This window comes from Aplidium turbinatum, chromosome 5 (assembly GCF_918807975.1).
Source record: "Aplidium turbinatum chromosome 5, kaAplTurb1.1, whole genome shotgun sequence".
Taxonomy (NCBI): Eukaryota; Metazoa; Chordata; class Ascidiacea; order Aplousobranchia; family Polyclinidae; genus Aplidium; species Aplidium turbinatum.
This window is the reverse complement of record NC_137476.1, coordinates 38,755,379-38,816,326: the sequence shown is the minus strand read 5'-3', so window position 1 is coordinate 38,816,326 and position 60,948 is coordinate 38,755,379. Positions and strand designations below refer to the sequence as shown.

At 41.2% G+C, this 60,948-nt stretch overlaps 6 protein-coding genes across 6 annotated transcripts in view; 5 read left to right on the top strand and 1 right to left on the bottom strand.

The window, feature by feature from the left end:
* The first annotated feature begins 20,550 nt into the window (after positions 1–20,550).
* Positions 20,551–23,865, top strand: LOC145771258 (uncharacterized). Its single transcript, XM_082582993.1, has one exon. It carries the CDS (start codon positions 20,551–20,553, stop codon positions 23,863–23,865), a length of 3,315 nt encoding a protein of 1,104 aa, XP_082439119.1.
* Positions 23,866–24,018: 153 nt separating this feature from the next.
* Positions 24,019–26,031, top strand: LOC145771257 (uncharacterized). The gene has a single exon (XM_082582992.1). The coding sequence runs from the start codon at positions 24,019–24,021 to the stop codon at positions 26,029–26,031; it is 2,013 nt and encodes a 670-aa protein (XP_082439118.1).
* A 995-nt stretch (positions 26,032–27,026) lies between these two features.
* On the bottom strand, positions 27,027–33,279 carry LOC145771256 (alpha-(1,6)-fucosyltransferase-like). Its single transcript, XM_082582991.1, has 6 exons — positions 33,147–33,279; positions 32,849–32,965; positions 31,878–32,019; positions 28,163–28,336; positions 27,910–28,057; positions 27,027–27,293 (listed from the first exon to the last, which is right to left on the bottom strand). The coding sequence occupies exons 1-6, from the start codon at positions 33,277–33,279 to the stop codon at positions 27,027–27,029; spliced, it is 981 nt and encodes a 326-aa protein (XP_082439117.1).
* A 4,430-nt stretch (positions 33,280–37,709) lies between these two features.
* Positions 37,710–38,105, top strand: LOC145771255 (uncharacterized). The gene has a single exon (XM_082582990.1). It carries the CDS (start codon positions 37,710–37,712, stop codon positions 38,103–38,105), a length of 396 nt encoding a protein of 131 aa, XP_082439116.1.
* Positions 38,106–53,232: 15,127 nt separating this feature from the next.
* Positions 53,233–54,588, top strand: LOC145771254 (uncharacterized). Its single transcript, XM_082582989.1, has one exon. It carries the CDS (start codon positions 53,233–53,235, stop codon positions 54,586–54,588), a length of 1,356 nt encoding a protein of 451 aa, XP_082439115.1.
* A 419-nt stretch (positions 54,589–55,007) lies between these two features.
* The window catches only part of LOC145771253 (uncharacterized), a 6,159-nt gene continuing 218 nt past the window's right edge, over positions 55,008–60,948 (top strand). Inside the window, exons 1-2 of the mRNA XM_082582987.1 lie at positions 55,008–55,866; positions 60,635–60,817. Of these exons, the coding sequence (XP_082439113.1) occupies positions 55,008–55,866; positions 60,635–60,817 (1,042 nt within the window). The remainder of the gene's footprint in view (positions 55,867–60,634; positions 60,818–60,948) is intronic.

Here is a 60,948-nt window from a genome sequence, read left to right as displayed (position 1 = left end):
CTCGCAAGTCGTAAATCTTTATCAATGCAATGATTCGGCACACCGCACACACACTTCGTGCCTTCGATAGAGCTCATTGTTTTTCAGAACTTTGCATGAAATCGGATTAGCACGTTAATTAAATAGCGGCAAGATAAATCAAAATTGTCGTTTTCGGGTACCTTTGCAAAAATTGAAATATCAAGTTTAACATAGAAAATTTTAAAATAATGACTTTTCAAACTTATAGACAAATGATTTGTTTTCACACCAATGCAACTTCTGTTGAAATAGCACCAGCGGATAACACGTAACAGCTGATTAAATTTGATTCATAAACGGCCCCCCCTTGAGCAGTTAACTTCCAAAAAAACGTTGAAAAACAAAGGGTTAAATCTTTGAAGGTTGGGGGGGGCTGTCGATTCAACTTTTTTGCATCAACAGTTGTATCTCTAAAACCAGTGAGGCTGCGACTACGAGATTTCTTGACTTTTCCTAACTTTCATTCACCTCTATTGAGCTGAAATTTTGAGCGAATAAAGGTTATAAATTGAGAGATATAAGGCATTTCTCAGCACATCCTCTGAAATATTTCATATTCTATTGTTCAAAATTTTCCCACCAGCTGGATGAAAGTAATTAATTTGGCCCATGTCTTGTTAATCCTAACTGCTTCACAGCGTGAAGGAAATTGGCAGTATGCGTGGACCTTTTGTTCTCACCACGGCTTATAAGCGACGTCGATACAAGAAAAGCTTCAACTTTGATACGATGAGTTACCGTCGCTTGCGGTTGAAATTGCGTAAAATTAAACATAAGACTTGGTGCGAATGCATCTAGAGCGAGAATTGTTTTTCGCAGACAATGATGTCCTTTTAATCAAACAAAGCATAGGCTACAACGTTATTGCAATGACTCAGCGTCATTTGGAGTAGATTTGATGTAAAATGTGAGATAAGTATTGAAAGTGATCGACTTGTTTTGTTTCACTCTCATTTCTCGTGACATATTCAACGTTGTGGACTGTTTTTAGATTGTTCTGTTTGGGCCACAACGCTTTTTTGAATAATTAGAAATTGAACTACTGTAGAAGCTGCGCTGTAACATATTATAATTTTGGTTTCAAATCTTTCCTTTTGTCCGACACACTATCAAAAGCAGAAAAGGCGTCGATGTTCCCAAAGCTTCTCACGTATACTGATAAACATTTATTTCCAAGTCGACATGTAAAGATTTGAAATGCAATACGCTTCTCATTTGTGTAGAATAAACCAGAACATCACGCTTTTGTGAAAAGGACGATTGTTCCACCACGTTTTTACGTAATGCAGCTTAGTTGAATCAATATATTCGAGGCTTCTTGTACCAGGTTCACTGTCACTGATAAACTAAACCGCAATGCAGTACCTCGCAAAGCAATTGTAGCGTAACATTTCCATGTGCTATAACTCGTCATAAATTGTGAAAAATTGTGTATTTACTTGTCAAGTTGTCTCATGTGAAATATAAGTTTACATAGCAATGTCACAATGAAATCTTATCTCCGTTTACCAAACTAAAGATACGAACTTGTGCGACGTCTTGCAACGTTGAATCGACGGAAAAGCAGGTAACTGCCAACCTGAACTGAGAATGCATGAAAGAAATCGTTTATTGTCGAATGGACGTGACGTCAGAAGACGATGAATCGACATAGGCTAGCGGCGAGAGATATTTTAGTTAGATAATGACACGCGGCAGCGCGTTACATTGAATAAAAATACCTTTATTTTATCCATTTCTATTTCCATTCTTCCTAGTTTCTTCTCACTATAACAAACAGATGAAGGTACGCATATTTACTAAATTATTCAATAAACAATAATGCATCATCTAGCATTATGTCAGCGCTGATTGACTAGACATATTCCACGAGTTGTGTGAGAATTGTATTCGATTAATCGCATTATTTATTGTAGGAACACCTGCAAAAACTCAAGTAATTGCAGACTCTGCCTTTATAAGTGTAGTTTAGAAGTAGCCATCTCATATTGAGCCAATCGAATCAATGTAAATAGAACGCTTTTACTTGATAGCGCGTGTGATATATAGGTTTTATCTAACAACTACTTTCAGTTACATTGAAAGTGAATGAGTAAGCATTATGCAGTCTGTGACAAGGACTGGAAATGTATAATCAGAAAATATAACATCATAAAGTATATTGCGTTATGTACATCTAGTAATTTTTATAAACATTGTATCATTTTGCAGGCAGGCGTTTTTATAGGGAAACAAACTTATTCCATAGTTTGATTTATGGTACTTATCCAACTGTTTCATAATGCGAATAGCTGTTTTAGTTGAATTTAGAAAAAAATATAACTTATAACCGCAGACAGATGCAACTTTTTTCATGCTTTAGGCAATCGGCAGTACGGTGAACTATAGTGGTACATAACACAACCCATATGCGGAGTAATCGCAAGGGTCAACCCAAGTAATGGAAAGGTTCTTTTTGAATTATGGTGATGGAATTCTTGTAATGCTATTGAACTTCATCTTGTTATGAAAAACTTATATTGTTTGCATTTGCAAGAAATATCAAACTTTTGGATTTTTTTTATCACTGAACTGTCCGTTAGTAGAATGTTTCTTTGTTACCTTAGTTAGCCTATTGGTAAGTCAGGAAAGTATTTGTTGATGTGACATATGAGGATATTCTAAGTCTTAGAATAATACGTGTAGTTTATCATAAACGTGAAGCATTGCTCAAGAAGCTAATCTGAATCACCATAGATAACCATAACATTCATATAGTTTCATCATCAGTAAATATGTAAAGTGCACTTCACAATTTTTGACAACGGTCTGACAATTTATTATATTGCAAAGTTTTGGTTTATTCTTGACTTTTATAATTCTGTGTAACAGTTTTTTTTTAACTAGTTTCTATGTGACTAACAATTTGTTTCATTATACATTTTCTTTAGTATTTCAACGCCATTACTAAAAAAAATACGTCCTTTTCACTTTTAAATAAAACATGGCAAGGCAAAGATTCAGTGCTGAAGAAATATTGCAACATGTTTTACTGGATTCTGACGACGAAAACCAGGCGGATGATTTGGAGGATTTATGGCACTCCGATTCAGATGAAGAAGCGGATTCTTCTCCGTCAACTTCTGCAACAGCGATTCCGGTCGCGATTGACGACCAGTTACCTTCCATGGGCGATGATCAACCGGAGTTTGCGCCACCACGAAGGATTATAACATCAAAAAGACTGGTGAACAGCATAGATTCCTCTCTCGACATGAACAACTACGATGCTGTTGAATTTCCCGACACACTGAAGTCTTATACAACTTTGTAGAAAAGCCAAAGAACAGACAAGAGGGCGGCGTCAGCATTACTTGGTCTAATGCGAGACCGATGCACAATGGGAGAAGGGGCCGGGCTAACATTATATCTGGCCCGACTGGTGTTAGAGGAGAAGCCAAAGAAACCAAGACTCCTCGGCAAGCATGGAAACTATTTTTTTCTTTAAACATTTTGAACATTATTGTTCAAGAAACAAATAGAAAAATTGCCACACTCATTTCTCAATTGCCAGAGAGAATTTTAGATGACAGCAGGTACTGCTATTTTTGCCCAACCAACAACGAGGAGATGCTGGCCTTTGTTGGATTGGAGTATTTTCGGGGGCTTTTAGGACAGGCTGGTCATTCCACGGATGTATTGTTTAATCAACTGCAAGGGCATCCCATGTTTAGTGCAACAATGAGCAAGAACCGCTTTAAATTTTTATTTTCGAACATTTCGTTCGACGACCAAAATACTAGGCCGCAACGTTGGAAGAATGACCGGTTTGCCGCATTTCGAGTCGTTTTCGAAATGTTTAACGAAATCTGCGGCAAACATGTAATTCCAGGTGACTACTTGTCGTTGGACGAAACGCTATACCCCATGAGGACACAAATTGCCTTCAAGCAATATAATCCAAACAAGCCTGCGAAATATGGCCTTCTGTTCAAGTCGGTAAACGCCAGCAGATTTCCATACACATTTACGGCATCGGTCTATTCAGGTAAACCGAAGGAAGAGCCATTTAATTTTTACGTTCGTGGAACAGAAGAAGTGGTAAAAAGAATGGTGATGAGCCTGGAACAACACGGTGACCTTCAAGGTCGGAATATTTAGTATGACCGCTTGTACACCTCCATACCACTCGCGCAGTGGTTGCTTGACAGGGGTATAATATCAGTGGGAACCCTCAACGCTATACGTAGAAGAATATCCCTGGAAGTAAAGCAAGTGAGTGGTAGGGAGGAATTTTCGTACGAAATTTATTGGCAGACGAGTGAGGCTGATCTCAGCCTACATTCTTATGTAGTAAAAACGAAGAGTTCTGGTATGCGGAATGTGTTGATGTTGACGACTATGCAACCTCTATTGGGGATTACCAAGGATGACGGCAAAAAGAAGCCAGGCTTGTATAAGCTTTACGACTTCACAAAGGGTGGCACCGATATCATCGACCAAAGGATAGGTTAATTCACGTGCAAAGCGAAGTCCCCACGGTGGACAACTACTGCGTTTGCTTATTTTTTGGATACTTGCCGCGTCAACGCATCTACAGTTTTAGCACTAAATGAAGGGACTGATCCACGCAAGCGAAAATCCTTCGACTTCGGTTGGGAACTGGCCATGGAACTCGTGAAGCCATTCATAAAGTCGCGATCTATCCAGGGCCTGAACTATCACACCATGCATAAGATTGAAGCAGTAATAGGGAAACAACCTTCAACAACAACTCCAAGCGGCAGAAGGGCAACACTGCCCCAACTATTGTCGACACGACGTAGATGCGACGTATGCAAACACGCCATTATGGGAGAAGGTGCCAAAGCCAGAAAAAATAAACTACCAAAAAACCGTGGCCAATGTCAGTGCTGTGAAAAGCCTTTATGTTCTGCACATTCCATACGAGTATGTCAAGCTTGCTTTTGCGCAGAATAAACTATTTGAATGATTGCGGTTTTATAAACATTGGCTTCAACCACAGCCTAAATAAAACGCGGAGCTCAATGAAAGATTTTCCTTTTTTCCTTTCATTAGACAGATAGCTATTTTTACGTTGATTCAACATATCTAGAAGTTGAATACTTATAAACATGCGCTGTTTTGCAATTAGATTGCTTATCAAAATCATCTATCCTTTTTGTATAAAAAGTGGGTCATAAAACTAATTGTAATACTCGATGTAAAATTCAGCATTTTTATATGCTGAAACAGTATTGTATTCATATTTTATAAATCCATTTTCTATTTAGAAAATATCAATGTAATGCGGTTTGAACATAGCTGAATTTTAGCACGGATACAACGACTGATTTTATGATTTTTATACAAACAAGGACAGAAGAGAAGTAATCTAATTGCAAACCCGCGCATGTTTACATTGTCTTGCAATGTTGAATCCACGTCGAAATGATTGTATTAGCGTTGTATTCAATTCCTCGTATTATCAAACTGTAAATGTGCAGCCACTTGTAATTTCAATATGCCTCATTGCATATTCCTAAATATTTATGAACTTGTGTGTACATAACCTGACAGAATACAGGTTGCTTTACCATTGAATCAAGTTGAAACACGTTGCTGCAAGAGCCTTGTGCCAATTGCTGCAGTCCGGTATTACTGTAACCAAATCAAAATACTTATCAATATTTTGCTGCCAAACTGACATTTTTATCGCACAAACGCCCATTAGGCAGCTAATTCTTTGTAAAGTATTTTTCCAGGATCACAATGATTTGACGCATAATAAATACTACTTTGAATAAATCTAAATATTGTTTGGATTTTAGTGTGTGACGTATGAATCTTAGAGAGCTTATTGAATCCACAAGAAAATGACCAGAGGCATTACAGATTTTCCTTTTGACAAAAAGCGTTGTGACGTTCTGTTAATTAATGAACCGTAACTGTTTTATTTTGAATTTCTTTCTGACTTCTGTTTACGTAAACTCTACGTCGTAGAGCATCATCGACTTTATCGGGTAATCTTACTCCTAGTACTAGCCTTGTATGTAGCCGAGTTCACATTGAACTTACATTGAGAGACGCTGTTGCAACTACAATACATTGCATTTATACCGCGTTTTTTGTCGCATGATCTTCCATTCGTTTCGTGGATTACATAATAGTATTTGATAAACGCCACCCTGCTTCTTCAGCTGGTCTACATTTGTTAATAAAGCGTAGGAGTTGCTGTTCTTGGAACCGAGGTCACAAGATCATAATCCAAATTGGTGTGACACGCGTTCAGAAATCTCATTACTGCATGTAATTGATGAAGCATTGTTCTTTTAGTCAAGCAGCGACCTTATGTTTGAGCGTGGGAAAAGTTATTATTTTGCATGAAAAATATAGATTCAAATTGAGAATATGTAAAAAAATTTTAATCACAACATTGCAATGCATGTTTTTCATTACTCTACCAAAAAATAATGGGTAAACTCACGCTACAATTGCTTTAATTGCAAAATAATCCAAAAGTCATAAGTCACCTCAACATTTCAACGTCTATGAGCAGTTCTAAAATTCACATAGTTTTAATTTTCGGATTTGCTCAGCGTGAATAATTTTACAAAGTGTATCCCAAAGTTTGAAACCGTACCTTAAAAAATAACAGAGATATCACTCCTAAAGCATAAGAAGAATCGACAGCCCCCCCCCCCCCTCCCAAACTGAGCAAGACTCCAGGAGCCCAAACTTGTAAGGGTTAAACATCTAATTGGACTGAAGAAATTTTTTAAATTGTTGAAGTTGAAAACACAATTTCGGCTACGTTCCTGATTGAAGACTTGAGATTAGGGTGGCTCATTTTCCTTGATGTTCTTTAAAAATTTTGTCAGTTTGGAATAATGTTCCATTTTGCTCACTGATATTTGTAAACCAAAAATTTTTGTTGGGTTTTGACCTTTGACCCTGGTTCACCCATAGAGAGATATGCTGAATTTTTCTGAAAAATTAGTAAATTTCGAAGTGGTTTAGCAGTATTTGAAGAAGGGATTTCTCAAAATTTGACCACGTGATCTTGACGTCTCTTCCTCTGTTAATTTCCACGTGGAACATCTTCACCCTACTCCAAGTCTGAGAGTCACTAATAGTGCATGCTTTTAGTGTCATTTTAGTTGATTTTTCAGCCTTTTCGCAGTCAGTGAATCTACAACATAGACCAACAAAAAAATTTTGGCACAAAAGATGAGAGTCATTTTAGAGTATTTCAGGGCACCTAATTCCGAAAATGCACTTAGTTTTTTCGAATTGGCTCTAGTTTTCGAGATATTCGACAATAAAAATATTTTTGAAATCGTTTCTCAAAAGCTGTCAATTAGCAAATTACTTATTTTCAGCCCTGTTTACCATTATGATGTTATAATTGCACTTGTCTAGTTCAACTGGTTCATATTGCACGAAAGTTCAAAACGCAAGCAAAGGTTGAAATGAACTGTGTTTAACGTAAGGGAGACATGAATACTCAATGAAAACAGTTGTGAATCAGTAGGCCTACATCACAAGAAAAATATCCCGAAAGTCATGTGTTTATGAATGCAGCTTTATATTGAAAAGGTAGGCCTACTGACATGGATACTTGTACAAATGAAGTTTTATTCCAAGCCTTTGCTAAGGCTAAGTCTTTGCTGCAAGAATTTTTTTTCTGGTCTATAGGCTAAATAAATGGCATATAGGCTAATAAAATATGCCGTTGACAAGTAGGATGCTGTACAAACAACCCAGATATATTTTTCTGCATGAGGCAACGCAGAGGATCAACACATTTTGCGATAGATACAGCGCTATATAAAAACAAGCATTATTATTATTACTTTGACATGAAGCTGGGTGATCAAGATAAGTCCTGGGTTCCTCCTAAAGTATGCAAACATTGCACTCAACCCCGTTTCTGGGCTTAAAGCTAAGAAGTTGAGAGTGCCATGGCATAAAGAGAGCCGTGGAATCACCATGAAAATTGATACTTTTGCACGGTGAGGATGTTCGAAGGAAGTTGGAACATCATGTTTACATGGAGTGTGCAAGGCAGTCATTGCATGAACGTTGCTATTTCTGTTTTTTGTTTGCCCTCTCTTGTTTCAAGTGGTGATTTGCTTGAAACAATAGGAAAACGGGCATGACTGAGAGTAACCTCAATACCTTCAGTAATGTTTTGGAGCAAGGTCACGTTTTTTTCTCAAAACCATTTCTACCACCTACTGTAGTAGTTAAAGATTTAGTTATCAAAAGTGGTAGCTGCAATCTTGGCTCCTCATCTCGATCAACATGGAATTCTTGACTCCAAGGCCAAGATTACGTTCTTGGTTCTTATGCAGCAAGGATAAAATTCTAAGCAGCTACTTTACTGAAGAACATAACTTTGTATTCTGTAATTATATAAATGGCCTTCGTACCTTGATGGGTGTTGCTCAGTAGGCCAATCATAATAAAGGGTTGCGTTTGTTCATCGATAGCTTTGTTTTATTTATTTGTCTAGTTTGTTAAGCAAAACAATGTATGCATTTTGTTTGTACTTAGTAGCTTACTTAGTAAGTCTGAGACTGTTGAAATCAACAAATATATTAATGCAAAACGCAAGTTATATATTCTACATCTTGTATCCTCAGGCTTACTTCACATCATATTTTGATTGCTACTAGGCCAGTAAACGTTAAATAGCTGTTTGTTTGGGTTGTAATCAACGTGATTGGTTCCAAATAGCGTTTATAGCCTACAACTCAGAAATGTGCCTGGGATTACTTCCAGTTTTGTCCATGTAGTAAACGACACGACGTTAAATCTATCATCATCATTAAGTTCCTTCCTCTCGTCGATGGTTGGAGGCAATGAGACGCCAAGTTTCTCTGTTGTGAGATTTTTCCACTGCAGTTTTGTAGTTAAGTCCTGACCAGTCTTCAATATCATTAGTCCAAATTCTTGGTGGTCTGCCCCTATTTCGTTTGCCGTTCATTTTTCCTTCTGGTAGTTGTCTTTGAATAGAATTATTGCGAATCATGTGGCCAAAATATTTCAATTTTCTTGATTTAATTGTTTCTAGAATTTCCATGTTGGTTTATATTCTGGATAGCACATCTTTGTTTGTGATTTTATCCTTCCATGAAATTTTAAGCATTCTTCTATAAATCCACATTTCAAATGCCTCTAGTCGTTTTACCATTTATGATGACAGTGTCCATTTTTCTGCATTGTAAAGTAACGTAGTCCAGATATAACATTTCATAATTCGTTTTCGAGTGTTGATGTTAATTTTGCGTGTTGTTAATGTCTATTTCATTTTTACGAAGTTGTTTCTTGCTAAATCTATAGGGGCTCAAAATTGCGAAAAAATATTTTTGCTGTAACTCAAAAACTAAAACCAATTCGAGAAAACTTAGTGCATTTTTAGAGTCAGGGGCCTCGAAATACCTTAAAATGACTCTCACATGTCTTTATATAAAAAGTTTTGTTGGCCTGTGAAAATCGATAAACATCGTCAAATGATTCAAGAAACTGAAAGCAGTAGATATTTACTATGTGAAGAGTGCACAAAGAAAATCATATCTGAAATGTGGTAGAATTCGACATTTTGAGAGTAATACATGTGTCAGTTTTCATGGAGTTGCTAATTAAACCACTTTGCTTGCTACAAGTTTGTGTTTACTGCCTCTTATTGTGTCCATTAAGATGCTAAAGTGCATTAGAAGATAGCCCGTGAGCAGTTCCAGGGATAAGCGAAAATTCAATGTGTTTTGAAAAAATTCAAACCAGGTGAACCAGGGTCAAACGTTAATATTTTTTTGTGAAATTTGGTGTAGGAGATACATTTACCAAAAGGAACAATATTCCAAACTGACGAAAAATTTAAAAGAAAAAAAATTTTTTTCGAGATTTTGCGCCAGCCTACTTGAGATGTGAACCAATTAAAGGATCGTTTTATGAACAAGATATATTAAATACTAACCAAACCTCCAAGAATAGTAGTTTTAGAATAGAAAGAATCGTTCGTACGGATAATAAAATGAAGCTTGCCTTGGTAAAGCGGAAGGGATATCCAGAAAAAATTTAACAGCTGGTTTCCCAGGTCCAGCTGAGACACACTTCTCTTATGAAACCAACGAGAAATGAAACACACTGTTTGGTTTGCGAGGGAAGTTAAACAAACTTCTTTTTTTTTACTTTTTTTTCCATTTTGCGAACAGGTTAAAAAACTTTATGCTAAATCAACGCTCTGAAAGAAAAACAATCGATGTAATGCATTTCCTCAACACATGGGGATTTCCAAAACTGTGGGATTTCCAAAACTATGGGAGAAGCACCAGTAACATGTCAAAGTCCGTCTAAAACTCAGGAAGCGCTCGCGCGAAAGGACACCATGGAAGTCATACTTGTGATTGATCGAGTTACATAGTGTTTTCCAGCCAAATTCTCCAATTCTTGGATTGTTAAAAAAATCTATTCTATCTCTCTCTCTCGACATCCACAAAAACGCGTGCGGGATGCTTGCAATTATAGATATTTCAACAAATTAAAAGTAACATTTTTAAATTGAGCTGGAATCCCAATTCTTTACTACTTACATACATCGCGTGCTTTTAGCACAATCCCGCGTCCCGCTTAGAAATCTAAGGAATTGAATTTAGAGGATTGTAAGCAATAAATTTTTGTAAAAATGCCTAATCGCATTCTAGCTAGTGCTTCATACACACGTAGATTTGCTGTTATGTTACATTGCGTGGTTGTGTACAGCGATTGCAATACTGACAGCGGCGTTTTTCCAACCAAGACTAGGGCCTTTTTAAGTAACTACAATCGTGATTTCTGACTCAGTCTTTTTCTCATTCACTCAAGAAAAACTCTTTATTTTTGAATTCAAGTCGGCCATGTAAGACGACAGAGCGTTGTGTTAATTTCTGGTTGTGGGATTATCAATCGTTCTGGTGTTTTTTATTTGGTGCTTTTGTTGCCTGGATTCTGTCGTTCAATGTCAAGTTTATTATGTTGAAATAAATCAATAAAAGAATCAATAGCGAGGATTATCGTGTCCTGATCACTTAGACATCACCATGCCCATAAGTGTTGTCGTCCCATCGACGACTGTAGGCTATAAGAGCGGGCATGCTAACAAGCAACGTGCCGCTACACCCCAAACACAATTCTTTTGTTTGTGTCATAGATTTGAAAGACTACTCAACTTACAATCCAGCTGCATTTCAACACATTTGCTTCATCTAACTAGTCTAATCTTTAAAGTCTCTTTCATCAATCCCTTTGCCAACTGCATTATTTCACCCATTCTTGCTCGATTATGCAATAACTGCTTTGCTCAAGAGACCTATTCAGATCCACAAGCTGTCTAAAGTCGTCACAATACCAAAGGTATCTCACCCTACCGCTTTAACCGATTTTAAGCCACTATCTCTTGTGCCAACCTTCTCTAACATTCTTGAAAAGCTATTGTACAACAAATACGTAAATTTTTGAATAAAAACACAATGTATTAAACTCCAAATCAACACGGTTTTAGGACAGACGCTTCGACAGCAATAAATGTGCGGTGACTCACATATATAATGATTTACTCCAAAACACAACAGTAACTTTACCTGTTCCATTTTTCTTGACCTGACTAAAGCATTTGACATTGTTAATCGTGATATTTTATTGAATAAATTATATTGTTATGGCTTACGTGGAAGAATGTGGAACTTATTGAAGTCATAGCCTACTTAACCAACAGACAAAAATGCACCAATCTTAACGTCAAGCCGTTAAGTTTTTGGAATGTCAAACGGGGCATTCCCCAAGTGTCAGTCCCTGGCGCTTTACTATTTCCGTTATATGTGAAAGATCTAACTACTGCGTCCTCTTTCAGGATTACTCCTTTTGCGGATGACACAAACCTAAACATGACACACCATAATCTGAATTGCCTGGAACAAAAAATGAATGAAGAAATAAAAAAGATTGCTGTATGGATGAGAACCAACAAACTATCCATCAATTAGCCTACACTTAACCCTCTGTCTACCGTGGGGTCCAATGGACCCCAAAACAAATTTCGCTCTGCGATTTCTCAGGACATATAGCAGATGCGATATTGATATACCTTGACTTTTCTCAGCTTTGCTTGATCTTTAGGACAACATAATAATTATTGATCTCAAGCAAAAGTTGGTAGCATAAAAAAAATAATAGCATCTTGTACCGTGGGGTCCAACGGACCCCAAGCCTGCTGTATTCGAAGTAATCTTGTATTACAACAGCACTAAAAGAGGAGTCGACACTATTGACAGAATTTTTAGGAAATACACTTCCAAAAGAATGACGAGAAGATCGCCGATAGCTCTATTTTTCAATATGATCGATGTCACTGCTGTCAATGCTTTTGTGATATTGCATCAACTGCAAAATCGAAAATTGCAGCACAACATGGAAGCATGCATGCATGAAAGAGAATAAATTTTGAGATCCAACTAGGAAAAGAGCTTGCTGGATTACCAGCTTCGACTTCAATATCAACAAGACATCTAAATCCGCAACAAAATATAAGAAACAGCTGTTGAAGATCAGGCACCAAAATCAAAGAAGGCTAGATGCTATCTTTGCGAAAGACAAAAAAACAAAAAATGCAGACAGTTTTGTACTGCTTGCAAACTCAACGTTTGCCAAGAACATTCGCAATTCATTTGCAATGAATGCGATAATATATAAACTCACAATATTTTGTGAACTAATATGTAGGCCTAATAATATGCGTTTTTTTTAGCCAAACCTCTCAATAATTTGACCATTGCTCAAGAATAGACCAATTCCGTATCGGTTCGGTTTGTGCATGGGCTACTGCATGACTTCTTTGTTAAATTTCGAGTATTTTTGGTTTTTTCTACAGTGTTCGTAAGTTTGATTTTTGTAGTCTGTTACGTCCTTTCCAATTGAGCTTTAATTTCATCATCGGAGCTGATTTTGTTTTGTCCAAAACAAGTACTTTGGAATTTGGGGTCCAATGGACCCCAACGGTAAAACTTGCATATTTTTTTTTCGGTAGACAGAGGGTTAAACCAATTTTATGATTATTTGAAGAATTCCTTCTATTACAAAATATTTCTTTCTCTTCTTAATACTTGATCAGTTTGTTAATGTTTTAAGAAGAGAAAGAAATATTTACTTGATCAGTTTGATATAATACTTGATTAGTTTGTTAATGTTTTAACATCACGGTTAATATACTGTGTTTTTTATTATTTCAATCACATCTTCAATATTCTGTAATTAATTGGGGTAGAGCCAACAAAACTTTACTGCACAAGGTGGAGATAATTCAAATAAGTTTGTTCGAGCAAGCTTGTTTAGTAAAAGGAAAACCTCGACATTCTGTTTGTATAACAAATTTCAAATATTAAAATTAGATGATCTTGCAAAGCTGGGATATGCACAGTTCATATTTAAATATGAAAACAATTTAAAGCTTGTTTCTCTGGCTACATTGTTAAGCTTGATGTCGTACATCAATATAGTACCAGACATAAGGCTAAAAACAGATTGTGTACAAGTGTGAAGTGACATTTCTCACGACAAAAAAAGTTTAGAGTTCCATCGTTTTAAAAAAAATATCAAAGTCCAACTCTTGCATAGATATATAGTTATATACCCACACCTTAATACCTTAAAGTGCTTCGCAAAGGACTTCTTTTCTCAATATTATCGTTCTTCTTAATTTTTGTCATCAACAGCACCACCAAATCATCCTATTTATGTCTGCTTTCCATAACCCAGTGAGTCCATTTTGACTAAAAAATTTGTCACTGGCAATAGATGCATGTTTTATGGTCAAATCGACAATGCTGAACGCGAATTTCACCATTAAAATGAGCTCCTGTGTACCATTTTTGAGAAAAAGAGTTTTTAAAAAAATTGATAAGTTGTATTATTCTGTATAATTATATATAACCAGAGTTAGGGTGCACTGTCCTAAATAAACGTGGTAAAGTCAGAGATAATAGCGCCTATGTCTAAATCCAGTTGAGCCAACACTCAGAAATGTTGTTCTGAAGCTTTGCGCTTGTATTCACCAGTAGAGTCTCTCTTCCTCAACCAGCAGAATCAGGCCAACATCGCCCGGCTATCCTTTCCCTCCTTTCCCTTGTAGGCCTATCTCCTCTCTATAATGTTGACCACATTGTGCTCTCCAGGGTTGTATGATGCCCTAGCCGGCCATTCCTGTTGAGTGTAGTGGTATTGTCCGGACCGACTGTCCCATAGACATGAGAAACAACAGTACTTTGTGTACCCCACTTGCATTTCCATCAGCATGTTCAACACTTTGAAGCCTCCACACAGGTACCGTTGGAATGCATCATATTTGATGACTTCCAAGATAGCTTTCTAACTTTCTGTTGACTCCTTCATTGTTGTAGAATATGCAACAGGGACCGGTGGCTTTCTATTTCCATTATGCAGTAGCCTAGTAGCCTACTGCTTTGAGACTTTCCTTAGAAGAGTCGCCAAAGAGTCGCCAGTCCTCTGAATCATGATGACCTTCCAGATCACCCACCAATTTCGTGAGGCAAAATTAACAGTCAGATGCATGATTGAAAGGTTCACGCCACACCATGGGGACGGCAAACAAACTTCTCTTCTGTCCTATTTTCCATGCAGCTAGCTTTGATGAACAATCTGCACAAACGATGTGAGGAGCCCAGCTTCTGTCTTGGTCTCCAAGTTTGACTTCAAAATATTTCGCATACAATTCGGAAATGTGTGGCGTCACTGGACGTCTGTTGCCCACTACAATGTATAAGCCGCATATGTAACAGAATTTATCTGGATGGTTAGCACAGGATCGCTTTCGAGAGTCACATGTAGAGGGTTTCATGGTAAATTTGTAATATGCTGCATAGCCGAGTGGTGAGAACACTGGAACGGCAATCGAAAGGGCGCCGGTTCGACACCGCTCAAGAGCATGCGGCTGTGTCTGTGGCAGGACACTTAAAGGCATGCCTGAAGGTGGACACGAAGATTGGCTTCCTTGCCTTCCCGTTCACTTAATCAAAATCTTCAACCACCGGGTGTAAGCCTGGATACGACAGACAGACAGAATATGATGTAGGCCTAGTAGACATACATATATGTATTTAAGTACCGGTTCATGTCCAATGCAATAAGGATCCCAATATAACTGTAGGCCTAATGCTGGTCAGACTTACTCATTGCTGCACTACCACTATGTGTGTGTATGTATATACTGTACAGTAGGTCTTCATCACCACATAGTTATAATTGCCCATATACACTGGCATTACCTTGCATTTCAGCTTTACATCGTGCAGAGCCGTGTATCAAACGAAAATTCAATTATTCGCAAAAACTATACACAGGAGCATCTTTTAATGACCATATTTGTGATCAGCGATCCCAAATTAGCTAGAAACAGCGCTTCTCTCCCCAGTGACATTTTGGTGTACACACTGTGATTAATTGTTACGTTGTGATGGTGGCCTTTACGCTTTTTATCCTGTTATATTTTATCCTAGCTGCACCCCTGATATTATATTTCATAGCCTACGTAAAATTTCAAGATTAATACTCGATCTTGCCTCACACCATCACATACACCAAAGGGATGAGAATTATGGTATCCCTACTTTACAATTATGGTACTGCTAATTTGCATTCATCAAATGCTGGCATTTGCACAACAATCTAACCTCTTAGTGTAATTTATTAAGTTAAGAATCGATTTCGCTATAGTAATAGCATCTTCAGCTAGCACATGTAAAAAAAGAAGAAAATTTGAAAAATACGTAAAACGAACAAATAAAGCAAACTCCGATGTTATCAACACGCATAAAAATTATATTTTAAATACAATTACAATTATACATTGTTTTGCATAAAAATACAACAATTGTACAAATATCAGCGGATCATTGAACAAGCTTTAAAAACTTTACTTGGTCAAATTCATTTGAACAGTCTAAACATATAGTACAGTAAATAAGTGTAGGCAATGGGTTTAGCAAAATGCAAGATAGTTAACCTATTGATTTAAAAAAATACACTTACAGAAGTTGAAGTCAAACTGATTGTCAGTCATACATAAAAAGACTCTATTTATGAAAAACAAAATCCTTAAAAATCGTTGAATGTCATGTTGGCAAATGTGTTTGGGCTATCCCAATAACTACTGTTGTCTGTGTTGCTTTTCACAGCAGGTACAATTTCAGAATACATGCAATAATTAGGTGCATGTCCAAGATACATTGAAGAAATGACTAGAAAAAGGTAACATACAAAAATCACAAAACGGATTAATACTCTCAGTAAATTTGTGGTACCCAGCTGATTAATTAATACTAATTTTTTAACACATTGTTTTGAACATATCTACAACGCAAAGGTACAAAAACCAACAAAGGTATATAATCATCACATCCTATCTTGTAGGAGGGTTTGGATACAATGCATCATTGTTCATCACGAAGAGCACTTCTTAGTCTTACAGCATTTTTATAACAAAAGTAGAACACTCCTAATGCAGTAAGCTACATACTCACCATGGCACTGCGTTTAACACCAAGGTCTACTGAAATCTATACATGCCAACAATACCAGCTCCACCAGTCACTCTAACTCCATCAACGGATAACGAGAGAGGTGAACAGGTGGTAGACAAAAACTTTCTAATTACTTTTATGTTCATACTTGTCACTTAAATACTTTTGTAGTAAGTATTAATTCTTTCAACTTTGTCTTGTTTTGAAGTTGTTCTTGAACTCCTTGTGTTTTTGCTTCTTGTTTTTATATGTGGCAAAGCTTCTTTATTAATGAAGTAACACCTGGTAAAATGCTGAATCATTTTCAAACCACTGATATTTTATTAAGAACTTGGAATGCCTTTCTACCACCAGAAAGTGGTCCATCACCATGAATATGCTTAAAAGCAACTTCATTCCTTTGTTCAACATCACACAACTGAACTTTCCCTTCTATTTTCCTGTTCTTTTTTTGATGAATGAACTTTCCACGAAAGGACACAATCATTTAAATACAAAATTATAACTTTCAAAAATGTTTGCAATGGCCCTGATTAACTGTAACAGCAAAAATTCTGCATCTAAATGGTGATTGCTATGAACTACGAATAAAACTAGATAAAAGTCTTCGCTAAGCACCTTGTTATAAGGATTTTTAAAAGTACCCCAATTTTGAGACGATGTTTCATTCAGCCTAACACTTACCAGCAAAAAATGAACTTGTTGCTTCAGGATGTTCACAAACGAGTTTAATTAAAAATACGATGGCATTTAAAAAAGTTTTTTCTAGTAGACTCACTTTTTAACATATCCATCATGTATTTTTGTTTAATTTTGTTTTTGGCTCCTAAATGTCAAAAAGCTGTTTATGGTAAATATAACAGACACAGTGGTACTTTGTTGGGTATTGTTGCCGCAAAAGTGTTTTAACTTGTAAAAACATTAATGATTTTGTTAGATTTGTTTCAATGTTAATATTATGTTAAGATTAACTTGATTGAGCAGTCTTTGACCCATTGTAGATTTAAAAGCATTTCTAACTCTTTCAATCCTATTTATTTCCAGTAGATCTAGTCCAAGTCTAAATTACCATGTTGTACCGGTATATCGCGATTTCGGGTATTGAACCATTTTCAGTACAACTCCATAACCAGCACATTAAAATTTACAGCAGTTCAGTTTACAAAAAGGCTAAATAAAAATGACTGTGGCTATCATTCCCATACAAGGGTTGCCAGACATGGAATTCTGCCCAATTTTGAGAAAATACTGTAGCCTACGTTAAATTGCCCACTCCATTTTTTTTTTATAAAGTGTAGCACACTGCAAAAACTTAATCCAAATACAGTCAAGTTACTACAATTTTTCATGCATATTACAAAGTATTTGACTTGCAATAACTTGAAAAGATCCAGTGTCTAAATATACCGTACTTGGAGCAAAACTAAAGTTCTTGATTTTTTATTATTACAGTGCAGTGTTAAACACTTGTCATGCAGCCACTTAAAAAATGTGGGCATAAAAAGATCTGGGGGCTTGATTTAATTCTTTCAATTCTGATCACTTTCACAAAAGCATGGCTAATAAAACCTACTGAGAGACACTGTCATTTTGAATAAACCATGCCATAATAGCAACCAAAAAAATGACTGCAATGATGAATGATGAGTTTTTTTATGATGAAATCAGCACCTGTCAGTTAGGCAATTAGGCATACTTTAAAGCTTGGAAAAACATAAAAGGTATAGTTTTTGCATAGTCAAAATAAAACATTTATACTTGTTTGACATATCATTGGGCTATGTTAGCTAAAGCAGTAGACACTACACAAGGCACTCTAACAGCTGCAAGGTATTACAGTATCTGTTAAACAAACCTCAAGATTAAATTGGTGAATGCCTAACCTATTCTGGTATACCTATGCCTGTTGAACTGCCCAGGTACTTTTCAGTTTTAACTATCAACTAAGCAGCTTCAAAAAGAAAACAGACCTATCACCAGTGGTTTGAACTGCTGGACTTGGCTGGGTTGCATTGATCAAAAGTCTCACCACATAGCCAGTTGAGTATGTGGGAGTGGCAAATAAATCATGTTTAGTTAACTCTAATTAAAATAACAATAACACATGAACTTTTTATCAATCAACTGCTTTTAACTTTTTTTTAGCAATCGCTATCTTTTCGAGTATCCTGCCAGCTGCCACATTTTGCCAGCAACTCAGACTGTTAATGTTTCAAAGAAAAATGTGACAAATCAGGCCAGACACTAGAGGGGGCCATGCAGTGGCTAAACTTTTTTATTCATTGGAGTAGTGTGCCTGCTTCTATACACATTACACATGTGTGCATGAATGTGGAGTTAGATTTATTGTTATGTTGTGTTGGCTGACCAGATGATCGCTTATGTTCTTTCGCTACCCTCCTGAATGCGCCATCATCTAATCAACAGCTGTACAGGGATATCTATAACTACTTAGTAGTTATAGATACCCCTGCAGCTGTAACTTACAATGCATTGTTTTTACTTTTCATATACTCTGCTTGTTTGTTTATATGTGGCGCTATTGAAACAAAATAATAAAATAAAACAAAATAAACAAATTACATAAATTCACTTGAATTTCTTGTTGGAACCCTGAAGGAGTAACGTGATTGTGAGGTCACAAACAACACGCAGTTATTTCTTCTTATCAGCACCCGAGCCATTGATGCGTGTTGTGTCGAGCGTCTTTACACACAGTGGAAATTCCTAATTTGGGGTTCTGCTCCACATGGGAGGGTTACGGTATTCCTGGGTGTAGAAACGATTTATGCAATTCCTTTCTTATTTTTTGAATGTTATTGTTTTGCGTTCACGCTTCAGTGACCTCCACTTGAATGAGTTTGCATTAGTGTTTCATTTATCGAAAAGTGTTCTTTTTTGTGTTTCGACTTGAGCGGTGGACGGTCACATTTTTTCAATAATTTCTTTCTGATGATGGTTGGCTTGTGTGCGTGGATTACAAGTAAGTGTTTTCGTGTACTTGTATAAACATAGGTCAGCTTGAGTCAGAAGTAATCAATTGAGGCCTAACCTGGTAGCCGTTCTTGTCGGACAAAATAAAGCACAACTGTCGGATGCAGGGTCCGTTAAAGACCCAGCAAAATTCGGTTGTTACATTATATTATTGAAAAAATTTCATCTGTACCATTTTGGTCAGGCTTTGTGGTTTAATCCTGTTATTTTTTGGTGGTTTTAGTAACAGTGTAGTGAGCTGGTCACCTTGTGTTTTTGTCTAGTGCTTTGACTAGAAGTTGCTTAGTTTTCTTTCATTCACTCGGACCTAGTGACACGGTGACGTAGTTGGTCATCGCGCGTGAATTTAGTGGCAATCGGCATTCTTGTGTGCGTCTCCAGTTGCTCTAGGTCAGTGGATCTGTTGTTTTTGGTTAATTGCTTCACGTGGAAGCGTACCATATTGCTGTTCGTGCTCGTGTTGTAGCCTGTAGGCACTATTGTTGTAAGAGTTAAAAAGGTATTTCATTGTAAGTTACATTGTTTCATTATAGTTTCGTATTTTGCTTCTAAGCTGTTGATTTACTTTGCTGTTGTGCAAATGAGTCACTATTTCCTTAGATCAAGTGTAACCAAGAACCCTTTAAATATGACTGAAGTTTCATTGAGTGAAAGTAACGTAACCTTGGCACCATCGCAGGTAGATACTTCCGCCGTCACTGTGATTGCTACTCAATCAGCGCCTCTGATGTCGTTTGGAGAGCAATCTTTAATTATCATAAACAGCAAATTTAACGTAAAAACAACTTTAACTGACACCGTAGTATCACAATCTCCCATGTTAGTGAGTAGTAGCCATTCGAACCCTTCAGTAGAGTTTACATCGTTTTTGGAGAATCTCTCGCATGCAGAAAGGAGTTTGTGCGATGCAAAAGCAATTATTTGGCCTTTAATACAAAAACAGAGTGTTGACAAAATGAATAATCCAATACAGTGTTGCGAAATGGAACTGCAAGATGTTAAAATTTCCTTTGACAAGATAATGTCGAATGTCTGGCTCTCAGATTCGAGTAAGCAGCTTGTAAGGCACAGGTGGTTTGATCTTGGACGTGCTATGGACTTTATCAGGGAGCAGTGCCAGACTTCGGCTGATACAAATGTCGCGTCTGGGGCGTCTCCTAGTTATGTGTCTGGAGCGATGTCTAGCCCTTCTATGACAACAAACACCACTACAGTTAACGATAGTGCTGCTATAGGAACGTCGCTTGCTCATGTGCCAATTGGTACAACGTCTTCATTAAGTACAAGTACAACTTCGCTGTTAACCAATAGTGTAGACAATCACTTTATTTCTGGTGCTCAGACTAGCGTCTACCCGGGTGTAAGCGCAAATGCGGCTGTGTATGAAAATTCACAAGTAGGACAGGCATATGTCGGTAATTTGTCATCGTCCCCTATTGTGCTGAGTAGAGTGTCGAATACAATGCAGCCACAAGGCTTCGGTTTAACTGGACCATCGGTGGCGCCAGTTAATGTTTTGACGCCCAGCTTCAGGCAGAGCGCACATAGTGTGGTTCCACCTGTGACACTTGAGAAATTTAATGGTGATATCCTGGAATATCCAGAGTTTAAGCGTAAGTTCTTTAAATTTGTGGCGTGTATATATCCAGATGACGATGTAAAGATGTTGCATCTGCAATCTTTATGCACAGGTGAGGCAGGAAGAGCTATTCGTGGTCTTGGAGGGCACTCAAACAGGTCTCTGGCTTATCAAACTGCTTGGGAAAGATTGGACCAGCGGTTTGGTAATCAGAACCTTTTGGCATCAAGACTACGAGAGGGAATGTTAAATGGTCCCCCCATAAAGGAGTTCGACTCATCTGCTTTAAACTGCCTCAGAGACAGAATGTTTGAATGTGAGCAGACGTATCTGTCTCTAGGACGTTTGGCAGAGTTAAACTCACCTGAAGTGATTCATAAAATATTTAATCGTCTTCCCGAGAAAATAAAAAGAGATTTTGTGCCTATGTCTCGTAGAGGCTGTGGAGGGTTTAAGGAGTTGAGGACTCTTGTAGACGATGCTGCGGCTGATGCGGAATGTGCATTAGGCCAGGATATGTTTGCGAGTCAGTTAAAAACGTTTACAGGGTCTAAATACTCGCGATCGCGTAGTCAGGTCAAGGTAAATGCCGTAAAGGAGAGCTCTGCTACGCCTTCAAGTGTTCAAAAGAGTTGTGAGTTGTGTAAAGGTGTGCACTGGTTGTGGCTATGTCCAACGTTTAAAGAAAGACCTGTTGATAAACGACATCAATTTGTTAAATTACATGGGCTGTGTTTCAACTGTCTCCAGTCTGGGCACAGCGTACGTGAGTGTTCTTCTGGGCTGGTCTGTCGAGAATGTGGCAAGCGTCATAATTCCTTGCTCCATTTTCACAAGCCTGTATCTCGGACAAAAACTGCACAAAATGACAGCAATGTTCTTGTCGCCTGTAGTTCTTACAATGACAAAAAGATTGAGCGCAGCAGGAAATTGCATAAAGTCGTCCCAGTCAAGGTGTGGGTATCAAATCCTGATAATTACGTAAACACATATGCCTACATGGATGATGGGTCTGAGACCACTTTGTGTACAACGGCCCTTGCTAAGCGAATTGGTGCAGATTTGGCAAAGGCCAACGTAAAAATGCACACCAGCAATGCCGTGACAGAGGTCTTATCGAAAATTAAACATTTTTTCATTCAAGGAGTTGGTGAGAGCCGAGTTTTTACTGTTAACGATGCTTTGGTGCAGGATTCCATAGTCGATGTGCACACAAGCATTCCTACAAATGAACTAACGAGCCTATTTCCACATCTTCAAGATCTGTCCTTCCCAAAATTAGAAACAAATACAATAGACTTATTGCTGGGGCAAAATGTCCACAATGCGTTCCGGGTTAGTGAGAGTAGGTATGGGTTAGATAACCAACCTTTTGGCTTGCACACTGCCTTGGGATGGACGTTGTGGGGGGTGGATTATGTCTTCCAGAATGAGCTTGATAACCACGAGGTACGTGTTAACTTTGTCAGTGAGCTTGGTGTAGATAAACAAGGTTGCAAGGAGTTACTACGTATTCTTGACCAGGATTTCCATGATCTTGATGCGCCGCAACTGCCGTGTATGTCAAAAGAAGACAGGCGTGCCATTGACATCATGGAAAGGTCTGCCTTAAAAGTTGGTAAACATCACCAAATTGGTCTTCCATGGAAGAAAGACAACTTTGACTTGCCGAATAATCTCCACGTAGCCGAGAAACGTCTTCGAGATCTGACGAAGAAGCTAATTGCAAATCCCGACTTACGTAGAAAGTACACCGAGAAGATGACTGAGCTGGTTGCTAACGGTTTCTGCTGCCAAATACCGGATGGAGCTGTTGAACCAAAAGGTAAGACTTGGTATGTACCGCATCACTGCACGTCAGTTCTGACTAAATTTAGGGTGGTCTTCGACTGCAGTGCTAAGGCCAATGGCGTGTCGCTGAATGACAAGCTGCTCCAAGGACCTGACCTAACCAATAGTCTTGTGGGTGTCTTAATGCGCTTTAGACAAGAGCCTATTGCAGTGGTGGCAGACATAAAAAGTATGTTTTACCAGGTACTTGTGGAAGAGAAGGATCGTGATGTTTTTAGGTTTCTCTGGTACCCGGACAATGATCTAACTCGCACCCCCGCAGCCTTTTGGATGAATGGGCATCTATTTGGGGCCACCTCGTCACCTTCCGTGGCAGCTTTTGCTCTTCGCCGAACAGCAGAGGAAAACTTGAGCGAAGCTTCTCTTGAAACGGTAATCACTGTGCTAAAAAAAATTTATGTGGATGATCTGTGTAAATCATGTGCTACACCTAATCAAGCCTCATGTTTAATAAAGGAGCTGTGCAAACTTCTTGATAGTGGCGGATTTAAATTAACTAAGTTCCTTTCAAATAATAAGGATGTTCTAAGTCTTATTTCAGAAAAGGATCGTGCTTCGACTGTAGTTGACCTGCAGCAACGAGAACTGCCTACTCAGAAGGCACTGGGCATGTTTTGGAATGCGGATTCCGATTGCCTGGAGGTTAAAGTGAACCTCAATGTAAAACCTTGTACTAGGAGGGGGCTGTTATCAGTTATTGCTCAAACATATGACCCTCTAGGGCTGCTACAGCCATTTGTCCTGCCTGCTAGGAAAATCTTGCAAGAGACTTGCCGTTTGGGTCTTTCTTGGGATGAACCTCTTCCGTCCATGGGAGGTTTGGAGAGGGCCTGGTTAGAATGGGTGCAGGCATTACCAAATTTTTAAGAGGTATCTCTTGCAAGAAGTTTTAAGCTCCCTAACCAGGAAACTGACAAAATCGAATTGAATGTATTCTCAGATGCTTCAGTTGATGGTTACGGAGCGTGTGCTTACGTGCGTGTTGTTTGTAAGAATAATTTAATTACTTGTGCGCTTGTTATGGGAAAAGCTAGAGTCGCTCCACTTAAATCGATTAGTGTTCCTAGGCTGGAGTTGACTGCAGCTGTACTAGCTGTTAAACTTGGTAGTATGATTTCTCGTGAACTTGAATTTAAATTTTCTTCTGTGACCTATTGGACAGACGCCACTGTTGTACTACATTATTTACGTAATAGAACGTCTCGTTTCCATACATTTGTGGCCAATAGACTTGAACTACTTCATTCATTAACCTCGTTGGATCAGTGGAGATATGTGCCCACTAATCATAATCCTGCTGACTTTGCGTCGCGCGGCCTCTCGCCCAGTAAGGCAAATGAGGCTGTTATGTGGTTCTATGGACCAAAATTTTTAACGTGCACTGAAACCCAGTGGCGGATACAACCAGAAATTTGTGGAGACCTGAAGAAAGAAGATCCTAACGTGAAGAAGATTTGCGCCGTTCGGATATCTGAACCAAAGTGTGACGGCTTGCCCTTGCTATTGAGACGATATTCTGACTTTTCCAGGTTGCAACGCTCAGTTGCCTGGTTACTGAGGTACAAATCCTATCTGCAATGGAAGGCGAAGGTTAACATCGAAAAGCCTGCCCTGGGTTTGCTTACGACTGGTGAGATGTCAAAAGCTACCCTAGCGATCGTGAGGTTAACGCAATGGGAAGCTTTTCCCGAAGTAATGACGACTCTTCCAGCTCATCCCAGTTTCCAAAGTCCGGTTCAACTACCTTCAGACTCACAAATCAAACGGCCGTTCTTACGGCCACTTAGGTCTTTGAATCCTTATATTGTGGATGGTATAATACGTGTTGGGGGCCGTTTACGAAACGCCTCGCTTGACAAATCCATAAAGCATCCTATCCTTTTACCAAGTGATCATCCTGTGACGAGATTACTGATTATGTTTTACCACATTCGTGAAGGACATATGGGTATTTCATATGTTTTAGCAGCTATGCACCAATCCTACTGGATATTAAAGGGAAGAGCTGCTGTGAAGAAAACTTTGCGTTCTTGTTTAAATTGCAAATTCTGGAACGCCAAGACCGGACAACAACAGATGGGTGATTTACCAGCTCACAGAGTTACACGAAATGCTCCATTTAGCGCCTGTGGAACCGACTTAATGGGTCCAATGTACGTAAGAATTGGGAGAAGCAACGTGAAACGGTACGTTTGCATATTCAACTGTTTAGCTACTAGAGCCGTCCATTTCGAAGTCGTACAATCCATGGATGCAAGTTCGTTCATCCAAGCGTTTCGCCGTTTTTGCAACAGAAGAGTAACTCCGGTTCGCCATATGTACAGTGACAACGGTGGGAATTTTACCGCGGCAAATCGAGAATTGAAAGCCTGTACAACCTTGTGGAAAAGCAAAAACTTTCAAGACGCTATGTTGCAACAAGAAATCGACTGGCATTTCGGCCCTCCTTTGGCTTCGCACCAGAATGGCTTCACCGAAGCATTTTTTCGACTCGTGCGGAAAATGATCCGTTCTCTTGTTGGAGAAGCAACCCTCGATGAATTTGACCTGCTAACCTTGATGAGTGAAATAGAGCGGATTCTAAACAATCGACCGATTACGGCCCTCCCATCCAGCCCCGATGATCTTTTCGCGTTGACCCCAAATATGATACTAACAGGTTCTATTGCAGATGGAGTCCCCCCTGGTGTGTTTCTTAAAGCTGATAATTATCGCAAGTCCTGGAGAAAAACGCAGTATCTCACGGAAGTGTTCTGGAAGCGTTGGCTCAGCGAATATTTACCACTACTTCAACCACGGCAGAAATGGTTTGGTACTTCTCCCTGTTTTAAACGCGGAGACCTTGTATTAGTGATGGACGAATCTACCAAACGCGGACGCTGGCCTAAAGGAATTGTTGTAGATGTAATGCCTGACAGTAATGAACTTGTGCGTCGAATCAAGGTGCGCACTGCCCACTCCACTTTGGTTCGTGATATCCGAAAGGTGTGTCTTCTGGAAGGAAAGGTTGATGAAATGACTGATGATCGATAAACTGATTCTCGCGCAAATGGACAATCATTGATATTTGCCCTGGGTATTCAGTTTGCTTTGTAGTATTTGTTAGTATTGTGTATTAATTTGTTACGAGCAGCTTCCAATAAGGAAACATTTCGTGTTGTTCCATTTCTCCGGTAAGAGCTGCTATGGTTATGATGATCGAAGTGTTTAGATTATCATGTATGTTTTCGTTATCAAATTGTTAGGTTATCATGTACGTTTTCGTTATCGAAATGTTAGGTTAAGTGGTTAACATTACTAATTTTCAACTGCTTGGTTCTTTAATTTCTGTGCGACTATTGTAGTTTATGTAGGCCTAATTAGTTTGTATATTTACTACGTGTCCATTATGAATGGTATCTTCAATCACCTCGTTGTGAGTGCAGCATTTCGCTTTACAGCGTCTGATTAGGCGTTGCTCAACATTTCCCACACCTTTGATTCTGGATCAGAGGCAGTTATCATTAGGGTAGTTAGGCTACGTTTTTTACTCGTGCTCAGTCATTGACGCTATACGTTATGTGTTTGTATCTAATCGTTTCCTTTGAATTTAGAAACCCTCGTAGGCTTGCTCCGGTTTCGGGTGCGGGCATGTAGAAACGATTTATGCAATTCCTTTCTTATTTTTTGAATGTTCTTGTTTTGCGTTCACGCTTCAGTGACCTCCACTTGAATGAGTTTGCATTAGTGTTTCATTTATCGAAAAGTGTTCTTTTTTGTGTTTCGACTTGAGCGGTGGACGGTCACATTTTTTCAATAATTTCTTTCTGATGATGGTTGGCTTGTGTGCGTGGATTACAAGTAAGTGTTTTCGTGTACTTGTATAAACATAGGTCAGCTTGAGTCAGAAGTAATCAATTGAGGCCTAACCTGGTAGCCGTTCTTGTCGGACAAAATAAAGCACAACTGTCGGATGCAGGGTCCGTTAAAGACCCAGCAAAATTCGGTTGATACACTGGGTACTCAGCAGGGATGAGAATCTTTTTGACTTAATGTGTGGGGAAACTTCCTTTCTTCTTCGTTCTTTCATTTCGACCAATTCTGGAAGCCCAGGAGAAATTATGGTTGACGGATGCTGTAATTCTATCACCTACACTCATTGCTATTTCTCCATTTATTTCTAGCGGATCATGATCTTGTATCGCTTCGAACACTTGGCTGTGTCCTCCGATGAAGTTATACATACTGTCAACAGAAACAGCATCGTAGGTTCGGTCTGCGTCGGCTTGCATCAGCTGATACACAATCTTTCCCACCTGCAAGGAATGCCAAGTTAATCATCGACCGCTGGTGATAGTCTATAGACCTGCCAGGTTGGCGCATATATAGAAGCAGGCTACTTATTGTCGCTGTCCTATGTTTACTTGTTTGTTGAGCTAGAGCAGGGGTGAACATCTATTCACCACCATGGGCTGCATCAATTTGGTTTTTGAATGCAATGCAGCAAACATGATCAAAGCAGCTGAATTAGGCCATAAAACCATAATTTTTATTAAAAGATAAATCTAACATATTTTGCATCTAGGGAGATAAACTTACAAAAAGTAGCCTAAATTATGTTTGTGGGACTTTAAATATTTTGAACAGATTTAGCAGATAACATAGGTGATTGATCTAATTCTGAAGAAGCATAGTATTTCTTCTGGAAAATTGAAGCACATCTGGCACCACTTTACTCTGAGCACACATTTTCGAATTCTACATTTTCAAATTATGTGCTTTTCTGTAGTAGGAATCTAAGAATTTTTCATTGTTACCACATTTAGCTTATTTATCCTGTAGCCTACTTCTGCTATTAAAGAAGAGATTGCCAGATGTTTCCCTGAACATTATACACAAACAATGACGTGCAACATCACACAACGCTCTTACATTCGATGAATACGTTCCGACAAAGAAGTCGCATTGAGACAAGAGCATGATGTCTTTGATGATGTCGATCAAGCCGCTGTTGGTAAAGCGGAATCGAATTGTCCGATTAGCGGTGTGAGGATCGTGAATTATCGTGTAGTTCTTGTATCTGAAAGGAATCCAACTGTCACTCAAACCGAGGTAACGGCGGTTCCGCCTCGCGGTCTCGAGGGACTCGCAAAAGAGGAAATTGTGTTTCCTTCAGTATTCTTACTTTTTAAACTCCTCGATCACGTGAGGCTCATCGGTTGCTACGAAAACCCGTCTGGTTGCCATGGTATTCGTCATCATGTCGTGTCGGTCGAACAATTCACCGACGTGGCGCATGTATTCATCCACGCCGTGGTACTTCGCTTCTCTGATCTTGTCCGTCCGACGTACGTGCACTCTGCAACGTCACAAGTTGTATAGTCAACGGTCGTCAGACCACTGGGCATGCGACAACTCAGCAAGTACATTTCAGCCACCTACTGTCCAAGTCAGCAAGTGAGATTTTCATCGAGCATCCGACTTGCTTGGTAATCTCTTGCTAAACTGAATTTGCTGACTTGTGACATGCCAAGTTTCGGCTTGCTGCTCAGTTGTCACTTGCTCATCTCGGGATGAACTTGGGATGGACGACAAGTGGCTCCTCGTGCCCCATCCTGTGAGTAACAACTGCACCCAAGCAGATGCCAAACGAAATTTGTCAACCAAAAGCCTCCACCCGGACGGCACAGCTGCAAGGGGCAATGGACAAGTTCAGACGCCCCACCATTCTGCAGCTCAACATAGATGGTTATACAACAAGCAAGATCAAAGTTGTGGAGCAGCTTTCCCATACCAACCGGGCACTCGTCATCCTCCTCCAAGAGACCCACTGCACCTCTGCAGATAGGCTAGCTATTCCCAACTACACGCTAGCCGGGTCTACCTCAAGCAGGAAGCACGGCATTGCCACGTTTGTGCATGAGAGCCTGAAGTGGACCTTTGTCGACCAATCTCCAATTGATGCTGAGATTGAATGGGTGTGCATTTGCATCTCAGACTGCAACATCATCAACATCTACAAGCTCCCACCCTCGCGAATGTTGCCACCATCCCTTCCAACATTCCCCTCCCCCATTCTCTACGCTGGCGATTTCAACTGCCAGCACATCGACTGGGGCTACAGCAACACAAGCAGCGACAGAGAATTGCTGGCTGACTGGGCCTCTACAAACCATCTTGCCCTCCTATTCAATCCAAAGGAACCAGCCAGTTTCCACTCCGGCCGCTGGGGAACAGGGACAAACCCTGACTTGGCCTTCGCTAGTGTCGACAGCTCTCTTCCAGACAGACGTGTGCTTGAGAAGTTCCCGCGGTCCCAACACCGGCCGTCCCTCATCATCGCCCCAAAATTTGTGGCTCCTGTCCCGAGTTCACCGGTGAAGCGATGGAACTTCAAAAAAGCCGATTGGAATCAATACAGCCTCCTGACCAATGAGTCTGCAGTAAAGACACCATCGACTGAAACACGGAACGCAGATAAGGCATACCAGGACTTCTGCAATGCCATAATAACTGCGGCAAAAGCCACAATACCACGTGGCCATCGAACCAACTATACACCATGCTGGGACTCTGAGTGTGAAGCTCTCTATCGCTCATACCTAGGCGCCACAAGTGGTGCTGCTTCTAACACCGCCGCCACCAGACTACTTGAGCGGCTGGACACAAAGAAGCTTGAGCGATGGAACGAAGCTGTCCAATCCATCGACTTCTCACACTCAAGCCGCAAAGCATGGAGCATCATCAACAACCTCACTGGGCGCTCAGCAAACTCCCCTCGTCAGTGCCTCGTTTCTGCTAATGCCATCGCTTCCCAGCTAGTGCAGAACGGGGTCTACAAGACAAAGGACCGCAAGGCATCCCGCCTTGTTGCCAAGGAAGTATCTGCCCTGTGGCGAGTGGAAACACCACAAGAGGAAGCAATCTCTGGAGACTTCACCCCAGAGGAATTCGCCAACGCCCTCCGCCTAGTGAAACCACACAAGTCTCCAGGACCGGATAAGATCTGCCCTGAGGTGCTCCATGCTGGCCATGCCCTAAAGTCCTGGATACGTAGATTCCTCTCTTCCTGCCTGCACCACCTCACAATCCCAAAAATCTGGAGAAGAGCTTTAGTAGTTGCGATCCCTAAGCCTCACAAGCCACCAGAGGTCCCAAGGAGTTATCGTCCGATATCTCTCCTCTGTGTTCCTTTCAAGATCCTCGAAAGACTGATCTACGCACGCGTCAACCCAATCATCGAACAGCTCCTTCCAAAAGAGCAAGCTGGGTTTCGGCGCGGAAAATCCACCGTAGATCAAGTCACACTCTTAACCCAAGACATCGAGGATTGCTTTGAATCAAAAAAGAAAGCCGGCGCTGTCTTTCTAGATCTTACAGCTGCTTATGACACCGTATGGCATCGCGGCCTTACTTGCAAGCTGCTTTGCCTGCTTCCTGACCGACATATGGTTCATATGAGTATGGAACTTGTCAGGAATCGAAGCTTCACCCTCACTACCGGTAGCTCACGGCGAAGCAGATTGAGACGCCTGAAAAACGGCGTCCCACAGGGATCGGTCCTGGCTCCACTTCTTTTCAACATCTACACCCACGACCTGCCAACTACGGTCTCCGCAAAATACGCTTATGCGGACGACCTGGCAATTCTCCACTCCACAAAGTCGTGGCAAAATTTAGAGGACACCTTAAACCAGGACAAGAAAACTCTCTCAGCCTATCTTCAGAACTGACGACTGAAACTCAGCGAAACCAAAACTGTGGCAGCAGCTTTCCACCTCCATAATCGGGAGCTGATCGTGAGCTACATGTCCAAAACAACGGAAAATCTCTGTCCTTCTGCCCCGAACCAAGATATCTTGGGGTGACACTGGACAGATCGCTCACATACCGCCACCATTTGGTGTCACTGCGCAAGAAACTCACATCCCGCGCCGCGCTACTCAAGCGCCTGGCAGGCTCTAGCTGGGGGGGGGCGAGGGCTGACACTTTGCGTATAGCATCCTTAGCTCTTGTCTACTCTTCAGCAGAGTACTGTGCACCTGTTTGGTGCCGCAGTGCTCAGTGCTCACTGCCATAACATCCACACTGCCATAAAAAGCGCCCTGCGCACAATGACCGGATGCGTGCGTCCCACTCCATTGGACAATCTCCCCATTCTCGCTGGCATCCAACCCGCTGAGCTTCGTCGCGAAGAAGCCACTCTGTCCCTCGGTCGACGGGCACTGGAGCCTAACCACCTTCTCCACCACAAGATCTCTGCTCTCCCAAACGAGCACCCCCGTCTACTGAAATCAAGACACCCATTTGTGCCAGCCGCTCAACTTCTTATCAACGAAGCTGATGTACAAGACATCTCTGCGGCTACTTGGGCGGACCATAAATGGAGTACTGAATGGAAGTCAACCGCCACCAGACTCTATTCGTTCATCCCCAACGCCGACACACGCCCCATCGGTCTAACACTACCAAGACAGGTATGCTGGGTGCGTCTCAACCGTCTCTGTACGGGCGTCGGGCTTTTCCGCTCAACCATGCACCAATGGGGAATGCCCTCTTCCTCCTCCTGTGAATGTGGTGCCGAAAAACAGACCGCATACCACATCATCAATGACTGCTTCATCTTCAAGCCACCTAACGGAGTGGAAGGTCTGCGTGTCATGGATGATGAAACCAAAGACTGGCTGCTCTCTAGTAGCCTTCCAGTGTAGTCCGGGAACATCATGAATCTGGGGTCATAATTAAGAATAGACCCTTGGCCCCATAGGCTCACACGACGACGACGACTTGTTCAACTGTCATTTTCTCAGTTCACAACTGCTGACTTGTAGGAGATTCATTTTCAATGACGTAGTTATCACATGATTATGACTTAACAGTAGGTCATACAATGTACGCACCCCGCAATAGGGAGCAGGAACCCAATCGCCTGTTTTGTTTCGCCGACCATTTTGGACACTCGGGGCTTGAATCGCATCAAATACTTCATGATCTGACCGATCGACCAAACATCTGGGTCGTCATGGCAACCGCTCAATCGTTCTGAAAATCCAACTTATTGTTATAAGGAAATGAAGAGAAATAAAGTTGTCCGCTATTTTTGACAAAATCTTTGTGAGGTGTTTTCGGATAAATAAAACACTGAACGTTAAAATGCACAAATGGCTGCGAAGTGACCTGGAAGGACTTTTAGTTAAGCAGCTACCCTCAACAATAGAAAAGGTAACAAATTAAACATAAAAGAAGCCATCAAATAAGCAAAGCAAAGGAATTGAAACACAAGTTTACAGTATAGTTGCTTGAATGAATCACAATACGCGTCAGCTAATAAGAGATCCGCATAGGCCTGAAGCCATCAACATTAGGAATACGATAGTAGAAGATTTTTCAAATGATTTTTAAACGAGTTAAGTGAATTTTTTCTCATTTCCAACTGGATTGAGTTCCAAATTTCCTCACCTTTATATTTGGTACTTATTCAAGTTAAAGAAATCTTTGTTCATTTTAAAAGATGCTACCAACTTAAATGTTTTTTTCCTTCGTTTTTGAAGGCTTATCCTCGGACTGCAAAAGCCTTGATCGGTTATTCCTGGTAGTTTCGTATACTTGTAGACTGTAGAGGCTCTTGATGCAGGGCCGGTTACCGAGATTGGCAGAGTGAAGTTTTCAGATTGTTGAGGTGTTGTTGCCAGGAAGTTATTCCATCCACTAGGTGACGCTGAATGGAGAGTAGTCTTGAAAGTGCGTTGCTCAAGCGCACAACCCGAGAGTCGAACCAGCGCCGCTTCATCTTGACACTTCTTCGTTCGCAAGGTCACGCGTTCAACTCAATGCCACAAGCTTAAAATCCCCACAAACTATTTGCTATTACCAAGGATTCCTGAAGGAACAGTGAATGGGGCGAACAAACTCGTGGGAGGGAAAGCGCCTCTGATGATCACCTTCACAACTCTGACGTCATCAGGAGTGGGGTTGTTTGTCTTTTCTCCTGGAGCGTAAATAGTTGGTAAAAAATCGTTTTGACGCAATAATTGCGTTACGAAATATGACATGTGAAAATAACGTGTTTTAGTAACTCAATGAACCCGTTGTAAACTTCTACTGCCAGATTTCATCATTTTACAATCAAATTATAAATTTCAGAATTGTGACTAATGACTTTGTTGCACCTTTCCATTCAGGTGTCTTTGAAGTGTCCACTTGAGAGCACGTCGGACTCATTGGTTTGAACACGTCATCCATGTTGACGTAACTTCCTCTAGAAAGGTCAAGGGTCAATGTCCGATTAGTTCCGAGCGTCATGAAGAAGCAAATTGCATAGTAATGAAGAAGACATGCCAATCCATAATTCACCTCCAACTGACAGATCAACCTTCGCGCGGACTCGCAGTCTGCTGGATTCTAAATCATGATTGACGCTTTGAATTAGAACCTTTTCTGCTCTTTCGCATTCACCAAAAAGACTAGAGTATAAAAGACGAGGTTCATCTTAACACTTTGATGCTCAAAGGGAGGCCAGATCTGCCCTCCCCCCCCTTCACTTTTCCTTTAATTACTTGAAGCACAGTAATGTTATGCACTTGGTTTTTCTTGACATTTCCCAAAATTGCAAGGCGGATCTGATGATGTAAAGTTTGATAGCAAAAGTTGTGTAGTTTGTTTGTAAATTCAAGATTTTGGTGAATTTTTGCTGTTTTTGGCCAACGTTTGGCAAAGCATGAAATCGATTTCTTTTCGCTTACAAGGGATAAGCTCATAATTGCTCCGTGAATCAACATGCGCGAGGGAGAGACTATCGCGGAGTTATGCATTGTTTTGTTTGACCTAAATTTGTCCCGAGCGAATGGCTAGAGCAATCCAGTCAGAATATCACTTTTTTATATTGATTCAACGTCTCAAGACGTGAAACCAATATAAAACAGAAAAGATTTTCCTATTGCAATGGGTGGACAATAGAACATGTTATTCCTTTTTCATAGCATTGCATTGAAAAATCGCACAATGCCCAAACATTTCTTGTGCTATAATATACCAGCCAGTGAGAACGCAGTTGTTCATAAAAAAGAATACGCTCTATCTTTTATTTTTAGCGACTCGAGAAATAGTTATCCACCACCAAATGATCACATACAAATTATTGAAAACAGTAGAAGTTCGATCCGACAAATATCCATTGCTGTACAATACGTTACTGTACGAAAAACATGTAAAACCAATGCAAATCAAAATTCTATGAATCTATGGAATGAGCAAAAATTGCTGTAAATATACTTGATTAGATTTGAAGGCTTTATGTTGCTATAAAAGCTTCCATAAACGTGTTCTTTATTCATGTATTGGTAGATCTATTACGCAGATTGTTGTCATTGATAATGTTTTTTTGTGCTTTTGTTACAGAGAGCCTTATATCATATCATTTTATTCGAAATTACATGCTCATATCAGCAGTGTTTGGAAAACTTGTGTTCATGCTTGCGTAAAAAAAACATTTAGAGCATGAGAAAATCAATTGTGGAACTGCAATAAGTGTAGCCTAATTAGCGGTATATAGTAAGGGTTTTCAGAAATTCAAGGTTGATAATTTGTACCGTGTTTTTTTAGGTGGTAGACAGATACTAAACTCGATGATCATTTACTTTTTGTCATTGTTACATCACATTTTCACCACTGGATGTAGCTATGAATGGATTTTGATATAAAATTATATAGGCTATTTTTGATGAACCTTTGTTTTATGTTTATGTTTTGTAGTTTTATGATCTCATGACATTGATTTTCCTACAGAATTCAATTATTGAAAAATACATATTGCCTAAATGATGTATACACAGTGTGATAGCTTTCTTTACTCCACATGTCAGATTGCCAGTCGGCTATTGCCATAAACATTCAACTACGTTTTATTTGTGCAGGATATGTTTGAATAAAAGAAAACTCGCTCTTTTCGTTTCCATAATCTTGAAATTTTTGTTGATTTGCTAAATCGCGTTAGAGGTTTCAAATTATTACGTGACGTACTGCACAAGTTTCGTTTTCTGCATAGACAATGGATAGACATCAAAGTAGGCTAATTGAGATGGATTAGTGTTTTTCAATCCAATTACTTTGTTGTCTATCAATTGTCTTTGGCAGGGCTTCCCAAACTTTTTTGCTCGCGACCCTTTTCAATCTCTTAAAATTTTTCGCGACCCCTTACTATTAAAATGACGAACAATGCGAAATATACATTTGTGATATTTATTGAAAAGCTTAGATCAAACGAAAACCAAAAACAAATTACCGGCACTCAGTCCAGTATGTTTTTATTTTTTGTTTATTTCTGACCATCACAACGAAGCCTATGCGTAGCCTACTGGAAACAAAACAAAAAAGCAAACACATTTATTCAGTGTGATGGGTGTGACTGCTTTCTGCCACAAAGCAAGTCCAGTCGTGGCTCAGTGTTTGTTAATGCAGGTCTCAAGGCGGTTTCGATATTGCTTAGGCTGGAACGGTACCCGAAGTGAGAACATTTCAGACAAATCATTTTGAAATTTTGGTTTCCAGATGTTCAATTTTTTGCTGAACGCATCAATTTTAGATTTCAATGCAAAATATTGATGTTTTCTCCTGGGAGGAACAAATTAAATTCGTTAAGTTTTCAAGCAAATCTGACATTTGGCATAATTCCAAAAGCTAAATGCGAAAATAGTGGACCAAGACTGAATTTTATTCTGTTGGAAAAATCATGATTTCAGTTCTCAACGTTAATTGGCTAGCCATTTTAAAGCTTTGACTTTTGAAATCCACCTCACTTCACGATGCAATAAAAGAGTTTTTAACTCCGATTCCATTTCACCTCATAATTTTTCAAAAATACGGGCAGCTTATTGAGTGCGCGACTCTTAATAAAGTTAATAACTGTCACAGCATCTCGCACAGAACTGTTAATATGCAGTACCTTGTGCAAATTAGTAGCCTATACTTTCTGCGACCCCTGAAGTTCGCTACGCGACCCCTAGAGGGGTCGCGACTCCCAGTTTGGGAAGCCCTGGTCTATGGTACAACAAAATAACTTCTCTTTCAAGTAACTAACAAAACGTAATTTTCAGCTTTGTAATAACAGGAGACTACCATAGACAGACATAGATTACACCACACAGAGGATAGACCGAAGGGTAATTGGGTTTCAATGGCGTCGTTCAAACCCAATTGATTTGTTTTGCTTCTGTCTAATGTACAGAAAAATTACTTCTTTACAAAATAACTAATAAACGGTGACAGTTTTATTTTATCAAAGCCGGATTTATTACATTCTAAAAAAACTCAGACAACTCGTAAGCTTATTAGGCCGATGCAGTAAATGGTGATAATTAATTAGTCATTCGACTATCCAATGAAAAAGATTCCATATGTACGAATCGAAGTAGAAGTAAAAAAGCAGCGGAGTCGGAAAGGGTGTGTAGAACAAAGGGTAGCTTGGTACCACAGCAACGTTTCTTTAGCTAACAAATGAATTTACGCCATATCTAGCAATCAATATTTTGCAATAATGAAAGGAGAATAAAGATCTGATCTACAAAGCGGCACTTCATCTAGATAGTGAATAGATTATGCTATTGGTGTATATTACTATGCTGCTACTTATTTACCCAACTGCTACTAATCGGGGTAGTCTAGGGTAGAAAATGAAAATTTGTTCTGTTTTACGCAGGAAGGGTACGATAAAACAAGAAAAGACTGACGCATAAATTCAATTTGTAATAGAGCTTCGGAAAACTGTTGCATACCTTTAGGATATTTTTCATTTGCTTTATTTAGTTTATTACTGAAAGTGTAGAACGTGTAACATTCATAGAATGGCAAGACAATGCTTCACGGCCGAGGAAGCGATAGAGCAGTTGATTTCTGGCGCAGAAGAAGAAGAATCAATCAACCAATTGTACGCAGACGATGATTTTTCATCAAGGGATTCACCGTCAGCATCCGATTTGACTTCTGAAAGTGAAAATGAAGAAGATGGAGTTTCTACAACTCATTGCCCCAGGAAAGCCACATCTCTTCCTTCAAGGCCAGTGCATGACCTTGACTCTGCTCTGAATATTAACAATTATTCTATCCTTCCACTTGCGTCAGAACCGAAATGTTACAGTGCCATTCTGGATAGACCCGCAAGTAAACGTGCTGCACCTACTTTCATAACGTGGAAAAGTGACAGGCCTCTCAGCAGTGGTCGCCAACCACGGCATAACGTAATCCTTGGCAATCCTGGTCCATCACAAGAATCGCAGCTGAAGACTGATTCCCGTGGTGTATGGGAACTGTTCTTTACTTCGGTAATGCTAGAAATGGTAGTAACCGCAACAAACAATCGTATACGGAATGCTCGTAAGTCTTTCGATGCTTCCACAAGTCGCAGTACATTCACCTTCACGAACGATACTGACAACACTGAAACATCCGCATTTTTGGGGCTAATGTACGTGAGGGGGCTTACAGGAATGAATGATAAAAACGTGCAGGTACTTTATGATCCCATAGTTGGTCCACCAGTGTTTGGTGCCACTATGAGTAAGAAACGGTTTAAATGTCTTAATTCTTGCATCTCTTTTGATAATCAGGAAACAAGAAACGAAAGATGGAAGTCAGATAAGTTTGCTGCAATACGGGAACTCTTTGAAAAGTTCAACGATAATTGCTCCAAGCATGTTGTGCCTGACGATTAGCTATCAATTGATGAGACTCTCTATCCGATGCGCACGAAAATAGGATTCAAACAGTTCAACCCGAGCAAGCCGGCGAAATACGGACTTTTATTCAAATCGGTAAATGCTGTTAGATACAGCTATACCTTCATTGCAACACCTTATTGCGGAAAACCAGTTGAAGATCCAATGCCTTACTATGTTTCAGGCACAGAAAATATTGTGAAATACCTCATCGAAAAGTTGCAAGGCCAAGTCGATCTCCAAGGAAGAAATATTTCTTTTGATAGACTCTACACCAGCATTTCTCTTGCAAACTGGTTGCTATCCCACAACATCACGTGCGTGGGAACTTTGCAAGCAAACAGGAGAGGGTTACCTGTTGAACTGAAAACCTGTGGAAATCGGGAAGTTTACTCCTACGAATGTTTTTGGGAAGAATAAGAAAAAAAAATTGTTTTGCATTCTTACTTTGTAAAAACAAAGAGCAAAGGTATGAGAAACGTCCTGCTTCTGTCAACGGTCCAGCCACTGCTAGGAGTCACAAAAGACGATAAGAAAAAACCCGCCATTTACAAGCTTTACGACTTTACGAAAGGTGGTATAGACGTGATGGACCAACGAATGGGAAACAACACAGTAAAAACCAAATCAAAGCGATGGACAATCCCAGCATTTTCATATATCTTAGATACTTGCCGCATAAATGCATCCACTGTGTTTGCAATGAACAATGGCAAAGATCTTCGAAAACAGAATTCTTTTGAGTTTGGCATGGATTTAGCTATGAGCCTAATTTTAAGCTCCAGATACAAAGGCGGTCACTCAATGGCTTACAAATGGCCGTACGACACAAGATCAACCTGGTTATGGGCATTACATGCGGCATTCAAGAAGATAGTAGTGCCTCCAATGATACACTACTTAAATGATTTCCATTCCATTGATAAAGGCTGAGTCGCGAAAGCGATGTGGAATGTGTTGCAAGGAAGCTGCAGGTCCAGGGCAGAAGAAGCGGAAAAACAGCATGTCAAAAATAAAAACTTCATGTGAAAACTGCGGAAAACCGTCTTGTAATAGACATGCCATAAACGCGTGTATTGCATGCTGCTCCAAGCTGGCCGAAAATCAACAGGATAGACAATAAAGGTAATTTGCAACTCGATAATTGCATGATAACCATTATAATTGTGTAGATCAGACAGTGTTCTGTTGCAGATGCTTCACGTCTTGTGATGAATTTGCTGCAACAAATCTTTGAGGAAGAATTATAAAACACGTGTTTTGTTGAATCATTCACCATCATCAGTTGTTACGTTTCAGATGCAACTAAACATAATCAGAACTTATCCCAAGAAGATTTCTTTCGTATTTCAAGGTTTCAAACTGCATTTATTTGTATAATAGCAGCCAAATTGTTTCAACAACGCTGTGTTGATTAGAAAATGTGAGGTCATAAAGAAGATTCTCAATCCTGTGGGGTATCTATAGGTTTGGAAAAGTTGAAAAGTGTTGGAGCAATCGGGTAGCCTACAAATTAATTGTTTTTTATTGTAGTTTTATGTCAACTTTTATCATAAGCTTTGAAACTACGTTGAAATTACATCTGTTGTTGAAACCATGTGGTAATTTCTTTGTTCTTGTTAGAAACTATTCCTAGAAAGAAAATTCTGTCATTTTTACATTGCTTTAACGTCTGAAGACGTTAAATCAATCTAGAGAAAGGACAGATTTTGCTGTCTGGGATAATCGCTGCTTTGCTTGCACTCATTGTTTGACCACCTTTTTCACGTAATAATTGCTGTCCAACCATATTTTCTTTTTGTTTTGTCTTTGTTACTGACGACGACGGCGCAAGTAAACTGTCTGATAAAAATCTACAATAAAAGAGGTACTCAAACCTAGCGTGATTTATGTTTGTATTTTAGTGAGTATCCTGCATGATTAGTAATAAACGTGCTACAGTGAAAATGGAATGGCTTTTGGTTGTTTGTTAGACGCTGTCGTGAAAATCAATAATTTAAAAATCACCAAGTTTACAAGTTAGAAATTTCAGATAATTTCAATAGTAGGCCTATTGCAAGCTGCTCTTCTCACATCGAAATGTCTACATGCGATTGTTAGCCAAAACCACACAAACAAAAAATTCAATATTTTAGGTACTATTGCTAAGGGATGCTTGGCTCCATAAAAACTAAAATATGAGTTTCGGAAAGCATTGGCTTATGAAAAACTAATGGAATTTTTTGTTTCAATTTGATATCGAAAACGATATAAAATTGATATTAGGCGGATATAATTAGTCATTCTTTCATTGCACAACAATGCTGTTCCGGCGGGTCGATTGCCCTCTTGATTAGAATTGAAATTGTGATGAATTTTGTAACTTGGCTGGTTGAATTAAGCAACGTTGAATTTGCGTTCTTTCACTGTTATACGTGACGTGGCCCGCCTTCTGACCAAGACGTTTAATTTCTGATTGTCGCATTTGCCGCGTGCCGGGAGCCGTGGTTTCTAGAGAGTATTTGCCATTGTGTTGAGTTTCATTTCATTATCGAAAAAAGCAAGCTAGAGAAATGAATGTGTACCACGGATTTAAGTTGTCGTGTTAAAGCCATTGTAAGTTTATGCAAAATCAAGTTTTTATCCCAACTCGCTCTCAATAAATCAAAAAACAACAAGAAACAATTGCAAGTATGGTTCAGGCAGACCGAGGAGGGATTGTAGGTAGGCAGTGAGCACCTACTCATGTAACCAAAAATAAAAACTTGATAATTGGACAACTGCAGTAAAGAACTATAAAGTATCTAAATAACGAAATAAAAGAATTAAAAGAACTAACAAAATTGACAGAATTGAAAGAACAAGAACTAAAGGACTAACTTAAAGACTAACAAATTTAAATTTCAACCAAGGAAGACTTCTGAAGGGGTGGTCAGCACATCCCTGCAACGAAAAGACTTTAATATAACCGTACTTTAATTGTGTTGTAAACTGGAACTCTACTGTACCGTAGCCTAATTGTGTATAATAACTTGTTTAAAATACTGTATTGTTTGTCAAGAGGCTTGCTCCACCGTAACTCAGAGAGCGGTAAGTTCCTAATTAATGTTATTTACGCTTTCCGTTACGTGTGCCGCTATTACTGTGTGTAGGCTGTAGTATACAGTAGTGTAATTTCTTAAATTGATAAATGGAAGGTGACGGTGGCCATCCGGTGTCTCGTACGTTTCTCGCTGGCAGTGGGACAGGGGGCGCTGCGTCTGGAGGTGGTACGGCGGACCACCCGGGCGTTGGGCAGGTGTATCCTCAAGAGGTTCATGGCAGCCTTACCCATGCTGAGTCCAGTGCAGAAGCTGTGCTCAGGGACGTCAGACATAAAAAAAAGAGGTGCTGCAAGGGGTTGGAGAATTAAGGAGAGGTCTCCCCATGGTACAAGATGAAGGGTCGTTAGAGCGGGCCTTGGCTGGTATGGAGGAGTTGGAAGACAGCTTTGGCGAGCTGTTAGAACTCGCAAATAAAATGGATGGCTCTGTGATGCAGGAGGCTACAGAACAGATCAGGTCAGAGATTGAGGAGTTAAGACAGACTATAAAACAGAAGCAAATCTCCAGGGTAGATACAAAGGTAGATACTATAAAAGGAAAATCAACCACCAGTGTCTCGAGTAGTCGCTCCCGCCGTTCAAAAAAAAAGGGATTGAAATCCGGCTCGAAATGGAGAAATTGCGGTTGGAAAAACAGATGCGGGTGAATGAAGCCAAAGCCAAAGCTGAGGAAGCCAGAGCCAAAGCCAAAGCTGAGGAAGCCGAATCCAGAGCCGAAATTGAAATGCAGATCAAGGCAGCCGAACTGAGAGCAAGGCAAAGTAAGCTTGAGTTGTTTTCACAATGTGGATCGGACCAAGGGTCGGAGCGCGGGCAACGACGGCCGACGGCCAGTAGTCTCGAAGTCACCGAATACATCCCTACAGCGATAGAAAAGGTCCAGAGGTGGGACGCTGACATTTTCAATCCGCCTGGGAGATCCCAAGACACTCATGGGGCCGCTATAGATGCCCAACCTAAACAGAGCAAGGTTAAACAGGAGAATTTAATGGAACCGCCACATAGAGAAACCCCCCTAAGAAAGCTCTCTTCAGGGAAAGCCCTCACAAATAAGTATAAAACGTTGACTAAAGATAATGTTTTGACAAAACCGCCCGGGGGGACTCATGGGGCTGCTGAAAGAGAACCTCATTATGATCAACGTGAATTTTATAGAGAGAGGGTTGCGAAGCCGTCACAAACATGTACCTTAACTGTAAGGAAAGATCTTGAAAGTAACAGATGTAATCCGCCACTAGTTAAAGATGATGGCCGAGAGACTAGACATGTTATGACACCCTCGCCAGGGCTTGATGCAAACAGAAGTGATGAGGATCAACAAAACTGGTTCTATAAATATCATAATTCTCGCACTTTCTATGACAGGGCCGCATTGATCAACTATGACGGCAACAACATGCCATTTATCTTTTTTAAAAACCGTATTGAATCACTAATGGAGAGTTGCCCATTTGAGGGAAATCGGCTGACTTTGCTACAGGCAGCCTGCGTAGGTAACGCCGCGCAAACCATCTCAAACTTAGCATCGGATACTTCTGGTTGGAGCGAAAGGGAAAGGATCGATATGTCGCTGGATCGCTTGTCCCAGCGCTTTGGTGTTAGAGGCGGATTTCTCGCGGAGCCGGATATTCGGCGGATACGGCATGGCAATAAATTATCTGGAATGTCATCATCCTCAATAAAGGAATTCAAAGACGAGCTGGCTCAGTGTACCCTCTTCGCTAGGGCGTATAACCAGCGTCATCAGTTAGAAGGACGTTTTGTACTAGACCTGGCAGGACGATTACCTGGATATGCGAAGAAAGACTTTTTGTACTATCTGAAAGAGCAGTGTGGTAGCACCGAGGAACCAAGCTTTCAAAGCTTAATGGACTTCGTAAATTCCGAAGAGACGTGTCGCTCTACGGACTTCGCCATACGCTTAATGGAGGAAGTCGTTGCTAGAAAGGATACAAAACGGTCTTCAAGTGATAACCACATTATGCGTATTCGTCAAACCTCAGCACAGCCAGTCAGAGATGTTTCCCAAGGTGGCAGTCGCGGGTCTGGCTCTAGTCCTTGGAGCCGAGAAGGAACGTTTGGTAGCCGCTCTTTTGAAGGTAAGAGGAAGGACATGCTTTGTATCTATTATGAGAGTAGGAATAAGCAAGAGCGTCACAGACTACCCAATTGTCCCGAGTTCTTAAACTTGACGCCGTCGCGACGCCGGGATGTCATCGCTGCGACTGGTCGGTGTCTAAACTGCCTACGTCTAGGACACGAAGCAAAAAACTGCACCCAATCATGTAATTGTAGGCGCTGTGGTGAACATTTTCGATTTAAGCACTATTATCTACTGCACGACGCCTATGTGGATCCTCAAGGAACATCGATCAATGGTCTTAGGACAACACCTGCCGTCACTACTCGTAGTGTAAGCATCGCTTGTAAAAGGGCAGTGTTTAATCGTGTCACGGCCGCGCGGGTCATAAACCCATCTAATGGAGAGACCGCTCTGGTTTACTGTCAACACGACCCAGGCTCGCAGCTCACCTTTGTTTCAAGCAGATTGGTTAAAGAAATGCATCTAAAACCCGTAGATAATGTTTCTTTCTGCATGGACACTCTAGCAGGCAAACAAGAAATGCACTCTGATCTGGTTCAATTTAATATACAATCCTTAGTTACTGACGAACTGTATGGCGACGTGGAAGCAGTGGTAAATGCACCTTGGAGTGACCATGTCGAAACATTGCCGCAGCATCAAGACTTAAATGGTTTTGCACATTTCGATAATGTTGATTTGATTTCGTTGCCTAACAAAACGTCGGTCGATCTTCTAATCGGGAATGACCATGCTTACTTGATGCGAGTACTAGAAGAACGTGTTGGCATGACTCGAGAGGAGCCCCATGCTATTCTAACCCCACTGGGCTGGCTAGCTAGTGGAGGTCGAGGTTCTATGACCTCTGGTGATTTTAAAGTACGTCGTGTTGCAGTCAATGGTAAAGTCGCTGAGGAGTTATCTAGTCTTGACAACTTAGATGCGCAGGAGATTGAAATCAGTCGCCTAAAACATGTCATAAAGGATTTAACCCTAATAGATGAAACGGTAGAACTGTCCCGTAATGATGTCATAGCACAAAGATTTGTTGAGACACAAATGAAAGTTAAAGATGGAAGATTTGAAATGCCCGTCCCGTTAAAAAGCGATTTTAAATTACCGAATAACCACTCTTTGGCCTTTGACCGTGTTCTGAGCTTACGACGCAAGGCTTTAAAGCAACCTGACGTTCGATTATTCTTAGTAGAAACGATGGCTGAAATGCAGTCCAGCGAGTACATTGAGCCGATAAAAGACGACGACTCATCGGCATGTGCGTGGTACTTACCATATTTTGTGACATCCCAAACAAAAAAGCGAGTGGTGTATGACGGCAAATCTGAGTTTAAGGGTAGGTGTGTTAATGATGTGATTTTGTCGGGCCCAGACATATTAAACCCTTTAACACAAGTTCTGGCTCGCTTTAGATTGGGAAAGTTTGGCCTAATGGCAGACCTAACCAAGTGCTTCTTCCAGATTCAATTACCAATGGAACAACGCGACTTGTTCCGTTTGCTGTGGTTTGAGAATAATGATATCGAAAAGGGCAAAGTAATTCCGTTTAGATTTTGTGTACACCCTTGGGGAATTAAAAGCAGTCCATACGTCGCCTGCTTAGCCATTCAAAAAATGATTGAACAAAACCCCACTGCAGCCAGTGACCTGACCCTGCGTGCCATTCGAAAAAATATGTATATGGACGATCTGATATTCTCTGGAAATGGCCTTGATGAGGTCAGTGAGATTGCTAAACAAGCCATTGACTTGTTCGATAGCCGAGGCTTTAGTTTGGTGAAATGGAGTGCCAACAAAGGGGCGTTGGATGTTTTGTCGGACTTTAAAAAAGAGATGCTGGCTTCCTCCTTTCGCGATGTCGACCTCGAAAAAGACGACACAGACTTACCAGTAGCAAAAACTCTAGGTTGTGTGTGGCAAACCGAGTCAGATTCATTCTTCATTAAGTGCTCTCTCCAACCTTTAGAGAAGTACACACGTCGCTCAATGTTAAGCCAACTTGGCCAAAATTTCGATCCACTAGGGTTCGGCGCTCCATTCTTCCTTAAAGCTAAGTTAATTATGCAGCGTTTGGCTATTGAAGGCCTCGATTGGGACACCGAAGTGCCACAAAGCTACATAAAAGAGTGGAAGTCGTGGATTCATTCATTAGATTTACTAAAAGAATTTTCCATACCTGCATGGTATTTTGTAAACACAGAGCCGTGTTGTGCAGACGATGATATCGTATATCAGTTACATGGATTCAGTGATGCCTCCAATCACTCCTTTGCCTCCGTTGTGTATATACGTAGGCTGTGTAACGGAGTCCCTTGCGTATCCTTCGTTTTTGGCAAAAGTAGGGTTGTCCTCAAGCATCAAAGTGCATGGCCGATTGCCAGAAAGGAGCTTGTAGCCGCGCTTAATACTACGGAACTGTTAAACCAGGCAGCTAATGCACTACACCTGCCTGATCTTAGAAAACATTTCTGGTGTGACTCGAATACTGTCCTTCAGTGGATCAGAAATCCTGATTTACGATTATGCAAGTTTGTTACTCGTAGGTTAAATCGTATTTTACTCTTGTCAGAGGTGAGAGAATGGCATTTTTGTCCGACACATCTCAACTCGGCAGACGTTGGAACCAGACCGAATGCCATCACCAAAACAGGTTCCAGAGAGATGTGGTTGAGCGGTCCATCTTTTCTCATGCAGGAGGGCGAGGCCCCAACGGTGAATGGAGCAGATGCTGCTATTCGTAAAATGGAACTGTCGCCGGCGATAACGGTAAGTGAAAATGCAACTGCTGGCTCCATTAGCAAGATGATCGAAACCGCACCTACTTTGTACCTGTTGAAAAAAAGAGCCGCCTATCTTGTAGCTTTCACGGAGTTCATTGTATCCAAATGCAAGAAACATGGGTATGTAAAACCAAAGTTAAATGCATCCTATCTTGAGGACGCTTTAAATAGGGTTGTTTCTTACGTACAAAAAGTAGTGTATAGAGATTTGTTAAGTTGTGACGGCCTGCCGGAGTCGATCGATGTGGTAACAAAACGTCTTGCTTCGAGCGAAGCTGGCGCTGATAAACAGTGCCTGAAGGAGTTGCGCTCTCTAAAAAAGTATCGTCCTTGTGTGGACACACGGGGGAGACTTCGTATTGAAGGTCGATTGAGTAAGTCTCCCGAAATAACTGTCGATGCGAAGCATCCTCTTATTTTGCCTTCGAGGCACGCATTGACACGGCTAGTTGTCCTTGACGCTCATTGTGATAGCTATCACTGTGGTGTGCAACAGACACTGTTATCTACTCGTCAACGTTTTTGGATTGCAAATGGTAATTCCTCGGTGAAACATTATTTGCATGACTGCGCTCCATGTGCCTTAGAGAAAGCAAAGCCTATCAGGCAGCTTATGTCGGATCTACCATTACCACGAACCACGGCCTATAACAAACCCTTCTTCAACAGTGGCGTAGATTATTTTGGTCCAATGACGTTTGTGGAAGGAAGAAGCCAAAAGAAAGCATGGGGATTGTTATTTACCTGTCTTGCGAGTAGAGCAATCCATGTGGAACTTGTGACGTCACTATCTTACAGTGAATTTGTTTTAGCATTTACCAGATTTGTAGACTTGCGTGGATCTATACAGTACGTAACATGTACTCAGATAACGGGACCACATTTCAAGCGGCAGCTAAAAGACTACCCGAAATTTTGGAGTCTTCTGAAATTCAAACTTCTCTGCGAAAAAAGGGACTTAACTGGGAGTTCATTCCTCCGTATGCCCCGGCCCAGGGAGGGGCCTGGGAAGCAATGGTCAAGCAATTCAAAATTCCCTTTTCCCACGTTATTGGGAACTCATCACGGAAACCCAACTTTGTTGAACTTCTTACATTTACTGGTAGTGCCACAAGAATAGTCAACGAAAGACCTTTAGTCCCTGTCTGTGATGACCCTAAGGATTCTACTGTTATCACCCCAGCCGCCCTCCTTAACCCATTCTTGAGCCCATTTTCATCCGTAGGAAATCCTCATGACCGAGATGAGTTACGGAGAGACTATAGGTATAACCTGGCTCTATCTCACAGTTTCTGGGAGAAATGGATCTCTTTCTATTTACCTTCCCTGCAGGGTAGAAAAAAGTGGGCCAGTTTGGTGGAAAAGCTACAGCCTGGCCAATTAGTGGTGGTTGGTTCTCCAGAAGATATAACTAAGAGAGGAAGGTACCGTCTGGGGAGAGTCCATGAGATCATCCCCCAAATTAGAAAAGGAAAACCGATTGTCAGGCGCGTCAGGGTGGCAGTCTCAGTGGTGGATGAGGCATCGGGTGAGGTCAAAGTGGACCTGGTCCTAAGGGATATATCGTGCGTTGCTCCTGTGGGGAATGCTTGACTGCGTTCAGAACCCGGCCCCGCCCTGGTCTGTTGTTAGCGGGTGTCGTCGAGGCATCTGTACCACCCTTGCCTTTCATTTAAATTTGTAGTGTATTGTAGATATGTACCGCGCAAATCTGTTATTAACCTGCGTAATTCTATGTGTCATCCGCAGGGCTCCAATATGCGTAACTCAACAACATGTCTTAGTAACGTATGCTCTACAGCGATCTCAGTCATCGGCCTCGTTATAAGTAGCTAGTTAGTTAGGCCTACTGTGTAATGCATTTGATTTGTTTGCTATTGTGTGTTTCATGCAAATGATGTAAATGCTAATCGTGTAAGTATTCGCAAGCGATCTCAGTAATTTGCGTCATTAGAAGTAGCTAGTTAGTTACTGTGCAGTGCGTTTGATTTGTTTGCTACTATGTGTGTCTCATGAAGCTAACGTAGATATTAATCGTTAATCGTGTAAGTATTCGCCAGGCCATTGTGACCAGGGTGTCCAAGTGCCTTGCACTGCTATCAAAGGATAATCACCGTTTTTGTGTAGTTTTAATGTACATAATTTCTGTGTATTGCATGTTGGGAATCGACCCTTCTACTTCAACCTTTATTTAATTGTGTGCCATAATTAGGGGCCGCAATGTTCCGGCGGGTCGATTGCCCTCTTGATTAGAATTGAAATTGTGATGAATTTTGTAACTTGGCTGGTTGAATTAAGCAACGTTGAATTTGCGTTCTTTCACTGTTATACGTGACGTGGCCCGCCTTCTGACCAAGACGTTTAATTTCTGATTGTCGCATTTGCCGCGTGCCGGGAGCCGTGGTTTCTAGAGAGTATTTGCCATTGTGTTGAGTTTCATTTCATTATCGAAAAAAGCAAGCTAGAGAAATGAATGTGTACCACGGATTTAAGTTGTCGTGTTAAAGCCATTGTAAGTTTATGCAAAATCAAGTTTTTATCCCAACTCGCTCTCAATAAATCAAAAAACAACAAGAAACAATTGCAAGTATGGTTCAGGCAGACCGAGGAGGGATTGTAGGTAGGCAGTGAGCACCTACTCATGTAACCAAATGCAAACCGTCATTATTTACTAAAAATTTCAGTCATTGTTTACATTGTAACAAAATGTAAACTATGCCAAATTTTCCAACTAGCAAAATATCTATGGGTGTCTTACATCAAAGATTTCAGAAGTAAAGCACGAAGTAAGATTCGCACGCAAAGCTATCTAAAATAATACGCTGGCACACACACTCCGCATTGCGTTGGAGCGGGCTCATTGTTTTGCAGCGCTTTGCGTAAAATTGGATTAGCACGGTAATTAAAAGGCGGCTAGATAAAAAAAAAATAATCGTTTTTTGGTACCTTTGCAAAAACTGAAATATCAAGTTAAGCATACAAAATGTCAGAATATTAACCTTTCAAACTTATAGGCAAGTGATTTTGCTATACATCAGTACAAATTCTGTTCAAAACGAACCAGAAGATCACACGTAACAGCTGGTTGAAATTGGTCCAACAACGGCCCCCCCTTGAGCAGTCAACTTGCGAAAAAAGGTTGAAAAGCAAATGGGTTAATCCTTCATTGTTTTGTTTTTTGAAGCTGTGTGTCTCTTACTTAAATAATAGTACCCTACATGGACGTTTTATGTTTGTTAATAATTTCACAGAAAATATAAGCTGCCACATAAAACGCCGTTTATCATCGGCGTATAAGCAGATCTTTCCAGACTAGATTGGAGGGCAGGAAATCATCAGCCACTCAGCAGTCTCGTCGTCCAGGACCCTCAGACCATGCGCACCGTGTGGAGGCCGATGGGTTAGGCAGTGGTGGATGACATGGTCGGCGGTCTGTTCAGTGGCACCACACTCGCATTCTGATGGAGGAGCCAGGCTCCACTTGTGCATGTCGGAACGAAAGCAGCCGACTCCTGTTCGCAGGCGATTAAGCCTGACCCAAGCAAGCCTTGCGAGGGGTATCCCCGGTGGACTGTGATCGGCGTCGGGTATGAAGTCACAGAGCGTGGAAGTGCGGTTTTACCACTCCGTGTTCCACATGTGGCTCGTCCAGTGTTTCGCACTTAACCGTATCTGTTACTGCTTCCTTTTGGCGGCAAGAGTTACTGGTCGAGACCATCAGGTCTACGTCTCTCCTATTGCTAATTACTCCGTCGCCTTATATCAAATAACAACGGGAAAAAGTATGCCGTTGGTCAAAAGCCTTATCTATCACTTCAATCAATTTATTTCGCAAAATATATTCGTGATTGTGTATTTTAGGTAGAAAAGGTGATAAAGACTCAATTTTTGACCTATTTTCGCCATTTCTTGGTCAAATTTCTCAGTTCACATTTTATTTTGAAAGTCTTCTCGCGTTGAACACAGAATTTCATCAATTTTTTTTTTCGTTTCTGTGCAAACAGTATTCCAAGCACTTTTTGCACTACAAAGCAATTTGCACAAATAACAAATTACCTTCTCAATTATTGTCTGCCAGCAAAGAATGACTCATAAAGCGTCAGATCGCGACTCCCTACCCAGACAGCAAAATCGACATTGCATCAATGTAAAAATGACGGATTTTGCTGCCTGGGTACAAAATAGAATTTTAACGCCATCGACAAACACAAAATGAAACCGCACGCTAATAGTAAACTGTCAATCAAGCTATTGAATATCAGCAAATTTCTTGCATTTCATAACTGGCTGTGACAAAAGGTTTATTGTGAACTTCACAATTATCCGATACCAACATAATCGGGATTAAAAGTTGGGGCAAGAAAAAAAAGTAAAAGTCAAGAAATCTCAGGTTTCTAGCGTCACTGCTTCTATGTGAAATTGCTGAATTAGCAGAGGGCGAGACCATAGGGTCTACGCCAGTAACAGGTACGGTTAAACCAAGTTCTTCTGCTTTCATAAGTAGTTGCTGTGCGGCAGGCACAAAAGGGCGTCTTGATTTCAGCCGCTGCTTTATAGGTGGTGGTCGCTTGAATGCTGCATGGAAGTGATGGTCGGAGTCCAGAGCGCGGCGAGCGAGAGAAATCGTGGCTCCTTTACGGCGTAGATCAGCGGGTTGGATGCTTGCTGGGATGGGTAGGTAGTCCGTCGGAGTGGGAAGTAGGCATCCAGTCACAGTACGCAGTGCGTCGTTGATGGCGGTATCAATGTGGTGGGTGTGAGAACTACGACACCATACTGGTTTGTAATATTCAGCGGTGGAATGAACAAGGGCTAGGGTAGTTGTACAAAGAGTTTTGGCACCAGCTCCCCAGCTGGAACCCGCCAATCACCTGAAAATTGCGACGCGTGTAGATAGTTTTTTGCGCAGTGACTCCAATTACAGGCTGTACGTGGTTCGACACCGTTTTTGTCTTGCTGAGCTGTAGCTTCCATTTCTGGAGGTATGCTGTTAGTGTTTGCATGTCTTGGCTGAGATTCCTCTCCACGGAATGCCAGTTTCCCGCTGAGTGCAGGAGTGCCAAGTCGTCTGCGTAAGCATATTTCCTGGAGATGGTAGGGGGCAGGTCGTAGGTGTATATGTTGAACAGGAGAGGAGCCAAGACTGAGTGGAACTCTGTGGGAAGACGATTTTAAGTCGGCGTAGTCTGCTTCTACGACCGCTACCGATTGAAACGCCGTTGAAGTAGCGCCATTGTATCTGTAAACACAGTCGAAACATTCACCGACGTGGCGCATGTATTCATCCACGCCGTGGTAGGATGCTTCTTTCATCAGCTTGTCCTTCCGATGTACGTGCACTCTGTGACGTCACAAACTGTATTTTCAAAAGTCTTCAGACCCATGGGCATGCGACAACTCAGCAAGTACATTTCAGACACCTACTGCCAAGTCAGCAAATGAGATTTTCATCGAGCAACCGACTTGCTTGGTAATCTCTTGCTAAACTGATTTTGCTGACTCCTGACATGCCAAGTTTCGGCTTGCTGCTCAGTTGTCACTTGCTCAACTGTCATTTGCTCAGTTCACAACTGGTGCATTCACCAACAAACATAAAGGAAGTTTTATGTTTGTTAATTATAATTTAACGGAAAATATCGACTGGCACATAAAATGCCGGTGAAGTCGTACCATTGTATCTGTAAACGTAGTAAAAGAGCAAATGCTTGAATCAACTACCGCCTACAATGATGATGGTGGTTCAGCATCACCGACAACAATGATGATGGTGGTGGTTCACCATCACCGCCCACAATGATGATGGTGGTTCAGCATCACTGCCCACAATGATGATGGTTGTTCAGCATCATCGCCCACAAAGATGGTGGTTCAGCCTCACCGCCCAATATAATGATGGTGGTTCAGCATCACCGCCCACAATGATGATAGTGGTTCAGCATCACCGCCCACAATGATGATCATGGTGTTTCAGCATCACCGTCCACAATGATGATGGTGGTTCAGCATCACCGCCCACAATGATGATGATGGTTCAGCATTACCGACCACAATGATGATGGTGGTTCAACATCACCGCCACAATGATGATGGTGGTTCAGCATCACCGCCCACAATGATGATGGTGGTTCACCATCACCGCCCACAATGATGATGGTGGTTCAGCATCACCGCCCACAATGATGATGGTAGTTAAGCATCACCGCCAACAATGATGATGGTGGTTCCAACTCACCGCCCACAATGATGATGGTGGTTCAGCATCACTGCCCACAATGATGATGGTTGTTCAGCATCACCGCCCACAAAGATGATGGTGGTTCAGCATCACCGCCCACAATGATGATGGTGGTTCAGCATCACTGCCCACAATGATGATGGTGGTTCAGCTTCACCGCCTACAATGATTATGGTGGTTCAGCATCACCGCCCACAATGAATATGGTAGTTCAGCATCATCACCACAATGATGATGGTAGTTAAGCATCACCGCCAACAATGATGATGGTGGTTTAACCTCACCGCCCACAATGATGATGGTGGTTAAGCATCACTGCCCACAATGATGATGGTTGTTCAGCATCACCGCCCACAAATATGATGGTGGTTCAGCATCACTGCCCACAATGATGATGGTGGTTCAGCATCACTGCCCACAATGATGATGGTGGTTCAGCCTCACCGCCCACAATGATGATGGTGGTTCAGCATCACCGCCCACATTGATAATAGTGGTTCAGCATCACTGCCCACAATGATGATAGTTGTTCAGCATCACCGCCCACAATGATTATGATGGTTCAGCATCACCGCCCACATCGATGATAGTGGCTCAGCCTCACAGTCTACAATGATAATGGTGGTTCAGCATCACCGCCACAATGATGATGGTGGTTCAGCATCACTGCCCACAATGATGATGATGGTTCAACATCACCGCCCACATCGATGATAGTGGCTCAGCCTCACCGTCTACAATGATGACAGTGGTTCAGCATCACCGCCCACAATGATGATGGTGGTTCAGCATCACCGCCCATAATGATGATGGTGGTTCAACATCACCGCCCACAATGATGATCATGGTGTTTCAGCATCACCGCCCACATCAATGACAGTGGCTCAGCCTCACCGTCTACAATGATGATGGTGGTTCAGCATCACCACCCACAATGATGATGGTGGTTCAGCATTACCGCCCACAATGATGATGGTGGTTCAACAACACCGCCCACAATGATGATGATGATGGTTCAGCATCACTGCCCACAATGATGATGGTAGTTCAGCGTCACTGCCCACAATGATGATGATGGTGGTTCAACATCACCGCCCACATTGATGATTGTGGCTCAGCCTCACCGTGTACAATGATGATGGTGGTTCATCATCACCGCCACAATGATGATGGCGGTTCAGCTTCACCGCCCGTAATGATGATGGTTGTTCAACATCACCTGCCCTGCTGATGATGCCCCATCTCCTCCAGGCAAGGTTTGCTATATATCGCACCACTGCACATCTATCGCAACTAAGTTTAGGGTTGTATTTGATTGCAGTGCTCAATACAAGGGCAGTTCTCTCAATGAGATGCTGTTACAAGGACCGGATTTAACTAATGCATTAGTGGAGGTACTCCTACGCTTTAGACAACACCCAATCGCGGTGGTTGGAGACATTAAAGCGATGTTTTCACAGGTGTTGGTGGATGAACAGGATCGGGATGCTTACCGCTTTCTCTGGTACCTAGATAATGATCTGCAGAAGCAACCTGTTGATTACAGGATGAATACGCATGTGTTCGGAGCAAAATGTTCACCGAGCTGTGCAGCATTTGCGTTGAGGACAACTGCTGAGGAGAACCTGACAGGAGCCAGCGACAAAACCTTCGAATCGGTAAGGAAAAATATTTATGTTGACGATTTATGTAAGTCGTGTGATTCTATAGAGAGTGGAGTTACCTCAATTGAAGAGTTGTCAAAGCTTCTTAAAAGTGGGGGATTCCACATTACCAAATTCCTGTCAAATAACAGGCAGGTAGTAAGTTCTGTATCACAGGAAGACAGGGCAGGTGAGGTGGATTTGAAGCATATCCAACTGCCGGTACAAAAGACGTTGGGAGTTGTCTGGGATTCTGAAAGCGACCAGCTTCGGGTCAAGGTCAACATCAATGAGAAGGCATGCACGAGACGAGGGTTGTTGTCAATGGTAGGACAAGCTTACGATCCTTTGGGTGTTTTACAGCCTTTTCTTTTGCCTGCGAAGCAACTATTACAGGAAGCTTGTCGTGCTGAGCTTGGTTGGGATGAAGAGTTGGTGTCACTGCCAGGTGTTGGAGTTGATTGGACAAGGTGGCTTCATGATCTCCTTCTGCTGGAGAAGGTTTCCCTCCCGAGGAGTTTTCGGGATCTAGGGAGAGAGGTTAAAATGTATGAACTTCACACCTTTTCAGATGCAAGCACAAATGGTTATGGCGCATGTTCATATTTACGCGTCATATATACTGATAATACTGTGGAGTGTTTGTTGGTGATGGGTAAGTCAAGGGTTGCACCGCTCAAACCAGTCACCATTCCGCGGCTTGAGTTGTGCGCTGCAGTCCTTGGCTCCAAGCTAAGTACCTTGATTGTACATGCACTGGAGGTTAAATTGCATACTGTGTATTTGTGGTCAGATGCCACTGTGGTGCTTCGGTACTTAAATAATGAGTCTACTCGATTCGGGACATTTGTTGCAAATAGAATTGCCCTCATTCATACTATGAGCAGTGTTCATCAATGGCGTTATGTGCCATCCGCACTGAACCCGGCTGACCTTGCTTCAAGAGGTGTGTGGCCCAATAAGGTCGATTCTGCGGCACTGTGGTTCAACGGTCCAGCATTTTTACGTGAGCCTACGGACAATTGGCCTAAACAGCCAGATTTTCTTGCGGATCTTGGAAAATAGGATCCAGAGGTGAAGAAGAGCTTCTTAACCCAAGTACAAGAGACATCCAATGACATCATGCACCAGCTGTTCGTGCGGTATTCTGACTTTCGGAAGTTGCAAGTAACTGTGGCGTGGCTACTGCGATTCAAACAGTACCTGAGACGAAAATGTTCAAAGACTTGCTAATCGCCTGCTGTAGGATTTTTATCGAATGAAGAGTTGACATTGGCTAAAGAAGCCATCCTGAAATCGGTCCAACAGCAGGTTTACCCTGCAGCATTTGCTGTTCTGCATAATCACGAATCGTTTCGGTCCCCACTCAGTTTAGTATCGGAAACCCAATTGAAAAAGAGTTACGGACGTTGCAGTCTCTGAACCCTTATTTGGTGGATGGCCTGCTTCGCGTTGGTGGGCGCCTACAAAGGTCTTCACTGTCAATGGAGAGCAAACATCCAATCATTGTACCCTTTGATCACCCAGTCACGGATCTTCTCATTATGATGTACCACCAAAGGGAAGGACATATGGGGAGTTCCCAAGTCCTAGCGGACATGAACAAGATGTTTTGGGCGGTTAAAGGAAGATCAGCGGTGAAAAGAGTTTTACAAGCATGCCTTAACTGTAGATTTTGGAAGGCTACAACTGGTCGCCAGCAGATGGGTAACTTGCCAGCAGACCGTGTGAACAAGAGTCCCCCATTTGTTGCTGTAGGCACGGATCTCATGGGACCTCTTTTAATCAAGTCTGGCCGTAACAGTCTGAAAAGATATGTCTGCATTTTTTCTTGTCTGGCAACAAGAGCCGTGCACTTTGAAATCGTGCAATCAATGGAGGCAAGTGCGTTTCTACAAGCTTTCCGCAGATTCTGCAATCGCAGGCATGTCCGAACGAAGGATCTGTACAGTGACAACGGGGGAAACTTTGTTGCCGCTGAACGGGAACTGAAGGAAGCCTTGCTAAATTGGAACCGGGAAGCTGTATCTGATGCCTTTCTCAAAGAAGAAACCAACTGGAATTACAACCCGCCACGAAGCTCGCATCAAGGTGGCTTCTATGAGCGATTTTTCCGCATGGTTCGGAAATTAATGAGGTCTTTAGTGGGAGAGACCACTTTGGACGAATTTGATGTATTAACATTAATTACAGAGATCGAACGAATCCTTAACGATCGGCCAATCACCAAACTACCCTCAGTCCCTGATGACTTGGGTGTGCTTACCCCGAGCATGATCATTTCTAGCTCGGTTTGTGATACCTATCCTTCAGATGAATTTGTCAAGGCTGATGGCTACCGTCGTTCGTGGAGGAAGACACAGTGTCACGATTTCTTTCTATCTCTTACCAGGAAAAAGACTTGGAAAGGTTCAATGACGTAGTTTAATGGGTCAAACCGAAAAGCAGTCAATTAAATGTCGAATAATTCTACTAGTGAAATGATAATCTGACTTCTTGAAGAACTTTAACGAACGGCTTCTCAAATAACTCTAATTTCTGCATCAACTACCAATCCACAACTCATAGCACAACTCCCATAATCAACTCATAATAATCACCATAATAATCATTACACAAACTACACCACTATTTATATAGTTGGTTGTTCAGTACAGTAACTTCGAGAAGGTTACGTAATATTGCATCACACGAACTCATCGTTCGGTCACGTAGCATTTAAATGTAAACAACAGAAGTCTCTAGAAAGTCACGTAGGGAAAATGATTCCAGAAAACACGTTTTACATAATACAGGTTTTGTAATCAGAGGTTACTTCAGGTCATAACCGATAATAACATACCGCTCAAGAATTCCACAATGAAAACAACACGCTCGTTGAAGATACAAAGCAAGCCATCGCGAGGCTTTGCACATTGATTGTGACATACGCCCCCCCTTAGAATATTGTTGCAAACAATATAACAACACAATCAATACAAAACACACCACAAAACAATTAATTACTCAATAATCAATTCTCATAAGTCCATCGTTGCATGATCTACTAACGATAGCTTTCTCAAAACAATAGTCACGTTTTCTGTGAAAGTTTCCATCGTCCTCAATGTCTTCAATGCACCGGCGAGCAAGATGACCCATCTTCCTACATCGGAAACACCTCCTCTCCGGACAGTCCTTGGCGAGATGACCTTCTTTATGACAGTTGTAGCAAGCCTTTTCATCAAAAGGGCAGCTCCTGGCTATGTGTCCAATCTCCCCACATCGGTAGCAGTGGTTGTCACGGCAACGTCTGTTTTCCGAATGTCCGCCGTCAGCAACGCACTCCCTGGCGAAGTGTCCGCGTCTACCGCATCTATAGCAAACTCCAAATGGTCGTCGCCTGCCTCTTCTCCTCGGTTCATCGCGCTCATTGTATCCATGATCGTGAGATCGTTGCTGATTATCTGCAGAACAATCTCGAGCAAAGTGACCATTCTTGCCACAAGAATAACAAGTAACTTCAGAATCTCTCTCAATAACATTTCCGATTATAAGATCAACTAAAGAGTTTTGTAAACATAACGCTTTCACAGTCTCACTACAATACGGTGTTTCAATGTCTATCATCGCTAACGGTCCTTGAATTGAAGTGTTATTTATCTTTATCACATGGCCAGTTTTTCCCATTAACTGACTGTCTTTAACCAAATCTATCCTCACCATTATACCCGTAGAACCAGAATCACGTAAAACTTTTACCTTTTTGTTTCCAACTTTTCCATCCACTACTGGCAGGTAATATTCAGGTATTATTTTTTCGCAAACATCTTCATCCGGTTTCTCCTCGTCAAGCGTGGGTTTAGGAATCATTAACGCACAACCGCATCGATAAACGTCCGTGTCTTTATCTTTTCCAGACTGATTGAATCGGGAAAACGACTTGTCCTTGCATTCCTTCGCTTCGTGTCCTTGCCTATTGCAACGATTGCACCACTTCCTCGATTCCTGATGATTTCTTTTAGTCTTCTTCCGACAGTTAACAGCCTTATGACCTAAGCCATTACAATTAAAACAACGTACATCTCTTGGAACAGCACCTCCTTTAAAATTATTTATTTGTCCTTCGTCATTATCGTATGACAACGTCTCTTCGGTCGACAACTTCTCATCATGAGCAACTAAGTATTGTTCTGCCACACTGGCTATTTCTTCTAGAGTCTTTGGACTTCTCTCCATTAGATAAACAGACAGATCTTTTGAACATGAATCTGTGAATTGTTCCTTAACTATAAGGTTTGCCAATCCGTCCAATGATTGTTCGGCCCCTGAAAGTTCAAACCATTTTAACAAAAGGTTTCTTAAACGTTCAATAAATTGACCTGGGCTTTCGTGTCGTTCAGGCTTTGCCTCACGGAATCTTTGACGGTATCCATGCTCGGTAAAATTGTATCGCTTTAACAGAGCTAACTTCAATCTGTCGTAGTTCATGGCTTCTTCTTGCGAAAGTCTTGAATATACATCAAGAGCTTGTCCCGATAATAACATGCTTAGCTGGGTAGCCCACGTCGACTTCTCTAATTTGGCTATTGTAGCATATCTTTCAAATCTTAACAAATAACTATCCAACTCATCTTTTTCTTCAACAAATGATGGCAAATCTGGACGTCTAACTTGCGCCACAATAACATCTCGAGCATTATCATTAGTAGAATTAGATCGCTCACCAATGTCCAGCTTTTGTCTTTCTAATTCAAGTTTTAACTTTTCCAATTCATATTGCGCTCTTCTTTCTTCAGCTTCTGCTTCGTACTGCCATTGAGCACGTTTTTCTTCAGCTTCGCGCTGCGCCCGCTTCTCCTCTGCTTCGCGCTGCGCCCGATTCTCCTCTGCTACAGCTTCAAGTTGTGCTCGCTTTTCCTCAGCTTCAAGTTCTGCTTTCCTTATTTCACGAGCAGCTCTTCTATCTTCTCTTTCGTCAGCTTCTCGCTGAGCTTTTTGGGCCATTATCTTGTGATACTCTTCCATCACAAACTGAGACTTCTCATTACCAGACAGCCCCATTCGTTCAGCCATGCTTCCTAAGTCTTCAATCATCTCATGTTTGACAGTATCCGCCATCTTGAAATTAATTTATTATTCTTTCAATAAATCTTCGGTATTCTTCGGTTTTTCGGTTAATTTTTTTCGGTTTTTCCCGGACGAGCCCCCAGAATGTCACGCTTTCTTTCTATCTCTTACCAGGAAAAGACTTGGAAAGGTTCAATGACGTAGTTTAATGGGTCAAACCGAAAAGCAGTCAATTAAATGTCGAATAATTCTACTAGTGAAATGATAATCTGACTTCTTGAAGAACTTTAACGAACGGCTTCTCAAATAACTCTAATTTCTGCATCAACTACCAATCCACAACTCATAGCACAACTCTCATAATCAACTCATAATAATCACCATAATAATCATTACACAAACTACACCACTATTTATATAGTTGGTTGTTCAGTCCAGTAACTTCGAGAAGGTTACGTAATATTGCATCACACGAACTCATCGTTCGGTCACGTAGCATTTAAATGTAAACAACAGAAGTCTCTAGAAAGTCACGTAGGGAAAATGATTCCAGAAAACACGATTTACATAATACAGGCTTCGTAATCAGAGGTTACTTCAGGTCATAACCGATAATAACATACCGCTCAAGAATTCCACAATGAAAACAACACGCTCGTTGAAGATACAAAGCAAGCCATCGCGAGGCATTGCACCTTGATTGTGACACACAGTATCTCGCCGATCGATTCTGGGAACGGTGGATTTCCCAATATCTACTCTTACTCCAACCTAGGCAAAAGTGGTTTGCCACTGCTCCAAGTCTGAAGGTGGGAGATGTCGTTCTGGTTGTGGATGAAACATCTAAACGAGGACAATGGCCCAAGGCAGTAGTGTTAGATGTCATCCCAGACTGCAACAACCTGGTCAGAAGAGTCCGTTTACGAACTGCTGGTGGTGCTACATTCCTGAGAGACATTCGCAAAATTTGTTTGTTAGAAGGATGTATGGACTAAGTCTGATCTTGAATACCGTAGTAAACTGAAAATGAACTTTGAAGTTAAGTTGAACTATCAGGCTATTAGATGAACTTTGAAATTTAGTTGAACTATTAGGCTATGAGTGAACTTCGTTTGGTGCGCATTGATTGCATGCTCAATGTTACCATGTGTGATTTGCATGTATAGTTTCATTGTACCGTAGTATTGTAGACAGTCATTTACTAGACCTAATGTCGCAGTGGCTATTCTGTTGTTGTGTGACTTGTGTTGCCACGAATTGTGTTTATTCCGCCAAATAACCATTTGTGCTTGCGACCGAGAGCCCCAAAAACTCCACTAATCTCGGTCAGCCCCTTTAAGTATCATACTAGTTTGTTATCGTTGAAAACTTACGTTTTGTTGCTCGATATGGTGATTCACCTTATCTACTACACTCCCTATTTGGTTTTGTAGCTTCTTGTAATGAGTTTCTTTCTGTTTTAAAGCTACAGTTGTTAACTTCCACTTTGGGGGTGGGTATGTAAGAAACGCCAATTATTTTATCGTGCATTATTTTTGCCTGGTGAAAAGCGCCCTTTTTTATTCATTGATTATTCTACCCATAATGCCTTTCGTGTGTGGAAACCGGATACTAAGGACCTCGTTGGGAATGTTATAGTTTAAGAAAAGGAAAGTAATGTTAGCTGGAACTTGGATTCCATATCGTTTTAAATCTTGGCTTGTACTTGACTGAATTCATTTCTAGTTTGAATTCGATTTGTGATCTTGCTTTAAGCCGGATTCGACACGTAATTAAGTTGATTGAATGCAAAACCCAAAAATACTGTTATACTAGTTTCTAGTGCTGTTTGGATTGTAGCAGTTTAAGAAAGTCAGTGTACGCCTTTACGATAGACTTGCCCGCTGTTCTAAACTCCTGACAATATAGGTGCGCCTGTCAGAGTGCCAGCGACGCATAGTTTACACACAATGATGATGGTGGTTCAGCATCACCGCCCACACTGATGACAGTGGTTCAGCATCTGCGCCACAATGATGATGGTTGTTCAGCATCATTTTCCACAATGATGATGGTTGTTCAGCATCACAGCCCACAATGATGATGGAGGTTCATCATCACTGCCACAATGATGATGATGGTTGTTCAGCATCTCCGCCCACATTGATGATAGTGGCTCAGCGCACCGTCTACAATTATGATGGTGGTTCAGCGCCCCAGCCCATAATGATGATGGTTCTTCAACATCAACGCCACAATGATGATGGTGGTTCAGCATCAACGCCCACAATGATGATGGTGGTTCAGCATCACCGCCCACAATGATGATGGTGGTTCAGCATCATCGCCCACAATGATGATGGTGGTTCAGCATCACTGCCCACAATGATGATGGTG

What these genes read in the sequence shown, in the direction of transcription:
- LOC145771254 (XM_082582989.1), top strand. Translation starts at nt 53,233, where the DNA reads ATGCTGTTACAAGGACCGGATTTAACTAATGCATTAGTGGAGGTACTC.
- LOC145771256 (XM_082582991.1), bottom strand. Translation starts at nt 33,279, where the DNA reads ATGACGCTCGGAACTAATCGGACATTGACCCTTGACCTTTCTAGAGGA. An exon ending in AAAGACACCTGAATGGAAAG is followed by an intron (nt 32,966 to 33,146) that starts GTGCAACAAAGT and finishes TTTACGCTCCAG; the next exon opens with GAGAAAAGACAAACAACCCC. An exon ending in TCGGAACGTATTCATCGAAT is followed by an intron (nt 27,294 to 27,909) that starts GTAAGAGCGTTG and finishes CATTCCTTGCAG; the next exon opens with GTGGGAAAGATTGTGTATCA.
- LOC145771258 (XM_082582993.1), top strand. Translation starts at nt 20,551, where the DNA reads ATGGAACTGCAAGATGTTAAAATTTCCTTTGACAAGATAATGTCGAAT.
- LOC145771257 (XM_082582992.1), top strand. Translation starts at nt 24,019, where the DNA reads ATGGGAAAAGCTAGAGTCGCTCCACTTAAATCGATTAGTGTTCCTAGG.
- LOC145771255 (XM_082582990.1), top strand. Translation starts at nt 37,710, where the DNA reads ATGCGCACGAAAATAGGATTCAAACAGTTCAACCCGAGCAAGCCGGCG.